The sequence below is a fragment of the Nyctereutes procyonoides genome, unplaced genomic scaffold (genome assembly GCF_905146905.1).
Source record: "Nyctereutes procyonoides isolate TBG_1078 unplaced genomic scaffold, NYPRO_anot_genome, whole genome shotgun sequence".
Classification (NCBI taxonomy): domain Eukaryota; kingdom Metazoa; phylum Chordata; class Mammalia; order Carnivora; family Canidae; genus Nyctereutes; species Nyctereutes procyonoides.
This window is the reverse complement of record NW_026575142.1, coordinates 40,230,339-40,302,427: the sequence shown is the minus strand read 5'-3', so window position 1 is coordinate 40,302,427 and position 72,089 is coordinate 40,230,339.

Genomic DNA, 72,089 nt, shown 5'->3' with positions numbered 1-72,089 from the left:
CATTGGAGCTGCATGTTGGGCTGCCCAGATGCGCATTGGAGCACTCGCTTATGGAACTCATTATTAAATTCTTCGTAGACATGATGGTGGCAGCTGCTGCTTCACTTGTGTTGAGATTTGTCTCCAGTCCCCTCCCAGGAGGAGCGATATTCTTGAGCAACTGTGTTGATTTAGCTGGTGGACATAAAGTGCGGAGAAACTGTTCTATTTACATCTCTTCAAGACTCATGTTTTGGCCACTGTGCAATCAGGCATCCTCGGTAATGTTTGTATAAGGGTTCCTTTACCTTTGTGTTACAAGTCTGGTGCTGTTGTTGTTGTTGTTGTTGTTTCTCCAGATTTGCCCTCTATTGATTTATTCCATTATATTAATTACACAGTGCTCTGGATTCTTATTGGAAGAGGTAAAAGAAAACATGCATAAATTTTTAAAGCACGGTTTTTATAAATTAAGAAGATTGAGGAGCACCTGGGTGGCTCAGTGGTTGAGCGTCTGCCTTTGGCTCAGGGTGAGATCCTGGTCTGGGGATCGAATCCTGCATCAGGCTTCCTGCGGGGAGCCTGCTTCTCCCTTTGCCTGTGTCTCTGCCTCTCTTTGTGTGTCTCTCGTGAATGAATGAATGAATGAATGAATGAAATCATTTTAAAAAATTAAGAAGATTGTATAAAGTTGCTTAAAAATTTTCCAACTTAAGATTTCAATCACAGAATGTTAGTATACCATGATGAACTAGTTAGAGCTGAGGAATACCAGTTCACAGCATTTTTTGGATGCAGATGCCTATTAATCCATGTTCTACTCTAGACAGAGAGAGACACCCAGATACTTCACCTACTCGGCACCCACCCACAAAGTCAATGTGAGAAGAGTGTATAGCAGTATCCTGGGAAGAGTGATTTGTCTGTTGCATATATAGAGCATCTCACGACAAGGACAGTTCTCTCCATATTATTAATAAAGATAGCACTCACTCTATTTTCCAAATACTTCCATGAGACTAGAAACTGAATGTTGTCAGGTCTCCCTTTCCTTTATACTCCCAAATATCTAGAATTATCCCGGGTAGAGCCTTCAATCCTTGTTGGAAACATGTTCACTTAATCCATTATCAAAAGCTTTGTATTTTCCTCAAAAGGACTGTTATTTCCTATTAATAGAAGATTTTGTGTTTGCGTGTTTTACCTTGTTAATTTGCTTCTCATAGCAAGAGCATATATTTCAAATGAGTAAACTGAGTCTTAGGAGGAGCTGGACTTCTCCCACTCCAAGCATCTAGTAAATGGCAAGTCATTGATCAGAATCCAGACCTTGCAATGGCTGGTGCAAGCTCCCTTGTAGGATAACAGACTACTATTGGCATGAAAATATAGGCTGATAGAACTCTAATCATAGTGGGGGTTGGAGATGTTCTCCAGCAAAGGTCGTTTTAATTGCTTAGGCATGGAACTCTTATAATAAAACAACTCCTATGGATTCCTCTCCCTGAGTCTCTTGTCCCAGTGCAAGGGTATGCTAATTCAATTATCAAAAGCACAAAATGGACATTTATTCCACCATTTCTCTCATTGTGTTTTTCTCCATGGCCTCCAAGGTGGTATGATGACTGCTGCCAGGGATTGTCATGGTCATTCCTAAATTCTGTTTGTCTACAATCCACCTTTGTCAATGATTTTAGTAAAAGGTGGAGACAGAGAGCCTTTGTACTGACAATTCTTTGAAAGGAAACAAGCGACTCCGTTGGAATCAGACATTCTCTCTTCTTTGTCTCAGCTCCTGGCCATCTACCCTGTGTCCCTTGGCCTCCTTTGCTTCTGGCTGCTGGCTGCTGGCTGCTGGCTGAATACTGGAGAAAAGGCAGAGTCAGAGTATTTCACGCCACCCTCAGTGTTTCTGACAGTCCTTATGCCCTCCCTGACCATGATGCTGCTGGGCAGCCCTCACCATGGCCAGAGCTCCATCCTCAGTGTTGGGTTTGCTGACACAAGCCCTCGCACTCCCCAGTTAAGGGGTGGCAAAGCTTCCTGCCACGACTGGCCTCTGGGTTACCTCCCCATCCCTGTGGGGCTTCCTTGCTCTTTCACCACCTGGGAAACAAATTTCCTGCTTGAATTTCCTAATTTGAAACGCCTAGGGTAGTTTTGTTTTCTCTTGGGACCCTGACTTCTATAAATCAGTGGCTATCCTTCACTTGAAATTGGAGGGAACTGAGTCCCAGGAAATAAAATGTCTTGTCGACAACAAGTACATGTCTAGTAAGTGGCGCTGTCAGGATTTTAGCACAGGCCTGTCTCTGGGATGCATGCTTTCTTACTGTGGCCTCTTAACAGAGCAGTGCACAGTACAACTGCTGGGCTGGCCTGGGCTGTGCTGGTTCTGCTGGTGTTACTACTGGGCAACCCTTGTCATCCTCTGGCTTCAGGGACAGACAGGACAGTGAGTGTTTTGAGACTCGTTTCTTGGGGACTACCCCTGACAGACCTTCTAAACCTGTGTTGGATGGGTCAGTGGGCCATTGTTGACCTTTAAGTGGTAAACCACACCCAGTTTGATTTCCTGCAATTAATATCAGTGATTAATGTTGCATAAGGCTGAGCGGGACAGGACCTAGACGGGAAGGAATAGTCTCTGGGAGGCACTTGGATGCACAATAACTAATCAAAATCATCATGAGCAGGAGGTGTTGCCAGCCACTGCAAGGATTAATAATAGTAATATTTCCCAGCATACAGAAATCCATAATCATGCTATCAATTTTTTGAGAATTGCAAATTGAGTTGCTATCTTTAAAAAAAAAAAAAAAACAGAAAGAAAGAAAATTCCCATGCCTCGCACCTTGCAACTGCTTGGGAATATTTACTGTTTTGTCGGAATAAGAGCCCTAGTGCTGAACATCTCAGCATTTCACCTCTGAGGCTTCTGGACCGTGTCAGAGTAAAAGCAATCAATATTGGTTAATAAGCCAGATCAGTGTTATTAGTATTTTTTACAACCTTGGCATACTTCATTTTATGTACAGATTGCCTATGAAAACTTGGGCTTATATCTTGTCTAGACAATGCCTTACATGGCCATTCCAATTAATAATGTGCCAGAATTATCTTATGCTTAATGCAGCTGGCTCTATATTGACTCTGGAAATTAAATTTACTCCACAATGGTATTGACAGCTGGGTCTCTGGCATATTTAATGGATTTGAATGAAGATGGGGCTGTATCTCGTGCCTTCAAGCAAAATGTTGATAACTCATCATTTTCATAAAAAGTGAGAAACTGCTTTATCTATAAACGTTCCATCTCTCAGTAGACTAAATCAATGTAAAAGGTAGTTGCAATCGGTTGAACTCACCTCTATGAAAGGAAACAAAAAGGAAACTATCCCAGGAAGTCTGTAAAACAAGGGCTCGCTGGTTCATTAAATGCATACTTCAGGAATCTCAGTGTATTTCAAAGGAGCAGCTTTAGTCCCACGGAGTAAAAACTGTGTCCCATGAATTTGATTTGAACATAATGGAAATTCTCATAAATGTGTATGTCCAAAGTTAGGTCTGGAAACATGGTTCACCAGGTTTTAACTGGTTCATTTCAGGTACGGGGGCCGTCAGTATGTACCCTGCCCTGTGCCATCCTTCCCACTCAAGAGTTACCTCCTGGGGAACAATAGTGTAGACCATCTAAAGGAAGGCTTTCCTTGTAGACGGGTTTGATTTAATGAAACCAATCTACTGACATGCACACGCTGATAGATTTTGCCAGCTTCCCCTGCAACGGGCCCCGTGTGAGACCGGATGAAGGGGAGAGAGGCTCAGCTTTCCTGACTCCCGGACATGTGCTGTGTTATCCAGTTCTTTGTAAGACAGATAGCTCTCCGATGTACCTTCTAAACTGACACAGTCTGGGTAGTTCTGGGCTGAAAGCCTCCCAAGCTTGTGTGTGTCTATGGGGGGCAGAGGTAGATCAGAGGTCCGTGTGAGTTGAGTGACAGGAAAGGCAGCTCACTCACTCACCTCACACTCCCAAACCCACCAAACCCATCCCCCCGCCAATCTTCCCAGGACATGATGAGCTATGGCAAAAGGCTTTCTTCTTGTGAAATTGGAAACAACCCTAGAAGAGTGTTGTTGAGCATTCACAGTTTGGGGTGACAATTTATCAGGTCCTTTCCACTCCTGCGTGGGGTGGCAGCCTGGTCCTGTAAGAACAGGCCCCAAAGAGCTAAGGTTGGAAATGTGGGAAGTGGGAGGTCAGCCATGTGGGAAGAGGTGGCGCTGCAATGAAGTCCAGCTGTGTAGACAGTGGTAGGAAGACTCTAAAGTCAGGCCTCTCTTCTGCATGACCTCACATGGGGACCAGGTGACACTGTGTGTCACAGAGGACAACAGGCTGCACAGGCCAAGGTGGATGGCTGCTTCCAAAGTGAAGAAGAGCCAGGAGCAAAGAGAGAGCCTGAGCTGGAAGTCGAGATGACAAGACTCCTTGCATTCGTCATGGTCACATCCCAGAAGGACTGGTGCTGGAGTAAGGATGTCAATGTGTGCAGCCAGTCTCTGTGCCCTGACACCATGATGATGCAAGATGAAGTGGACGTGGCTTCACATGGGGTAGATTGGCAAGAGTAGGGGGCGTCTGTGACACATGGAATCCTGGCGTTCTGGACACTGAGATGCTTGTATATCATGACCTAATTTGATTCTTGGAACGCGATTGGCAGGTGAGGGATAAGGATGACCCGATACTCCTTCCAAAGTGATGCCCACATGTGCGACTTTCCTGGGGCTGACCGAATAAAACACCAGGAGCCCTGGGCATTAGAGCAGCAGAAGTTTCTTCTCTTACAAACCCAGGAGGAAGAAGGGTGAAATCCAGGTGTCAGCAGGGCCATGGTCCCCTCGCAGACTCTCTAAAGGAAGTTCCTTCATACTTCTTCTGGCTTCTGGTGGTCAGTGGCTCTCTCTGGGAACCCTGCCTTGCAGTGTACCTCCCCACCTCTACCTCTGTCATCACTTAGCCTCCTTCTGTGGGTCCGTGCCCACATTTCCCTCACCTTTCAGGACCCCCATCTTGGGATGATGGCTTCATCTTAACTCGATTACCACAAAGACCCGACTTCCAGTCAAGGTCCTGGGGTTGGGGCTTCCACTCTGGAGGACACAACTCCATCAGCACCAGAGTATGCTGCTGATGGGAGAGGCTCAGGAGAGAACTTCTTGCTTCCCTAAAATAAGCAGTTACTGTTCTACACCCCCCACACCTCAGTACTTCTCTATCTGCTTCTCCTAAATTTTGATACTGTATTTTTATATCTATTCTCTTGAGATTTCCTCTTGCTCCACTGACCATTTCGAAGAGTGTTCATTTCCAAAGGTGGACTTCTAGAGAGGGGGCCATAACAGTAACCCTTCCCCTGTGGGACAAATAACCAGGTGCATCCCTGTTATTGCAGGTCCAGGAGGCTGTCATGAGTGTCTTCATGAGTTAGTTCCCTCATCGTGACAGCACCCTGGCCAACGGGCATTGGTGGGGCTCACACCAACTTGCCAAGGAGGAGATGGGTTGGGTAGAGCTGGGGAGGCTTCCCCTGTGAAAGCCAGATTGGAAACGGAAGGATCCAGCCTTCCAGGCATCCTTCTGGTCATAAATGTTCAGAACAACTTCCTCTGGTGACCTATTTGTCAAATGTTCTCATAGTCTGTGGTCACTTGACACTGGTCAGCTGCCATCTCCACAAAACGGACCCTTTGAAACATAATGAAGGTGCCTCTGCCCGTCCTTTTTTATTTGTTAGGTATTTTTGCATTCTCTTGCCAAAGTAATCATTCACCCAGTAATGAAAATCTCCTTATTGTTCCTGTGGTGGGTAAACCAGGTAACTCAAGTACGTTAAGAAATAAAATGGTAACATAACTCCACTTACAAAACTCAGAGTCAATCTCCAGAACATCAAGATAAGAAAACATCCTGAACAATAATGTTTTATTTTGACACAATGAGAAAGCTTCCAGGGCCAAATCGAGAAATGATCTTAGCATTGCCAATTTTTTCATCCCTACCAACAACAAAAATAGAGAGCACTTTTGTAATACAAAATCGCCTATTGTTCTGCTGGTCTGTCTCCGACAAGATTTAGCTAATCATCCAAAGTAGACAATAATTTCCTCTTACATGCATTTGTAATAATGTTTTTGTCAAGAAACCTTTCAGTAATAAGACCCCCCCCTTACACAGAATGTTGCTACTTTTAACAGAGAATTAAGAATATCGGGGGAGAGGGGGGACTCTGTCTTAGAGGCATTCTTGTTACTTCTCCACTCATTTAATGACTGTATACGTCAAAGTTGGAATGAAGCATTGCATGTGAAGCAGGAATCAGATGTTCAGAGGCCCCCAAGTCACTGAGGGGAGCAGAAGAGTGGCCATTGGGTAAGGTAGAAGTCATAAAGCTGCCTGATGGGCATGTCTGCATTGGGGATGTCGGAAGAGGAGCAAAGTGCTTCTAATGCCAGAATAAGGAAACCATGAGAAGAGTAGCTGCTGAGCCAGACTCGGGCAGTGTGTTCTCAGGACAGAAGACAGAGCAGGGCACAGACGTTGGGGCTGGGAGACCATGGGGGAGCTGAGGCCCAAGCCGCCATGATGGATCCTTTGACCGCATCCTCCGGGGACCATCATGTAGGATGGGGCAGGGGGCAGGGGGCAGGGGGCAGAGCAGGGGCAGCAGAGGACAGGGCTTGGATCTGGAACCACAGAGCTTTCTTCAGAACCCCACTGATGTGCTCTTCAGTGACACCATTCCTGTTTGTTTTTATTTGAGTTTTAGTGCTGTTTTCATCGTCTGCTTATCCTTTATTTGTTCCTGCCTTGCTGTCATTCAAGAGAAAAGCAAGGAAAGAATAGACCTAAAAGGGAGAAGAAAATGAAGCATCTTGATCAAAACTTCTGCGACTTTTGCAGTAGAACTGAACATTATCTCTGTCATACACAAGACTTTTTGGTTGGGATGCGTAGACATGGAAATCACAGGTATAGACAGCTGTGTATTTCACTTGGAAGAAGCACCCAGGCCAGGAGCCCAAGGCCCACACCGAAGGCCACACTCACTGGGTGCTTGTGTGAGGACTGACTGACTTGACTCATCTAATTTAAGAAGAAGGAGTTGGCATTAATTGTCCCGGGCTGCTTCCTTTTCAAGAAATAGGAAGTCCATAGCTTTGGTTGTTTCTCTGTACAATATTCTTTTCCCATGACAGAGTTTCTTCAATGGGTAACACCACTTAAATCTCCTTTTTCAATCACGTTATGTGAGGCTACCCAAGTTTATCTGTGTCAGCTTGATCCCAGTGTCCAAAATTGCAACCTGACATCTTAGCTCCTCTCAAGTCCTGAATTATTAGTCCCCCTAGTGAGAACTTCTAGTTAACTGAATTGAATGCACACTGACTCTTTGCTAACTTTACTTTTATATAAATGAAGATATTTGATCTGTAGTTGACCCATTCAAATCCAGAATTTAAAATCATACACGTGAAATTATCTCTCTTTGTGTGCAGAAAAAATTCCAATGTTGTAACTCATCCAAATTATAGAAATATCAAAACAGACCAGAAGCTGCTGAATAAGATAAGTATTTGTATATCTGTTTTCTCTGTTTTGCTTCTTTACCATCTAGTTATGATTTTTAATAATTTTACCAGCATCATTTCACAATTGCCAGATAGAGGATTTTTTTTTTTGGTCTGCTTTGGTTTCAGTTTTAATTTTTTGTCTCTCCCTAAGGGAACTCAGAAGTCTTCAAATAAAGTATTGCTGAACAAACAATGTAATAGCTTTATTAAAAGTAAATGTGTTTATAAGGAACTATACACTTTAGTAAGAAAATGTTAAATTTCTCTATGACAGAAAAATCATGAGATTCAAATACCCTCCCCTAGATTCAGAATGAATGCCACTCAAAATTGAGCCATTTGAAGGAAGAGTGCCCCATACACTCTTACACAGGTTTTCCTGTGGTCCCAGTCTGGTTCTTCTATTAGTCTAATTTCTGCATTAGTTCGACAGAGGTTTAAATGAAAAAGTAGTTTTGGAGTGGGAGGGAGCAACAAGTGTTCACTCCATTGGGAAACACCTGGATTTGTGTCCTGTAAGTGGCAGCTATCTAATCCAGAAACAGTGTCTCATAAATTATAAGAGAAATCTTTTCCTTATGTGAAATTCTTATGTCCATATTTAAAAACATTTTTCTGCTTTTTGTTTCTTGTTTTATCTGGGGGCTGCCTGGCTAGCTCAGTCGGCCGAGCATGTGACTCTAGATCTCAGAGTCATGAGTTCAAGCCCCATCCGTGTTGGCCATAAAGTTTACTTTAAAAAATAAAAAATAAAACAAAATTTAAAAGTTTTTTTAAACTTAACATGTGTTAAGTTTTTTTAAACTTAAACATTGTGTTTAAGTTTTTTTGTTTTTTTTTTGTTTTTTTACCTGGCACATGGTCCTCATGAAAAAATGGGGCATGCTTCTTTTCATGCTTACTGGCCACCTTAGCTTGGCTGCACAACAGAAAGAATTCTGATAAGATCCCATGGAATAACCTGCAGATTGCAGGCTGGACTGTGACGTCGAGAAGCTGGGTTTGTTTTAATTGTGTGTCTGACTTCTCTGCATTCATTACCTGGTGGCAAGCCTCGACATCCCTGAGGCACACTGCTCCCATCTCCCAGATGACGAAGTTAGTACATAGGATGTTTGCTGTAGGAATGAGAGGGAATCAGGCATAGAAAGTGCTTAGATATTGTGAAGGTTCCAGACACACAAAGGGAGGTGGTGTAATTCATTGGTTGTTTGTGTGCATGACTTTCACAAGGGAAGGCCAAGAAGGACCAACTTTGTCCTGAACGCAGGAGATGAGGGGGCGCGTGTCAGACCTGAATGCAAGCGAAAGAACTCAATGACAACTCTCTTCAAGTAATGCCTCAGGGTGGATCAAAGTTTTGTTCTCTGGGAAACTGTAGGCATTCTCCCCTTCATCTTTGGGGGCTTTCCTGTGCAAATAGCTCACCCTACCCACATGAAGGGAAGCCTGCTCTGAGGTATGCGGACATGCTTGTGCAGTTGTGTCATCTCTACGTGGGCCATATGTTAATGGTATGCACCCAAGAGTTAGTCTCATTATAAGAGCATTACACATCAATAGTTCTGGAAAACATATAAGTGACTAGGGTTTTCAAAGGGCATGCTTCAGTGAATGTGCATTCCTGGGGCCCATCTATAAAAAGATGTTCAGGCACGCATTCAGCACTTGGTCTTAATTTTCTGTTGATTTCTAAGTTCTACCAAACCACAAACAGCTCTGTGGGCTTCTCCACCAAGCTGGTTTCACAGATGGAGATGCAGCAGCAGATCTTACCCCAAATCAGAATTACATGCAACAAAGGGAAAATAAAGGGAATGGAGCCCCATGGCTTTACACGTTACCCTAATAAGCCATTTTGGAACAGTGATCGTCAACAATCCAAAGCACTGGAATACATACCACCAGAGACATTTTGGTGTTTTTATGTGTTGCTTGGATATTTTTTTTTCTCAGCACATTCCTTTCTTTGAGAACATTTTCAGTGTCCAGTAAAAAGAAGATCATTAATTTTTCCAATAGCAGATCATATGTATAAAGTACAACTTATTCCTTTATTAATTTTTTAATGCAACTCTCATCCTGCATGCATTTTGGACTATTGATTATCTGAGACATGCGCTGTAGACTCCATTAGCCTTGGGCCTCTGCGTCCCCAGGAGCTTCCTTATGGGCAAGTAAACAAGATTTCCTTAGTTCAGAATGTGACCCTGAGGTCCCAGATGTCTTTAAAAGCAGGAAAAATATGTGTGACTACCCCAAAGAGACATTTGTGAATGACTGAAGTACTAAAACTTTCTATAGCCACCATATCCTTAGTGTTTCAGTGCTGCTGGTCTCCGCCAGGATGCAGCCATCTTCGGATTGAGCTGCCCGGGACCCTGGTGGCCTTTCATTATGCCTGGGGCAATCTGGCCTTACAGAAGCACTCACATGTCAGGTAAGTCAATATTTTTTTTTCACAGACATTATGCATATAATAAATGAAAAAGTAATTAAATCCATCCTTGGCCAAAAGCAGAGGTGGGGGTACTTACTAGCAGCCCATTTTTATAAAAAGTGAAGAGCTTGTCATATCTTTTACAGTGTTTTGTAAATTCTGATTTCAGTTGCATGTCAGATTTTCTTCAAGGGTGACCCTCCTTCAATTCTCAGAATCACAGAGAACCCTTCTAATTCCCGAAGAATGCTCAGGAGAATCAGGTCATTACCCATCTGACTGAAACACAGCTCCAAGACCGATCATTATTCTGTAATAATAGAAGTCACATTGCCTGTAAGCTTCTTTCTCTCTCTCTCTCTTTCTCTTTTAGGCTGGAGTCATCCGAAAGGAGCCCAGGTAGGAACCAGAGTTGGTTCCTCATGCTAAGCTGTGGTTGGAGAGGCCACTCATATTACAGCAAATACACTGACAGTGAAATAGAAGTGCAATATTCACTTTACCTAATTAGTCAGCCTTCTAATCTAAAACCTTTCCAGTTAAAGAAACACTATTTTGTTTTATTTTACTGGATAAGCACTTCCAGGCCAAGAAGGTGGTAAAAGTCAACACCTTATTTGGAAAAGACAGGGATATTGTTTACATATGGTGTGTTTTCATAAAACAAAGGATTTTCTTTTATTCCTAAGAAAATATGAGACCCTCATAGTTATCAGCCCCAAGACTTTCCCCTGATGTCGGGCAAAAGTTGAAATGACGCTAGAGTTGAAGTTACAGTAAAGGAGGGTGACCAAAGTCTTAACAGCAGTTAATCACATAATCAGAGAAGGAAAAGCAAGCCACTACCAACCCCCTCTCTGATTTATTCACTGAAAGAATAGCCTTTAAGGTAAGGTTTTCACTTACCTTTTATATCTTATCCGTTAATTAATTTAATCGAAACACCTTACCTCATTTTCACTGCCAGGTGTCTCATTTTCTGCACCGTGACGACCAAGCTGCATCACCATTTCTGCAATCTGCTCTAGCTGTTGGCTATTCTGGTAACAACCTGTGATGTTAGGAAATAAGGACAGTTTTATTTAGTCATATGGATTTTAAGGCCTCCTTAATCTTTCTGTCTTTCTCTTTCTTGGTTCTCATCAGTCAAAGAAAGCACCAGGTGTAGCTCTTATCGGATACTCTATAATTTCACTGGCAACTCCAAGACTAAAATGTCTTGAGGTATCCTGGGATGTGTAAATCTCTGTGTTTTATCTTCCCCATTTTACCTTTCCTCTGCTACTTTTTGGTGGGTTAAAATCAATATGATTATGAGCTTCCACCCACTGATCTATATATAAAACCTGTGTGTAGCAGCAATTAGCAAATAATCTATCGTACTTCTATGGTCAAATAGATGTGTGTATGTGTGTGTGTTAAAAGTAGAGAATCCTGTTTCCTTATTACTTCCAAGGAATTGCTGATGGATTCCACAGCTCTCAGACTGCAGAAAACTAATACCCTGACTTGGTTAGTATATTAGAAAATCGTTACCTAGTGATGGTTAAGATCTGATCTGATGTGAATTCATAAGTTCTACACAATTCACATATGTTCAGTACAATACAGCAAGATTTTAAGAAAATGTTTTGGCTCATAAAGTTTGATACTCATGGAAGATATAAAGTAGATCGGAAGAAATGAGATTCAAAAATCCATGTCTCATAATGCCTTTTAGTTGATATACATGAAGGACCTGTCTTCATTTATCACCAATCAAAGAAATACAGAGAAATTTGAAATAAAAAGGAAATGCATACATTCTATAAATTTGTACAGCAATTTTCACACAGAAAATTAAGTTTCCAACACCTACTTATGCTCATTTTCCTAAAAAAGCAATCCTTGCTGTCTGAAGATGGGCATGTCCAGTGCATGCATTCACAGGATTTCTTGACAGAGCATCCTCAGAAAGGAAAGGAGAGGTTAATATAGGCAAACGAGTCCATGGGAAAGCGCTTCAGAGCCCAGGCCACTTTCGGCAAGACTTTCCCTCCCAATTTCCCTTTCTTTCAGAATGTTTTCTGCTCTGAAATAAGTGACTCTTGTTCTATTAAATTACATGAATTTTACAAGAAATAGCTCTGACAGAGATGTTTTAGATCTACCCATTGCCAGGCTCAATACTCAGTCTGTGTCCAGTGCTGTGGACTGGTCGCCAGCTTGCCCAGAGCCCTGCAGATCTCATGGTCATGAATAATTCACACCAAGGGATATCTTTATTCAATATTTACCATGGCATTGATTTTGCTAAATGGATAGCTATCATTTCAGAATAATTATACTGTTTGGGTGCTTTTAATGAGTTGACTCCTAGATACATTATCTTCTACTGGGGGTGCCTGGGTGGCTCAGTCGGTTAAGCATCTGACTCTTAATTTCAGCTCAGGTCTCAGGGTCTTGAGATCGAGCCCAGTGTTGACCTCCACCTTGGGCATGGAACCTGCTTAAGATATTGTCTTTCCCTTTCTTCTCTTTTAAAAAAAATAATAATTATATATATATACATATATATATATATATATATATATATATATATATATATATATTTGTGCACAGTCCCTTTTTTAAAGCTGGGAATAGGGTATCTGATTTTTAAAAAAATGAGCATGAAGCTCCATGCTTTCATAATTTTAAATCCTTCTAGAAAAACATTGGACTGTTGCTCTGGTAAAAAGTATAGAGATGAGTTCCAAATAAAAAGGAATTTTCCAAGATAAAGACTTCTATAGCAAAGGTATCAGAAATATATATCTACACTGTAAGAATTTTATTTTCTTTGTTGACATTTAATTTTTTTTTCTATCTTTAATAATATTTATAATCATTGTGCTTAATTTAACTTTATTGCTCTTTGGCTAATCACCATCCATATGCAATTATGATTAAATCCAAATGAAATATTGGGCTTATTTTACAAAAAGTATTATTACAAGTTTGGTTCTGGCACAGGAATCCCTGCAAATAATTAAAACATTATTTACCTTGTTTTCTGTACCTAATTTGTCTACTAGCACTTTGTTCCCCTGAAAGGACCCATGGATTCACTAGTAACATTATTTGAGGTCCACTGAGCTTCTAGTTGGGAGTTGTTTGTTCCATGCTCCGCCATTGCTTCCCAGTCATTTCTTTTAAAAACACAATGGTTCAAGGTGTTCAAATATATATGGATGACTAATGACCTCTGCAAAGAGGATACTATCACTTTTCATAGATAGCCAGGGGATATTGAGTGTGTTGGGAAGTCCACATGATGATGCTAGGGAAACAAACAAACAAATAAATAAAGCACTAGGTAGATCTTATTATTCAACTGAGAGTTTTAGTGTTGGATCTTATTTTATTTCCAAAATTTTAAACTCTATGTCTAATTGCTAATGCCAAGATGCATTCTGCTGGCATCAGCTGCTCTCATGAGCTCCAGGGGTATGTATGTTTCTGGCTGTTTATCTGGAAGCTAAAGTTCACAATCCCAGAAAGACCCCCATGGACATGCTGGCTGGCCCCATAAACGACACTGCCCTTTACTCAAATTCACTGGGTTTGTGTGTTCATCCGTATCCCTCACCTCTCCCATGCAAGCCCCTCAAGATGTGCTCTGTGTGGTCACTTGTTTCTTTCCCACTGAGCCCTCATAGAAGCCACCACCACCTCCCTCCACTGCTGGCCAAGAGCCTACCAGCCCTGCTCCTCTCCTACCTTTAGAATGCTCTCCTCAAAACTGAAGTCCTCTCTCTTAATCATAGGCTTCAAACTGTCTAGCAAGATCCCCATTGCAGACTCTGGAATGGGGCACTGGTGAGATGGCCTGTGACCTCAGCTGCTCGCCCGGAGCCCCCTGGCCTGCCCTCCACACCCCCAGTTCCTCCCTGACATAGAATGTCTTCATCCTGCAGCCCTTGGCCTTGATGCTTGCTGTTTTCTTCCCTTGGGGAGGGGTTCCCTCAAGTTGTGCAGCGTCTGGCTCCTCATCACCCAGGTTTCTGATTCAATATGTCTTCCTCAGACAAGTGCCTGATCGCACCTCGGGATCATTGTCAGGAGAAACCACTGTAATTGGGTTTGAAGGCTGCTTTCCAGACTCTTATTATACATTTATACACAAATTGATGTACTGATGAAAGCATACAGACTTCCGTTTAACGCCATAATTATCATTTTACAAAACCATTGGCCTCTCCCTTTCCTGGTTTGAGAGGTTATCATAGGGACGTTTTCATCCTGGTACACACGGTTGCATCTCTCTTTTAGAAAGAAATTTTTAGCTGCTAACTAGTATTTTTCAGGTTTCTTTTGTTAGTTTCTGTTGGTTTAATTATAATTCTTAAGGGGCCTGCTGATGGACTGGCAACAAGAGTTGAGAGACATGGATGAACCAGGATAATACCTGGGCTCATCTCTCGTCAACTAGTGTGTCAGGCCTTCCTCCGAGGCTACTCTCCCCCACAACTCTTCCTTCCCATGTGCAGTTTGGTCTTAGAAAGGCAGGCACACATGGAGTTATGCATCCTAGGATACATGGACTTTTATTTTTAAAATATATTGCCAAGCTCACCTCCAAAATAGCTACTCTTCCATGATCTACACTATCTTTATCTACACCATCTACACCCATCTACACTAGCAACAGCAAAGTATGGGACACTTTGCCTGACTCTATGCACTGAAATTTTAAAAATTGAGGTGATTTCACAGAGTGGATGTGAAAAAGTATACATCTTTTCTACAAGATCGTGAGCCCAAATGGAAAGCTTTTACCCTAAATGTGATTCACAAGGTGAAATGGTTGAGCTAATAGTGTCAGGAACTGCCCAAAAAGAAATGGCCGTGTAGTTACTGCTCCTACAAGCAGAACGACTTGACACAAACAGGTCACCCATGAGTTAGGGGACTGCTCAGACTTGAGCCCATGCCATGGACTTTCCATCTTCTCTGATTCTGCTTTTCCATAAATAAGTCAGTTCTCATAGTATAGTTTCTGTGATATTTGCTTATACACCACAGAAACTAACACTCCACGGGGTGATCCATGGGACACCTAGTTTATATTTACTGAAAGACTTTCCAAGCCTTGTGATTTTGACCAGATCCTAAAATAAAGATTATTGATTATTGAGTACATCAAGACCTTTCTTTCCTTCTTTATTTTTCTTTATTTGATTTCTGTAAGGTCTATCTATTGCTTTAAGGCTTTTGGAAATATACACATAAAAATTCATCATTTAAAGTAAACGTGGCAAATACAATAATCTCTGAATATAAAGCTCAGAAGGGCTCACAAGGGAATCTCAGTCATGAAGGCCAAGAACATATAAATCTCTCTGAGGAGGGATAAAATTTCAAAGAAGCTATTTTTTTCAAAATGAATATCAGGAGAAGAGTTTTCCTAAATATAACCCAGTGTAGAATAGTCAGAGTTGAGACATAATTCATTTAAAACTGCCTCTGTGTGGTCAAAAAGATACTCCAAGAACTGAAGCAGAGAGAACATTCCCAGGATACTCGGTTTGGGTTAGACTGTGGAGGCTGTTTTATTCTTGGAAATTGTGGAAGAATCTGAGACCACATGTACTTCTTATGAATTAAGAATGGAATCAGAGACTTTGGGTTGCAATGCACCACTTTCACAGATCTGTGGGCTATTGCATGTGGAGCCCAGGGTCAGCTGAATGTACTGAGCATCACCTCTGCCATCATGGTTTACCGGATGTGCTTCCCCAGTAACAGTGGGAACTATGTCAGGAGGTAGATGGCATGTGCAGGAGGTGGGAAGTATTTGTCAGGTAGTGAGAGGTACATCTTGACTTTCAGTTCTTCTAAAGGAACACATCCAGGACACAAACCCAGACCTCCTGCCTAGTGTTGACCCATCAAAGCATTCAAAGGCCTTTTTAGAGCCAATCCTCTGTCACTCATTTCATTTCTATAATTTGGAGGACGAATCCAGATTGGGAAGGATGTGGAGAAAGGGAGGAACCTTTTTACACTTTTGGTAAGAATGAAAGCTGGTGCAGCTATTCTGGAAAACAGTATGAAGGGTCCTCAAAAAGTTGAAAATAGAGCTACCCTATGACCCAGTAATTGTACTACCAAGTATTTACCCAAACGATACAAACATAGTGATCCAAAGGGGCACCTGCACCCCAATGTTTACAGTAGCAGCATCCACAATAGTCAAACTCTGGAAAGAACCGAGATATCTGTGGACAGATGAGTGGATAAAGAAGAGGTGGTATATATGTATAATGGAATATTACTCAGCCATCAAAAATGAAATCTTACTATTTGCTGTGACATAGATGGAACTAGAGGGTATTGTGCTAAGGGAAATAAGTCAATCAGAGAAAGACAATTATATGATTTCATTCATGTGAAATTTAAGAAGCAAAACAAGATCACAGGGGAAGGGAGGGAAAAATAAAATAAGATTACTCAGCCATTAGACAAATACCCACCATTTGCTTCGACGTGGATGGAACTGGAGGTATTATACTGAGTGAAATAAGTCAATCGGAGAAGGACAAACATTATATGTTCTCATTCATTTGGGGAATATAAAAAATAGTGAAAGGGAATAAAGGGGAAAGGAGAAAAAATAAGTGGGAAATATCAGAAAGGGAGACAGAACATGAGAGACTCCTAACTCTGGGAAATGAACTAGGGGTGGTGGAAGGGGAGGTGGGTGGAGGGTGGGGGTGACTGGGTGATGGGCACTGAGGTGGGCACTTGACGGGGTGAGCACTGGGTGTTATTCTATATGTTGGAAAATTGAACACCAATAAAAAAATAAACTTATAAAAATAATAAAAAAAATTAAAAAGATGAAATCAGAGGAGGAGACAAACCATAAGAGATTCTTAATCATAGGAAAGAGACTGAGGATTGCTGGAGGGGAGGTGGGTGAGGGGATGGGGTAACTGGGTGATGAGCATTCAAGAGAGCACATGATGTAGTGAGCACTGGGTGTTATATGCAAATGATGAGTCCCTGAACATTACCTCTGAAACTAATAATACACTATAGGTTAATTAACTGAATTTAGATAAAATATATTTTTTAAAACCTCACACACATGTCTAAAGGATGCAGATAAATACTAGAGCATTTATAGTTGGAGTTTCAGACAGCAAAGCCCAGAGGAAGTGAAGGCCCTAGTCCAGGGTTTCTCAACTTTGGTGCTATTAAGACTTAGGCCAAGTAATTCTTTGTTGCGCACTCAGGCCTATTTATTTTATGATATTAAGCAGCATTTCTGCATCTCTGGCCTCTACCCAAAAGATTCTAGTAATACTCCCTCAGTTGTGACAAACAAAATGTCTCCAAACATTGCCAAATGTCTCCAAGGTGTGGGGTCAAAATTGCCTGTACTGAGACCCACTGACAATTAATGCTTAACTAAATTCTGTTTCTGAAGTCACATCTCAAAAAGTACAGGTTGAAGACTTTTTCAGGAGCTTCAAGATGCTTGAAATTAAATATTATACTTTGGTTCTATAAAAATCCAAATCATGGTGTCCACTTCATTAATTTCTTAGAGTTACGACTACTATGTGTGTCATATCCAGGTTCTCAATAAAATAGCTACTCAGATTAGAGCACACAGAAGTGCAACATTATCCCCCAAATTATTCCTAAATAAACTGTGTTTTATATCAGAAAAAAAGAAACCAATCTAGAAGAAATAAGATTTTTTTCAATAAAAACCCCTGCACAGATTTTTTTTTCCCACTTAGTTTCTGGATTTTGTGAACCTCTGAATCAGAGTGCTACATTATGCCTTCTCACTCTGGAGATGACAGATGGATATAATGGCTTCTACTCTCTTTTTTTTCCTGTTGCTTATTATTTTGGTTTATGTCGTTTTAACAAATTTGATGGGGGTATTACATGAGTGCTATTTTAGATATCACAACCACAAACAAAATTTAGAATGATGTTCTCTTTCACAAGGAGAACAAGCAAATCAACAGACCTGCAGAAGCCAACATTGAGGGAAATACAGGGAACCCTTCATTACGAAGACACGAATAGGGCAAACGAAATGTTCATGTCAAAAGTCAGAGACTAAGAAAGGGAACTTCTAGGTAAGAGTAAAATGTGGTCAGTCTCAGCCAAGGAAGAATTCAAGATTCAGGAGGAAAATAATGAGTTATTGTTCACAGTCCACACAATATGCTTCATTCTATTCCTTAAAACAAAAGCTTTTCAAATTCATTCACGAAAACATTCGCAGGAAGAAAAGTCTGACTGTTGTTTTTGGGAGAGGAAAGAATATCCCCCCAGGTTCCTTAAATCATCAGTGCTGGGCTTCATGAACTGAGAGAGAACAACAGTGGGCTCTTGTCATCAGTGTCCAAGCACCTGACAAGCCAGTGTCAAGAGCAAGGTGCAGCCAACAGAGCCTAGAAGAGCATCAGTCCTCTCCCCTCCTCCCCCACTCCTCTATCTCCCTCCTTTTCTTCCTTCTCTTCCTTCTCTTCCTCTTCTTCTCCTTTTCTCCTTCCTTCCCCTCTTCTTTCACTTTCTCCTTCTTCTCCTCCTCTTCCATTTTGCTTCCCTTCCTTCTCCTGTTCTCTTTCTTCCCAATTCTTTTTTCTCCAAAGTGACAAATGTGCATTATCATTATTTATTTTTATTTAAAAACTGGGCTTCATTTACATTTTCCAAGTGTTTCAAACCCCTTCTTGCAGCATGGTAGTGCGAGCTGGTAGGAGTCATCTAGACTCCATTGCCACCTCGCTTTGAGCCCCAGTGGACACAGGGTATAGCTGGTGTGAGGGAGGGCACAGGACAGCAAGCATGGTCATGGCTGCAAAGACTGGAGAGTTGCCTTCTGTATATCTCAGCCACGCATTTATTTTCCTATCCATAAACAAATAAAATTGTTGTTTCATAGTTACCTTCTTTGGCCAGTGCAAAATTTAATTTCTGTGTTTGTGAGGATGAAGGCAAAGATCCATGCTATTATTATCAGAATGACAGATTTCAGTATTTACTTGTTTGAAAATGTCCTGTAAGTAATCATAGAAAGGGTATTGTTGTCTTCATTTTTGAAAGTTGTTAAAAGCTAAACATTGAAGTAATGTTTTTAATCCAATGCCATGCTAATAAATTATATTTTAAAATAATAACACACACTAATAAATATCATAAAATGATTTTTAAAAAATCAAACCAATATATTATCTATTTAAAATTTAATTTTTTAAGATTTATTTATTTATTCATGAGAGACACCCAGAGAGAGGCAGAGACACAGGCAGAGGGAGAAGCAGGCTCCCCGCAGGGAGCCTGATGTGCGACTCTATCCTGGGACTCCGGAATCATACCCTGAGCTGAAGGCAGATGCTCAACCACTAAGCCACCAAGGTGTCCCTAAAATTTAATGTTAAAAATCTAATTCAGCTTTAGATGATTTTCTGAAGGTCATAGTGTCATGTAGTTACAAAAAAATGCAAATTCTGGAACTCATTTGCTTACATTCAAACCCTGTCTCTGAGGCATATTTTCTGTGCAAGATAATCAGTCTCTCCAGGTCTCAGTTTCCTAACCTCCAAATGAGTAATAATGATAGTATACTTCATCTGTTTAGTGTGAGAATTAATTTGAGGGCAGCCCGGGTGGCTCAGTGGTTTAGCACCACCTTCAGCCCAGGGTGTGATCCTGGAGCCCCGGGATCGAGTCCCACATCAGGCTCCTGCATGGAGCCTGCTTCTCTCTCTGCCTGTGTCTCTGCCTCTCTCTCTCTCTCTCTGTCTCTCATGAATAAATAAATAAATAAATCTTAAAAAAAAAAAAAGAATTAATTTGAAATAATGTATCTCGGGGATCCCTGGATGGCTCAGTGGTTGGGCATCTGCCTTTGGCCCAGGGTGTGGTCCTGGAGACCCGGAATTGAGTCCCACATCAGGCTCCCTGCATGGAGCTTGCTTCTCCCTCTGCTTGTGTCTCTGCCTCTCTCTCTCTCTGTGTCTCTCATGAATAAATAAATAAAATCTTAAAAAAAAGAAATAATATATCTGAAGCATTTGGGCCATTGTCTGATACACAGATGTTTAAGGCATGTCAGCTCCAATTTTTACTAATGGGCTTGCTCTTGGATTCAAGGTACAAGGACAAGAGAGAGACAGAGGACATAGCATTTAGGCACGTGGGTATCACTACTAGCAGTAACCATTACATATTTAAGTGTCTCTGTATGCAGGTAGCCCTAAGCAAGCTACATGTTTTATTTCTAAATCTTTAAACCCCAGAGCAAATCCAAGATCAGATGGTGCCAGCATCTAGGTCTTCCCCACTCAGACCTGAACGCCATGCTCTCTCTTTACATGCTTCTGAAATATCTCGATCTAGAAGATACGAAGATACTTTGAAGGTTTTCTAAGAAACAGCTAGCTTAAACTTTGAGTTGCCTTGAGATTAGAAACTGAAATCAGTGGCTCTACTGAGAAGCACACTCTGGACTCATTCTTCATAATCATGTTACACAAGGTGTCCATCCTTCATATGACACACAAAATGGCAGCTGAGAAGGGGGGCAGCAACGCATCACCTCAGCATCATGACTAAGGGGATCTTCTACCTTGAGTTAAAGAGTGGAGACAAACCATAATCTCACCAAACAGTAGCAAAGAAAAATGATTTTAAAGACAGCATAACAAAATTGGACTTGTTTGCCTCACCTCCTTTGATCCTGGCTTCTTCGCAACACAACTTGAATGATAGTTTCCTAGGTCCAATTTTATTTACTTTGATCAAGTGAAACTGTGGTTTAAGTTGATGGTTCCACAGAAAGGTGATTTCTGGAATTCAGTGTCCTGCACATGATCCAGGAAACTCTGTGCATCCCTCCCTGGGCCCTGAGAGGTGGGCTTCCTGGGAGTTTGGCCCAGCAACCCTCTGAGTCCGCAGGCAAGTGAACTCACCCGCGAGGTGGATAAATATTCCAGCCCTGCCTCAGCAGGTCCTGGCCTGTTGTGATCATAGGACCTCTGCTCCTTCACAATATGACATGCCAAAATGCAGATCAATTCTCCACTTAGTAAGTGAATTAATCATCTTGAACTTTTGACTGCAGCGAGGTGGTAAAAGCTGCTTTGCTGAGGAGTACAGCGCTGTGCTGCTGAGGGAATTAGGGAAACATTACGTGTGGACGGGCTCTCTGGCTCCTATGAGTCAGATTCTGAGAACCTTTTGATCTTTCTGTCGTTAACACCAGGACTCCCACTGCAACATGAGAGACAGGATTATAAAAATGAACAAAAGGTTATATGTGCCCAGAATATTTCATTTCAGAGAGGAAAGGACAGAACTCTTCTTACATTCTGCTCTCTCCCTCTTTCACATATGTTTTTGTGTTGTTTTGTTTTCACTGTAAAATAAAAACACACCATCACTCATTTTATTTTTTCTCACTGTAGATTTTAGGACAGTTTAGATTCTATTGCTTATTAACGTTCACAGGTTCCATACGATGCAAGATTTTCAAAGTTTTATCACCATATCCTTTTTATTGCCCTCCTATTAAAGGCAAACATCAGTAAAAGCTTGAGTCTGGCAAAAATCATAATACTTCACAAAGCACATTTCCAATTAGCATTGAAGATGACCTCTGTAGTACCGCTCTGGAAAAGCACCAAACGGGCTGAGATATCGTGGGCATACAGGATCACGTTTTCAAATGTCATCTTGGGAAAGAGTTGGATTAGTTTCCAACCATTCTAGAACCCCAGGCAACTGGGCCCATGAGGAGTCATGAGTCAGGGAACCTGTGTCCCAGCTGAGGGGTCTGCAGCCATCACAAGCAACCCCTGTTCAGCACTGCAAGACGCAGTGTAGAGGACTGGGCGGGGGGTGCATGCTCTGAGTCTGCGCTCCTTAGTAAGACTGTATGAAACGATTGTTCGGGAAGTTTATGCAATAGGAAGTGTGGGGGTTTAAAAGTGTAACATTTATTTGGATTAGATACCACACATTTTTAATTTGCCCTAAGAGAAATGACATTGGAAGGAGAAGATTTGGAATGGTTCCTTTAATAGATCTAAAGGATAACATTCTTTTTTTTTTTTTTTTAGGCTGAAGAGTACAGAAAGAACATTCTTCTACCTTATTTATTTTTAATTGAAGATGCTATATAAGCATTTGCCAAATTATTCAAGTGAGAGCCATAATTAGGCAATGCACGTGGGGAGAGTAAAGCAGTAAGTGCCAACAATGAAGCATCTATTTATGGATATTACCACACATAATGAAAGCAAAACAGTTGTAGCTGTGCATTAAATTTAGAGTATCATTCCTAATAATACTCTCCATGTGTGAAACAGTTGGCAGGAAGTATCAACATAAGGACAAGTTCATGATGGTTGGACGGTTAAGAAACTAGTGCAAATAATTAAGGATTAAATAAACAAAAGAACCGAATGTGAACAAAAAAACATAGCATAGGCTACAAGACTTTGTAGTACAAAGTGAAGAAGTTCTGTCCTGAATTATCTTTTTTTTATTGCTTTAAAAAATGTTAACCACATAATTGTCAGATAGCTCCTTTGCAGACAGAGCCAGATCTTTTTCTTTATTAAGCCCAATGAAAGTGGATGAATTTAAAAGCAACGTTTTGTTAATCAAATAGATACAGAGTCCTAGGCTGAATTTGTTAAAAACAATTACATGCAAATGTAAACATAGTGTTATGCCACAGTCTTCTCAAATATAAGTGGAATGTTTATTCCTTTTCTGAATCCTGACCGGAATATGAGCTCACAGAAGTACTCACTTGAATATACCTGTTGGACATTTGGTCCTGAGTTAATGTTACTTCCATCTGTTAGTCAATTCATTCATGGAAGAAAACAAGCTCAGGACAAGAATTTTACTGCACTCAAGAAAGAAATGGCATCGTAGGAGCTCTATCTATGTTCAGATTGGTATTTTCTTGTTGGTATAGGAACACTTTTCACAAGGAAAGAGCAGTAATATCCTTTAGAAAATAGAGATATGCTCTGAAGTCCGTGTAGGAAATAGTACCACCAGCCCCACCAACTCCGTCATAAGCACACTGCAAAAATCACAATGACAAACCCTGTCAAGGGTTTGTCAATCACAATCCAAACCCTGGATAAGACCCTGGGTTTCCATGTCACGTGTAACACATACCCAGGAAAACAGAGAAGAGTGAAAAAAGAACATCATGGGACTTGAACAATCAACTAAACATCTAAAGAATCAGAATAGATTTTTGCCAGTGTGTAGGACAGCAAGGACCTGGCAAGACTTGTGGTTATTTCTCATGTTTTCCCAGCTCTCCTCAAGGAGAGCTTTTTAGGCACACATGTTTTGGGTTTTGTTTTGTTTTGTTTAGTTTTACCCCAAATTCAAACTCTCTTCTAAAATAAAATAAAAAGTAATCCAGGAAAGTTTTTTTTTTGTTTTAATTTTAGTTTTAGTTTTTGGGTTTTTTGCAAGCTATTAAAACACAACAAAAGTTTGAAAATATATTTTCTATCATGCCTTTACAAAGAAAAGCAAATAAAAATTCTCCAGGTTCCATTGCCCAGATTTCACTCATTTTTTCCAAGATCATGAGTGATAGTTGAGAAGGGTTTACTAACTCTTTGTGGGAAATGCAGACCATGTTTCAGTTGATGTGGCAGCAAAAATCTCTCCTTAGTGGAGTCTTCGTGATTTGTCCCCTTCATCCTTCTGTCCATTCACAGAAGCTGAATGATTGCTTTGCAGCCAAATCACATTGTAATTCCCCTGCTTGAAACCCCCTCTCCCCCAAATGGCTTCCCTTTTCCCTCCATATGTGATCTTCTCAGAACAGAACCCCTTCATGATCTGGTCCTGGCCTAGAGCCATGATAGCACATTATTCCCCAGTTGCCCAGGGACTAAGTCTTCTTCCCAGGGACACAGGAGGCACTCTCCAGCCTGTGGACTGGGCGCCTGCTCCTTCTCCCCCACCCATGTCTGTACCCACATCTCAGCTTACAATGTACTTTCCCCAAAAGGCCTTCCATGGACTCTGATCTGTGGAAACCACCCAGTCATTCTCTCATGCCACCCTCTACCAATCATCTACATGGTAATATTTGCTACTCTCCTTTAAGACTGGTATGTTTTTATTGCCTTGATTTCATCCTCCTCCCCTAGAATGAAAGGATCAGGAGAGCTCAGACTTTCACCTGGCAGTGGGGAATGCTCAGTGGGGGCTTTCAAAGCCTTGATGAGAGGATGGGTGAATATATGAATAATTAAGTGAATGAAGGAGGCTGTGATGGGGGTGTGGCTAAGGAGAGAACCCAAGAGGGAAGAGATTAGCTGCAAGTCTGGACTCAGTAGGGATGGGAAACAGAGTTAGATTTTCTGGTCCAGACTCAAACACACATTCAGCAGAGACAGTCCCTTACTGGGGGGTCCTGACCTGAGTAACAACCGAGGGCCATCCAGTGACTCTGTTGGCCCAAGACCGAATGTACATCTGGGCCAAAGGTGTGTCCCCACCAGGGACAGCTTCTGTGTTAACTCTGTCTTATGCCACGACTCAACATAGTCTAACACATGCTATGGCATGCACTGATCCAGAGGATGAGTTTCTTCCCAGATCTCTCCTTTTTAAAAGAGTAACTCATATATCCAGTAAATACTCACCTCAAAGAGCTTTGCAAAAAGATTTCTGTAGTGCTTAACTTTTATAATCAAGTGAATAACAACCCCTTATACTCCAGCTGTGTCAACACCTCCTCCCTTGCAACATTCACCTTTCAATTGTCTGTTTGCTGTTTGCTTTGCTTTGTTTTCCTTGTCATTTTCTTTGACAAAATTCAGCGTGGGCGAGTGGAAGTGATTAGCCCACTGCTCCCAAGAAAGCAAAAAAGGAACTAAGATTCCAACACCCTTTAACATGAAGCTGTTCATCCTTTAAAGGATCTTTGGCAGCTAAAGATTATGCCAAGACTGATGGTTAAGTCGAGCAGATTTACAATAGCCTTATTACTTTACAAGTTAAAAAAAGAAATGAGTATACTCAATGGCATGGCTGTTGAAATCCTTCTTGCAAAATATGCTTCCATAATATGCTCCCACACTATCTTTTTAGTGCAAGTTGACAATTGCTAGCATGTGAAGCTAATGTGATAAATTAGAACACCCTGGATGGTGTTCTATTATTTAAATATATTTTATATAAGAGTACTAGTAGGAAAATTGCTCAGAGGTTGGCAGTATTCCACAGAATATTTTGTTAATGCTGATATAAGTACAGCATGTTAACAAAGAGACTGAACAATATTGGTTTTTATGTTATTCTTATGATTTTCAGAGATGACACAATCCAGGCCACAGAACTCCAGTGGGTATTGTTTGGAGACCTTCCTGAAGACACAGGACAAAATGAGAGTGCTTTGTCTTACCATATCCGGTAAGTGGAATCACCCATTGTCTTTAGCCTGGGGTTCTCGTTCCTGATTTTAATTTCAGATATGTATTTTTATTATCATTTAAAGAAAATAATTGGATGGTCATTGATGTGGAATATATGAAAATTTGGGCATATCCAATTTTTATAAACGATTTATAATGTGAAATTATATTTCAGTAGATAAATCTAGACTCATATGGCAACAAAATATAGTGAATTTTGGGGGGAGGAGTGTTCACTGTTTACTCATTGTGTAGTATTATCCATGTTTTACAAATTTGCCCTCTTGTTGCAGACTTTATGGGCTGAATATACTCAGACAGAGAACCTGTGTATAGATTCTTGAATGTGGTGCTACTGTCCAGCTCCAATGTCCCTCTAAAAATAGTAGAACAAAATGACTTTTATTGTGAAATGGGCAGAGTATCCCATCATTTCCCTTTAAAGATTCCTGAAGTGACCTCAACAGGCCAGGACACTTGCAGTATCTTCATGGAAACAGGCAGAGTCCTGCCAAAGAAAGCTACATTAAAAAACAAACAAACAAACAAACAAGACCATGTTATGCCTTAAATTGACTTTAAAGGAACAACCTAATCAGATAGGATCAGATAAGCTTCTTCTGAAGCTTGAGAACCAGGGCCACAAGGATATGAGAGGTACATGTCAGGCATCACTCCACCTGGAAATAGATGGCCCTTAGTTCCCAGAAAAAAATTTGAGAAATGGTGTGCTTTTTAGAAAATAGGCTGAGTGACCATAGATTAGAAGATGAAAAGTTGAAACAATAAACATATGAAATGGCTTGATTTTTAATGACAACTTAAAAAAGGGAAATAGAATAAGAAGAAATAATGGTTTCCAAATGTAAAAAAATGATATTGTTGGACTTGGACAGGTCTCATAGTGACTTATCCACACCTTTAAGGGGTGGGCATGTTTGTCAGTCTTCTAGATCTTCTCTGAGAGTAAAATGGTCAACTGGGAGTTATGGAGTCTTGAAGACTTAGAGTAAATGCAAGGGTTGTATGTTGGACAAGAATAGGGACCTTCAGCTCAAGGGTACAGCCAGAGAAATGAAGGTCCCATCTCACCAGGCTCTACTGTAGTCTCCTTTTCTGTCTTTGTCTCTCTGTCTCTGTCTTTCTCATCTTCCTGAGTTCCGCAATGACAAAACCAAAAACTGGTGGATGGTAAACTCTCCCACAGGTCAGCTCCTGGGGCACAGATCATAGAGGAAAGTTGGAGAGGGGAGATCAAGGTCACTGGGGAAAGTGGGAGATCACTAACACAACCTCCAGTAACATCCGCCAGTAATGCATTAGGCCCTTCCACCTGGAAGAGAATCCAGGATGGAATGTATGCTGCCAAGACACAGGGCCACTATTAGTGAAATACAATTCTGTTAAATTATACGAGAAGGAGAAAGGTATTAGAAAATCAACTAGCAGTATCTGTACAACACAGTTTTATCCAGAAAGCTGTAGAACCCAGAGAAGATAGGAGCAGAGATAAATATGGACAGAAAGAATTCAGCCCCATATCACCGAAGGTATTGAAAACTAATGGGATAAGAATTACAAAGCAATAAATTGAACATGTAATGTGCTAATATATTTTAATTGGTCAAATAAACACATTGTCAGCTTTGCCTAACCTCTGGATATAAATAAAGTATGAAAAAGGAAAATTAGTAACTCTGTAAACAGATAAATTATCAACCGATGGGAGAAACAATAAGCCATACATCAAAACTAGGCATGTATAGATGGCATGGGCACCATATTGATTTAAGGTTGCATAATGGAAGAGAAGCCCTCTTATCCTGGGATCTGTAGAAAAGAGACATGAGAGCCACTGCTTGACTAATTGCAGTCAGCAGGATGTGTGATTGGGATCTGAGGGAAGTGAGGCATGGAGTGAAGAATGTAGATACCAAGAGATGCTGAGTACAGGTCAACATCTTAGGCAAAAAACAGCCTGATAGCTGACCAGTCCCTTGGAGGGAGGAATGGAGAGGATTTGATCTAGTTGGCTGCCTCTTTCTCAGAAACCCCCTGTTCAGTGTATGCTCCATTGGGAGGTAACTCTTCCACACTCCTGGGCTGCCTCATTCAGCATCTTTAGCAGTGGCTCAGAAGGTGAGCTAGAGGCTTAGGATGCTGTTAGGGCAATCAGCTCCACGTTGGTGGGCATAGTCAGACAAGTATGGAGGACCAAGTGGACTTTTGAGGCCAAAAAATTTGGAGAGGGCATAGAAAATGTGCCCAATGTCTAAAGTTTTAGAACACCATCATTCAAATGAAAATTCCAAATAAAAAAAAAAAATCACACCTGCTAAAGTCTAAACTTTGACCTAATTTTACCAGTAGCAGTTAAATTTTTTGTCCTCACTTGTTTATAATGTTCTTTTTATTCTATTATTTGTTCATAAGTGTACAAGTAGCACATGATAATACATTTGTCTTGGTGAGTAAAACCTTTGAAAAGTTCAATTATGCAAAGTTTGGATTTTAAAAAGTCATTACATATTATATAGCCTTATTCATAATTATTTTTGAGGGGTAATATAGACATATATTATGTCCCTAATTGACCACTTCCCGTCATGTCCTCTGTACTATTAATTCTGGTGTTATTGCAAATGAGAGCTAGATTCCCATATTCCAGATCAATTTCCTCCACAATCTTCATAACCATTGCGATTTGTATCTTTATTCTATTATGAATGCTGATGAAGACTAGGAATATATGATGTATAAGGTCTTTTACAAGAATGTTTTGATCTAAGACAAAGGACAAATTTTATTTAAGACTTTACTAAATTTTCATGGTTCAAAAACCTCTGAAATATTACTCAGCCTGGATAAACCATTCCACACTGGGAAACGTGTTTGGTTGGTGGTTGCCTTAGAGATCAATGATTCAGAAATAGCACCATTCAAAATCATCCCTCACACGGCCACCTGAAAGAATGATGATAATGCAGGAAATCAAGTAAAATGAAGGATTTTTAAGCCTCTATGGCAAAAAAAAAAAGGTTCTTACAGCCACAATGACCTTGGTGTAGGGCATTTTCTGGGGGATTGATGATCACGTTGGAAGATCATTCCCCCAGATGACCATTAATCCCCAGGCAATGCCCCTGTCGGCATCGCTCTTGCTTAATTCAATTATTTGTGGTTGTGGGCTTTCCTTTGTGAATATTTTATCGTGCAGTCAGGCTCCCTGACTTCCCTGTCTCCCTGCTCAATTCCATTTCTCTGATATAGACCAGCCCAGGTTTGCATTCATCTCACATACTCTGAACCATATCTAATTCACAGAGAGAAAAATAAAATGTGCATTCATAGATGCAGATTTGGTTATGTGGACTTTTCAAGAGGGGTGGAATTTATAAACAAATTCAAATAGATGGACTATTAATGGGCACATACACTAATTTTATAAATCACTGCAGGTCATTTTATGAGAGTGTGTTTTTATCCCCAAATGACACAATATTTGTGATTTTCACTATAAGGCAGAATTTGAAAATCACAATTTAGATAAGGTTAGGTTTTACGAGTTGAATAAACATTTATAGCTTTTCAACATAAGACTGGAATTTAAACATTAGAAGCAAAAAGAAAAGAAAAAGAGAAAACATACAGAGTGTGAATGGTTATGTGTGTGTGTGTACAGGTTTTTGGGCCAGTACCTGTGGTGGTTAAAGACCATGTCCATTTAGACATAGAAACAAGCCCAGTAGCTGACATTCAGGCTTTGTGGTCAGAGAGACCAGATTCAAATTTCAGCTCTATCCCAAGACCAGCAGGCTTTGAATTAATTATCTTTCTCTCCTGTTGGGTACCTAGGAAGGACTACCTATATTTTCAATGTTCTTGGGAGGGTTGAACATGAAGCCATCACATGGCTCATTCTCGTGATTGGTTCTCAGGCATTTTATAAAGGGGCATATAACTCTCAATGTGGATAACTGGATGTGCAGATAATGGCTTATTATAACCGCACTATTCCACTTGTGACGTTTGTTTTGGTTCAAGATGTTGTTCTAATAGTAAAAGAGTTTATTGAATTATAAACTTCTAGCCTCATTAAAATAATAACCAAATTGAGGCACTTTAAGATTAATTAGACATTTAAATGTAACATTTTGAAATTTATTAATTTTATTATATTTTATACACCTTGCCTATACTTTACTTGTGTATAAATTTTATATAATCTAATTTTTATAAGCATGGCCATATTCCTACACTTAGAGAATACAGACTCTCAGTAAGTATATAATTAGTAGATGAACAACTGAGTTTTTCCTACCATGTCTCTGTGTCCTAGCAATATTAAACTCCCATTTTTGGATTTTTTTTCCCCTTTCAGTGGTAACTTCTTCAATAATGATATGCATACATTAGCACAGATTCCAAAGAAATCGACCTATTTCTTTATAGATCTCTCATTTCTAATTTTCTATATCAGGCACACAGGTAGGCTTTCCTGCAGAACCCCTGGTAGGAGGGTAATTTGCCCAGGCCCTCCTGAGAGCCCATCCTGTTTATTCCACAGTCCACATCCATAACAATAGCCTCTTTCTCCTCCTCAGGAGAGAAGTGTGGCTGCCTCCATGAGCATTAGACAAAAACTAATAAAATCCAACACAATGATAAATGCAAGAAATAGCTTTCCATTGAGATTTAAAATTTAGATACTGCCATCAACACACATCTTATAATAATCATGTAATATAAAACCTCGTGGAAGTGGCTATTTCTTAGTATATATATATATATACACACACACTAGATAGATATATATAGATATATATAGATATCTCAGATATGTGAAATGGATTAATGCAGATGTCATTAAGTTATAAAATACAGACATCATTAAATGAGATAGATAATTCAGGCATCACGACATGCCCACAGAAAGATCTGAGCCTTCTCTCATTGGTAAACTTCGAATGTCCAAGATATTTCTTTTCAGTGTCTGTGAGTCCAGGAAACAAAATGCTGCTTCTCACTTTTTATTAAATCTTGGTTTAAATCATTAAGGTCTTGTCTTGCTCTAAGACTTTTTTCCAATTTGGGGATTTTTTTTTTTTTAAAGAATTGATCATCCAGGTTGTCAATAGAGACAATTAATACTCAAGCAGGTGGAACATTAACCTGGGGAGGACAGGCTCTGTCCTCCATCCTGACGCACTGACGGACCATTTCCTCTTTCTTGGACCTTAAATTAGCACCTGTAAAAACTGCATCTATAAGCCCATCCATAGCCCGGTAAACAAGATTTGAATATATAGCCTTTGGGGTCTCTGAATGCTGGTGAGATGTGAATACTTGTTGAGGCTGAGGAGATCCGTGAGCATCCTGAGCACTCATCTTTTGCGTGGCCCTGAAGGTGGCTGTCTTGTCTGGGCCTCACGTGGCACAATGACAGGGATTACTACCATCATTTCTGGATCAAAGGTAGGGTACTTGATTAAGGAGTAGGACACCCCAGAGCCTGCACTTCTAAAAACTACTGAGTTTTGCAGCAAGAATATAGCTGAAGTCTCCAACGTACAAACTGAGACCACAATTTAGGTCACACAGAACGGAGGTTCTGTTAAACTCTGAGATTTTAGAGAAACCTAGGTACCCATCATGTTGCAAAGCATAACTAACATTTGGATTACATGAAAGAAAAGCAGAATGAGGGCCACCTGGGTGGCTCAGTGGATGAGCATCTGCCTTTGGCTCGGGTCGTGATCCTGGGGTCCTGGGATGGAGTCCCGCATCGGGATCCCCGCGGGGAGTCTGCTTCTCCCTCTTCCTAAGTCTCTGCCTCTCTTTGTGTCTCTCTCATGGATAAATAAATAACTAAAAATCTAAAGAAAAGAAAAGCAGAATGATGTTCGTGAGAAGTATGTGAGTTAAATAAATCATGCTTAGGGGGCAATTTTCATCTGAACATCACAAACAAGGGATGGAGATTTCTCTGCTCTTTGGGGGCTTGGAATAATGTAGAAAACATTGAAAGCGATTTTGAATATATTTGTTTATAGTTTCACACATTCAAAATTTCAAACTCCTAAATTCTCTCTTTTGTGGATAGCGTGCATGCACAAAAGACTGTGTCAAGGTTTCCACTATAAATATTATTTCTCAGGGATTTATAACTTTTGCCATAAAATGTGACCCCAGGCATTAACTATCTTTTCTCAACACAAAGACTGACATTTTTATGTGTGACTTTTCATACGCATGATGAAGTAAAAGCTAGCAGTAGAGCTGTGTCTAGGCCACATGTAATTACTGGAAACATGCTAGTATTGTAGTTTGAGATGTCTACCTGAACCGCTTTTACAGCAAGTTAAGAGCATTCGTAAAATGGCAGTTAATTAGTCTGTAATAGGGCCTAATCATATTTTACTTGAAAACACTTATACGAGTCCTACATTGGGTATTACTTTTTTGAGAGATATGAACCCTGGCTACTGGCTCTATCTATCTCCCCCTCTACCCTCCTCTCTTTCCTTCACAGGAGACTTAGTTCAATACGCACAAAAGTGCTTTGTAGCATTCCTGGTTTATGAGAAAGGAAAATGTAGGCATCCAGTACTTCCTATGAGAAATGAACATTGACTTTCTCTGAAGAAAATATAAATGGATTGACTTAATTGGACTTTGGGCATTGGAGCAATTAATAATAGATTGTGTCATAGTGAGGGCTTTGTTTGTATTTAAAGCAATAAATTACAAGTATTAAATGTATATTTATTTCAAGTTAAACTCATTTCTAATTGACATGTTACTTAGCCTAAGGCTTTTAAGATCTTTTAGTATAATTAAATTAATAGAAAGCTATAGATCACAGTATGATAAACAAACAGCCTAGACTTTAATATGACAGATATACAGAACAGGCTGTGTAAGTAGATCATTATTATCGGTTTAGGTTCAGCAAAAAATACCACCAGAATGAAAAGAAAAGAAGGGGAGAAGCTGTGGCTGACATGGGTGACATTCTTGTCCATAAACTGACTGGCCAGCATCAGAAACCCTAGGCTGGGGAGCAACTTCATTATGAAAATTTCTTGGTTGGATCGATGCCTTATACCAGAAGCTCTTAAAACCCCACATCAAGCATTTAAAGGATATTATGATCACCCCAGGCTTTGGGCAGCCAAACAGCATAATAATGTTTCACTTATGAACTGCAGCCTCCTCTAACTCTTATTATGTTCAAAATCTTAATTTTTAAATATAGTCTTTAGTGTGAAATGCATATTAGAAATACTATTGCCCAAGAGTAACACTGGCTTCAAGTTTTACAATTTCATTCATTCAAAAGACTAAACACACTTTGTGACAGCTGATTGCCTTCTTGTTGTTGGGGGGAGGGTTGTTTGTTTTTTGTTTTTTGACTATATTTTGAAAAAGACAACTACACCCTTCTCTGATGTGAGGAAAATTTGAGATTTAGTTCATGTCTACAGCCTGAATTGGTTTGTTTCAAATCAGAATGGTTTATTGTTGCTCATGACGTGGACTCTGGTGTGTGTTCTTGGCAGGAAGGTAACCCATTCATTAATGTGTCCTAAGGCCACATATCTGGTCTCCTGCCATCCTGAGATTTGTCATATTCTGTGTCTCTCTTGCACACCAGACTAGTTGCTCCACAAGGATGGGAGACTTCTTATTAATCTTTGCATTCCCAGGGGTCACATTGCCTTGTATCTAGTAGGTGTGCGATAAACACCCATCTAATGAAGGAACACATTATTTTGCTGGCTTTTCTTATTATTCAAATGACTATTCTTCATGGAATGCATAAAGCCTGGAAAGGAGCAAGGACCTTTTCAAGATAGAGCACTATCCGCATGGCCATTGATCCTTAGCAAGACTTTACCCTGGGGGTTTCTAAATTCATTAGTTCCTTCTCAAGTGCAATCAGATTTATAGACCCTAATAACCACACCAGTAGGCAGACGTGTCAAGATTGACCTTGAATATTTAGTGAATGTTTATTCACATTTTTGAGCTTACGGGTATCACCAAATGCCGTCCCCCAGTGTCGTAGACAGTGTTTTGCGGGGTGGATAACATTGAGTTTTGCTGCCCCTGGTTTTTGTTAGGATACATGTTTCAGTAGAGGTTCCAGGATAATTTTAACCATAACTAGATTTTTATTTACTTGGTGTCCAGGAGAGGATTTTAGACAAAGCCTTGCTCAGCTCCACCATCTCCTTGTGTGATGTGTGCCGTGTGGGATTTTCAATACCATGGCAACTTCTTGGGGTTGTTTTCTTGAAGAAACTCTTTTTTTTTTTTTTTTTGGAGTAGCTTTAGATTTACAGAAAGGTTGTAAAGATAATATGGAATTTCCACACACCCTGCACACAGTTTCCCTATTGCTAACATTCTACTTCATCAGGGTGCATTTGTCACAACTGGGGAGCCAACAGTGATACTTTATTCTGAATTAAACTCCCGAATGTGTTCAGATGTCACTAATTTTGGCACTGATCTCCTTTTGTTATTCAGCATCCCCTTCAGGGCCATGCTGTGGATGAAGATGCTGAAGGCTGTGCTGGACCCTTCAGAGTATTCATAGAAATGATCTCTAGGACTTCCTGGAAAAATCTCCGGTGCCTCCCTCCTGCCCTACTTCTTGCTTTCAGCCTCCCAGAGTTATCAGCCTCCCAGAGTGGGGCAGGAGGGGCCCACCTGGGTGTTCTCAGAGAACTTGCTCCAATAATCTGTGCATTTCCACTGAAACCCAATAAGGCTGTTCTGACAGGCAAATTATTAGGGATGCTGCTTCAAAAAGTTTGTCTAACTTTGTACCAGCACAAAAGGAAAACCCACCCTGAAGGAGCTTAAATGATTCTAATCAAGCTATTTCTAAAGTATCATAAGGCTACTCCCTTGATTCTAATATAATGACTTTGCTTGCCTTCTTTTATGCTCTGTCTCAACAGGAAAGAAAGAGGGTGCAGCATGTCTTAACTGGAAATGCTTCTCACCAGGAGAAGTCAGTCAAACACATCAGTACTGGTTTAAGACAGTCTGGGGTTTCATATGATGGAACAAAAGGAGATGTCCAAAACAAAACAAAACAAAACAAAACAAAACAAAACAAAAGGAGATGTCCTCAAGGAACACACACCATGAAAAGTTGTGCTAGGGGCATATTTCCATAGACCCAAGTTATCATAATTTTGTAACACTAATAGTTCAAAAAAACCTTAGGTATGTGTTTGCAAAGGTCTATGCCATCCCTTGGGACGTATTCTGCAACATGACAGTATGAAGTCTAGGCCCTTGCTATGAGGCCGCTCATCACAGCAGTGACTCTGATTCAGTCAGTGCAGAGTCTCACTTAGTGGGGGGGCCAGAGGGCTAAAAGTTATAGACACATATTGTTCTAATGAAATGAACCATTAAAATTTAACTAAAAATATAGGACACAATCTTAGTTTCTAAAGCCTTACTCAACAATCAGGAAAATATTCAATTTACCTCTAAGACTTTTGAAAGAAATATAGAAAAACTGATGTGAAAGACTGTCAGATCCATCAGTTATGTCAATGTATATGTTTGAATCTATTATTTCCTTGGTCTATTTAATTTTGTGCCTAAGGGCTTTGAAACTATCTATGCTAGAGAATAAGGCCTTTATCTGGGAGTTAAATAGGTCATTTAAAGTTATTGTTATTCTACACAACGATTCTAGATCCAATAATCTCTGGTAAAATCCTTAAAATACATTTCTAAGACCACTCACAATTATGAATTAAAAAGCACAAAAAAGTTTAATCTCCACAAGTGCACTACTTACTAGATGCTATAACTTTTTTAGTTATACTTCAATTAAAAATTTCAATCACTGAGTATTATAACCTGCTTGTATTTTTTTTCAACTTGATCAATTTAAATGTGCCTAATTGTTGGCAGGAATGTAATTGGGGCAGCCACGATGGAAAACTGTATGGAGGTTCCCAAAGAAATTGAAAATAGAAGTGCTACATGAACTAGCAATCCATTTCTGGGTATATACGCAAAGGAAATGAAAACAGGATATCAAGGAGATAGCCTCACTGCCATGTTCACTGCAGCATTATTTACAATAGCCAGTGTATGGAAGCGACCTAAGAGCTTCTCAGTGAATGAGAAGGTAAAGAGGATGTGATGCACACACACACTGGAATATTATTCAGCCATGATAAAGAAGGAAATTTTGTCACTTGTTACCACATAGATGGAGCTTGAGGCATTATGCTGAGGTAAGTCATGCAGATAAAGAAAAATACTATATGGTCTCACTTATATGTGGAATCTTAAGGAAAGTCAAACTCTTAGAAACAGAGAATAGGAATGCAGTTTCTAAAGGCTGGGGGAGGTGGGAGAAATAGGAAGATTTGGTAAAACATTATGAATGTTCAAGTATAAAACAACGAAGTTCTGAAGTGCTAATGGAAGACATGGTGCCTAGAGTTGATAACATGATATCATATAATTGAAATTTGCTAAGAGAGTAGTAGAACTTAAATGTTCTCTTCAAGAAAAAAAAACGGGTAAATATGTGAGGTGATCAATGTGTTAATTAACTAGATGATGGGGATCCTTTCAAAATGTATACATTTATCAAATTACCATGACTTATATTTCAAATATCTTATCATTTTATATGTCAGTTATACCTCACTAAAGCTAAATAAATAAATAAATGTGCCTAAAGTAATGTAATTATAGATTTTCTTCCCAATATTTACTACCTGATATAACTTAAGTACTTGGTGATGGGTGTTTTGTAAGAGTTTGTTTTGACTATCCCTCACAGCATAGAAGTTAGAATCAAGGACACATTGCAATTATTTTTATTTAAGGAAAACACAGTGGCATCCTGCAGTTTTGACCTGCTCCATAGTGATGGTCAATCTAAGGAGAGGTTCGAGGATGATTAAACTGTATTATAAGGTTGTAGTCCAATGTGAAGCATGCATAGACCTCAGTCAGTAAAGTCCATTCAGGCACTGAGATAGACTTGCTTTGGGTTCAAAACAAAACAGGGGCTGGGATTTTTGAATTGCAAGAAGTGGTTTGTGTGGGCTGCTTCTTAAATTTCCCTATTGGTCAAGGATGCCATCTGGAAAGCTGCCTAAATGGATGATCGCTAGCCACAGGTATTAGACCTTTTCAGTGAGAACCATACATGACTTAACGCAGTTGATAAAAGAAAAGCACAGGGAAAAAATGTGAATGAATTCTGTGTTCAATGGATTAATTGTCTCATTTATGTAATTTGTGGTTAGCCTCAGCTGGGATTCTTAACATTGTTGGGTTTATGCTTAATTCTGCAGTATCCTGAAGATCACCATGAAACAGCACAAGAGAATGAAATCATTAACTTCCTGGATCTTTTATCCAACATACAATACAGTTCCTTTGCCTTCTCACTCAACTTAATAAAACCAAAAGGCTAGGATCCTTTCAGGAAGGTGCATCTGCAGACACAACATTGCGATGTTGTTTTTCTTTGTGTTAATCTCTAAACTAAACATAAATTGTTCCAGTCTGTTGTTTTTTTAAAACTCTTTTAAGCGTACCAAATACACAACTAAAACTGGTTTAAATCAGACAAGGCAGTTAGAAAGACTTTTATGCTTTTTCTGAAACAAAAACATTGGATTTTTACTCATTATTTCAATTAGTATAAGCAACTAAGGTGACATGTCATTTTTTAAAATTCTTATTGTGGAATAATTTTAAATCTAGAAAAAAAACTTACAAAGAAAGTACAGAGTCCCCAAGTTCCACTCACCCAGAGTCTCCCAATGTTAGCTTTTACGTAATGATTTCAGATCTGTGAAAACAAAACAAATAACATTCATACCAAACTACTAGCAATGAAATGTATTTGGATTTTACCGGTTTGGTTCATGGTGGCCACATGGCACTACTGGTTGTGTCCCGCTCGGCCACCTAGTTTAGGTGGTGTTGCCAGGTTTCCCCACTGCAAGCTACTCTGTTTCCCTTTCCAGATTCCTGTCTGGGACAAAGTCTGGTCCACCACACTCAAGGGGAGGGAGAATAAGTCCTCCTTCTAGAGGGGGTGGATTTACACATTTTGAAATTCTTCTCTAAGATTTGTGACATGCTATTTAAAAAAGAATTAACACTTTTTAGGTAGAAAAGATTTTGATGATTTGCCACTGGCCACTGCAGCACATACTTCTGATACAAGGCTGTTATAACCCCTCTCAGATGTCCTCCTCACCACATTGATAATTAAGCAGGAAAGCCAGCTAGTGACAAATCTTTCAGAGATAAAGATATGACTTCTTCATTTTTTTCCACAGTGTATACTGTCAATATAAACCAAGATAACCGAATAGAAACATCATTCTGACGGAAACACGGGCAACACGAAAACCTCCTTCTGGTAGGATGAGAGCCTGGCACAGGATTAGGCTCTACTTTAGCTAACTGAAGCAGCCTATTGTTTATCTGACTCCAGTATGATAATCTTACAATCAGATCCATTAGTCTCAAGAACTTTTCTCTGGGACAAATGTGGCATCTCTGAAGCTAAATGTTGAACATTTAATGTTGACAAAGATATTAAACCATTTAGATTTTTTAATTCAGAGTGGTCAGAATAAACATTATCATATGGTATAATTTGATACAATTTTGCCTAAAACCTCTACCAGTCTTTTGAGAACACTACATTATGTGAGTTGTCTCTATGAAAAAAGTCATTGATTTTAAATGAAGCTAAGATGAAAAATATGGTGTCATATTACTTATCTATTGCTGCATAACAAACTATCACAAAATCTCACAGCTTAGAACAACCCACATCCATGTCTTAGAGTTTTGAAAGTCAAGGGTCTGGGCGTACTTTTATCTGAGCCACCTGTCTCAGGGCCCATCAAGGTATAGGCCAGGAGTCAGGCCTCATCTGGACTCAAGTGAGGAAGGATCTGCTTTCAAGATGATTTACACAGTGGTTGGTTGGCCATATTCGTTGTCTTATGAACTGTCTGAGGACAAAAGTGTAAGTTCCTAGCTTGCTGTTGGCCAGAGGCCCGTCCCAGTTCTTCACTACGTAGGTCCTCTCAACATGCCAGCATGAGAGTCTGCTAAAAGATGGATGTCACAATATTTGTAGCCCAGCCACCAAAAAAGGAAAAAAGAAATTCTTGTTGATATTGCCATATTCTATTTGGCAGCAATTTGGTAGAGCAGTCTTCACTCTCTGAGGTGGCATTACAAAGGGCTGTGAACATCAGGAGGGTAGACCACTGAGGACCACTCTAGAGGGGGCCTAAAACATGCGGTTTTTTAAGAAATGAGTGATAAGCCTAATTAGTTATAGAATTATACATTACAGTTATGAGTAGCTCTTGTTTTAAATAAACTTGATGCTGGGATGCCTGAGTGGCTCAGCGGCTAGGCATCTGCCTTCAGCTCAGGGCATGATCCCAGGATCTGGGATTGAGTCCCATATTGGACTCCTTGAGGGAAGCCTGCTTCTCCCTCCCTATGTCTCTGCTCCTCTCTCTCTCTCTCCCTGTGTGTGTGTCTCTCATGAATAAATAAATAAAATATTTTAAAAAATAAATAAATAAACTTGATGTTTAGAATAAAACTTACACACTGAATAAAGAAGAGTGGTGGGGGATCCCTGGGTGGCGCAGGGGTTTGGCGCCTGCCTTTGGCCCAGGGCGCGATCCTGGAGACCTGGGATCGAATCCCACGTCGGGCTCCTGGTGCATGGAGCCTGCTTCTCCCTCTGCCTGTGTCTCTGCCGCTCTCTCTCTCTCTGTGTGTGACTATCATAAATAAATAAAAATTTAAAAAAAAATAAAAAAAATAAAGAAGAGTGGTAAATTTATTGAGGAGCATGGGTTGCTATATATTGATTATTATGGAAAAAGTCTATTATAAGTGGATACAACAGTAACCTTGCTTCATTAGACCTTGTAAGTCACCCTTTGAAGACAAAAGGGAGCAACCTTAAGAAGTTTCCATTGTACAATCCAAGAAATCCAGTCAGGAGAGAAATGCCTATGAATCAATAAATCTAAGGATGAGATAGAAAAGGGTCTAATGGGATGGGGAAGAAAAAGAGGGAAAGGCACCTACCTGAGTACTTGTCAAGTGTGCCAGCCTTCTTTTGGAGAAAACAAACTGGCCCACAGTCATTCCCTGGTATCCCAACCCTGTGCAGCGGCCCCGAGAATCCCCTCTAAGTAAAAGCAGGATTCATCCTGTTGGGCCCTGGAGTGGTAGGAGGCACTTGGAGTGCTTCTTCTCCTGAAGCCCTGCTTACGGAGATGTTAGAGCCTGCATTGAACAGACACAGAGGATGGTGCATCCACGGCCTTTGAGCCTGCCCGCCATGGAAGGTCTATCACAGTTACAAGAGAAAGAAGATCCACCCTTGGGGAGGGTGCCTGAGAAGACTAAGGATAGCTATTATTTGAATGTTCAAGCTTACTCTTGGTTTAAGGCAAATTGGCACAGCTGATTCCTCTGACCAGACCACGTCGACCTCCTGAGAAACAATATCCTTTCTTGAACTTTGGTTTGCAGACAGTTCCTGGCCCTCCTTGTGAGACTGTACCAGATAGAGCTCTCAGGATCGCATCACTCTGTTACTTCCAGGGTGCGGTCGAGACTGTGGAACATGACATCACCCTGGGCTCCCATCCTAACGACCTCTAAGAAATCTAGACTTATCTTAGAATCAGAATTAGTCATGGGCCTCCCTAACACTTTGTATTTACTGTTGTTTGTGTTCTATTGCACAAGCACTGTGGAAAGATTGGCCAGGCTTTTCTCATTCTACTGACTACTGAAAACATCAGAATTAATCTGTTCCCATCCCTTTCAAGTTTATGGACATTTATGGCACACATTTTTATATTTGCTTTCTTCTTAACTCCTAAGTGTAACATTTTCTAGTTTAATTTCCTTCTATTTTATATAAATTGCTTTGCTTTAGAATAGGGTGCCCTTATAAACCATGTTAATATCTTTTGGCATTCTGTTGAGAAAGCAAAATGATTTAATTTTCATTTTTAAGTAAGTGGATCTCCAGTTGGGGTTTATAAGATGATACAGATACAAAAAATATTACCAATTCATATTTGTTTTCATGTAAGAAGTTATATCCATATTCTTTATAAAACTAAAGATGCACCCAAACTTAGAATCAGGGAATGCAAAGTAAAACTACAATGAGGTGCCACTACACCCCCACTGGAATGGCTAAAATGTAAACACTCAGCCATACCGAGTGTTGGCAAGGATGTGGTGAGACCTGGACTCTCACTCACACCTGGTAAAAATGTAAACGAATATCACTAATTCAGAAAACAGTATGGCAGTTACTTAATAAGTGACCAATACCTTTCCTATATCCGACATCCCACTCTTAGCTATGGACCCAAGGGAAAAGGCAATAGAGCCCATAGAAAAATCTACTTGTACGTGAATGTTCCTAGCCGTTTTATTTGTGAGAGCCCAAAAAATGGAAGGAAGTTGAATGTCCATCAGAAGGTACACGAATAAGTTGTAGTATAACTGTATAATGGACAATGGCTTAGTAAGAAGACAGAGATGAATAAATTATTGAAGCATCAAGAAAATGGATAAATTTCAAAATAACTATGCTGAGTGCACAGAACCACCAAAAACAACAAATAGATTACGATTCCATTTATAAAACTCTGGAGAATGCAAACCGATCCATGTCAACAGAAAGTAGATGAGAAGTTGCTACAGGAGAATGTAGGGATGGAGAGAGGAAGGGGGAGGAAGTGAACACGACAACGGCTGGGAGGTGCTGGATACGTTCACAGGATGGATTCAGGTGATGCTGTCCAGGGTGTCTGCAGAGGTCGAAACTTGTCCTATTACGTACTTTAAACATGTGTGGTTTTTGCATGTCCGTTACACCTAGATAAAGGTGTTTTAAAAACTGGGCAGCCCATGCTTTCCAACCACAACAGAAAACTGTTAGAATTTCAAAACCAAGCATTTAAATTTTAAATGGTGGAAAAATAAAATGCTGCCAAGACGTTATCATCAACACAAGACACTATCCCCCCGGTCACTGAAAAGTGAATTATTTCAGACTTTTAAACCATAAACAGTAAGCTCCCAATGTACTTGAACACCTTCAAAACACCAGTAAATCACTATCTGCAGACTGACCCCAGTGTCCCGAAGCTAGCACAAGGTTTGGCCGCGCTAGAGAAGCAGCCAGCCAGGTTCGAGGGAAGGTATGGAAACGAGATGCAATACCCAGAGGTCAAAGACAGCCATATACTCTTCGTAAACACCCTCAAAACCAACCATTGTATTCTTCAGAAACGAAAAACCCGTTGACTTCAAAAACCGACCGATCCTTATGAACACACAGGTAGGTTAAATGAGAATCTGCCATAATCACAAAGTCCTTGGATTAAACACCCAAAAATGTAAACTTCTACTTCCACTTCAAAATCTAAATCAGGGCAGCCCGGGTGGCTCAGCGGTTTAGCGACGCAACTAGGGGTGGTGGAAGGGGAGGAGGGCAGGGCGCGGGGGTGAATAGATGACGGGCACTGAGGGGGGCACTTGACGGGATGAGCACTGGGCGTTATTCTGTACGTTGGCAAATTGAACACCAATAAAAAAGAAATTTATTATAAAAAAATAAAACCTTATATATTTTGTTAGTATAAAAAAATCTAAATCAATCTCTTAGTAGAAACACAGTGCACTGCAATGCAATGCAAATAAGAATTTTAAAATATGGTTAGGAACATCTTTCTTAAACCAGCAGTTACTACATACCTAGGGATAAATGTTCAGGCATTCCTACTACTAAAATTATTTAACATAATCTTGAACATTTCAGTTCAGACTCTGAGGAAAAAAAAAGTTACAAATGCTAACCATAAAAATAAATTATTATTTATGAATAATTTAAATGTGTGCTTGAAAAATTCAAGAGGATCAACACTGGTAGGATTAAGATCCCTGCTTGCAAGATAACTTTATTATTATGCAAAAAAAACCCATTCACAATAGCAACAAAAATATATACACTTAGAAATCACTGAAGTGAAGGACCTACAGAAACAAGATTGGAGTATTCCAGTACATTACAGAAAAGAAGATGAATCCACATAAGGAGAAGATGGATATCCCAATTAAAAAGAACAAAAATAACTAATATTTGTAAATGTCAATTATTCCCAAATTAATCTTCAAGGTAATACAAATCCAATACAATGTTGAATAGGAGTCTACGTGGAACCTGGCAAAATAGTCATCCAGCTATTTTTGCAGGAGTTTCTTGATCATCCTGCTAAGAGATGAAAAAAGATACTTAATAAATTATAACATTTATTTCTGATGACAAAGACGACTAATGCAGAAAGAATCTTTTATTACATGAATAGGTGAGCACATTAAAATTCAGCATTATCTACAATCAACAAGTCAAAACCGGTGACATTCAAGTTCAAGTGAAGAGCAAGGAAATCAATGCCTACGTTTAGCCAACAGTTTTCTGGGGGTCGTAGCCCCGAGGACGGTGCAGAAAAGGAAAGAAATGTGTTGGGAAAGAAGCCTCACAGCTATCGTCCTTCTCGTTGGGATGGCTGCTTGGAATTCTACTCTTCAAAAGCTTTTGGAAATGAGAAAGCTTGGTTGTGTGTCTGACAATGATACCCACAGACAGGGGTCTGGGGATCTGCAGATCTGGGTCTGCGTGCAAGGTGAAGCCTGGCTCATCCAAAAATAATAAGCAGAGAGATGGGGGGAGAAAACATCAGCTAGAAAGTACAGACAGGAAGCAGGAAGGAACCACACCAAGGGAGTCTAGGCACAGAATTTCAAGAAGAGGATTGTAGGAAAGGCTGCAGAGAGGTCCACAGAAGGACCCCAGTTTGCAGAGGCCACGAGAAGGCTCCTCAGGGAGCCGGGGCTGCAGGGGCTGCAGGGGACCCTGACATCCAGGCCTTGCTGCACTGCTGAGGTGCCCAGCTCCACCCCTCCTGGTGGCGAGCACCTGCACACACAGGGCAGGCACCTGGGAGGCCTGCAGTGGGGGGACCCTCTTGGCCTCCCTGGGGCTCACGCAGGACTGGCACCCCGCCCCCGCTGCCCCCCCCCACTCTCTCACACACGCAGTCTAAGGGAACCTTCCTCCTCCACCCCTCCCGGCGTCTGCCTCTCCGAGGACCCAGCTTGCACACAAGTAAAACGTTCTGTTCATATTCTAGTCTGACAAAAGGGGTGCAGTCTTCCAGACAGACATGAGGGGGGCCCGAACGTCATCTGTGGGCGGTGCTCTGAGCTGCGCACTGCGCCAGTGGGTACTTGTGAAGGATGCGCCTGCGCTGCCACCCGCACCACTGCTCGGGGGGACCTGGCCACGCCGGTGACCACGGGGAGCCCAGGAGGGAATGCGTCCTGTCCTGGGGGGGCTCTAGGTGGTTCTCCGAGCCTGAGTCACTGAGCTCCCTTTCCTGAGTGCAGAGACGGAAGCAATCTCAGGCGGTGAGCACAGGCCCAGGGCTGTAAGGGGCTCGCTGTCCGCTCGGTGCCCTGCGGGCGCAGGGGGAAGAGAAAGCAGGTGCTCCGGGCTGGGGTGCTCTGGCCAGCGCCGCAGAGGCTGGGAAGAGCAAGACCCGGTGATGGTGACGGGGGACAGACAGGAGACACAGGCAGTGAGGGGCTTGCAGGAGGGTGGCTTCAGGGGCTCTTGCAGGCTGGATCGGCTCCTTCCCCAACCGTGGGTGCGTGGGCCCTTCTGCATGTGCGAGGGGCAGCATGGGGACCGGGGGCAGCAGGGGGGTGGACCGGGGGCAGCGGGGAGGGGCCCGTGTTAGCACGGGGACCCAGGGCAGCAGGGGGGACCCAGGGCAGCAGAGAGGACCCGGGGCTGTGGAGGGGACCCAGGGCAGCGAGGGGTAGCACAGGGACCAGGGGCAGCAGGGGAGGACCCGGGGCAGCCAGGGCATCCAGAGCAGTGCAGGGCTGGCCGCAGGTCTGGGCTCAGGTCCATGCACCTGCCACCTGCCTGCTGCTCTGGGCTCAGGTCCATGCACCTGCCACCTGCCCGCCGCTCTGCTCCAGTGTGAAGCGCAGGTGCCCTCAGTGGTGTCAGTTCAGGCCCCCTAGAGCGGGGGCAGTGGCTGCTAAAGATTCTGAGAAAATTTAATTCTATAGACCCGTATCCAGCCTTGTCCTAAAGCTGCACAGCCGGATTCTTTGTCTATATGGTGGAAGCCAGGGCCAGAGTAGAATTCTTCATGTATGCACAAAACACAAGTGTTTGAGACATTTCTAAAAGACGCATAAAGGGAAAATACACTTTGGTAGCACCATAATTGGATTCATGAGGATTTTGTTAAAAAGTTAAATATATATAAACAAACTAGAGCCTTCAAAAAATATTTAAAAAGCCAACAAAATAACCTCTCCAAATGCCTTCCAAATGTATCTAAATTATTTTTAAAATAATAGACTCTATTATACATTTGATCATATTTTGCTTTCTTTTTTAAAAATTCCATTAATATAAGTAGAGGTTTTCCTGAGTCTTTGAACCAGGGGTAAATGCATTTTTGCTTCCTGAATGCAAATATAATCATTAATTTCAACTAAAATTTATAGAACATAGGGCAGTCCAATTCCCTGCTGAAGAAGGAGGCTGCCAGAAGGAAAAATTAGAAGTCTCTGACCTAAAGCACCATTAAAACATTTATTTATTTACCTGAAGATTTCACTGGCATTATAATTGTTTATCATCTCCTGATAGGGAATGAAGCTATCCTGTGTAACAGGCAGGGTTTTGTCCCATTTGTCACAAGATAAATGTCTCTGAGAGTCACCTTCATGAGTTCTAGAACATCCGTGGATCGTGAGAAGCTGATGCTAGACACGCAAGCTGGCTTCTGTCACCTTCCGATAAATGGATCGAGAGGCAACACTGGGTCTTGGAGGTGTTCCCTCCTTTAGGTAGAAACCAGCTCAGAGGTCGCTCAGTGCTTCATGAAGCTTGAGTCCCCGTGTTCTCTTTCCTTTAGCTCTGCCGACATCAGGACTCCGTCCAGTGGGTCACATTGCATGAGTGTCACTAGGTCTTCACTACCTGCTTCTTCCATTTCAAAGGCAAAGTGTGGTTTGGTGGAAGGGTCAGGTGGCCACCGAAGCTCAGTCAGAGAGCCAGTTGAGAGGAGCAGCCTTGGCCTTGAGGGGGGGTCTTAGAAGGACATAATAGTGCAAGCCTCAGGAATGCTAGTGGCTATTTTTAGAAGGAGTAACATGACTCTCTGGATTCATAGAAAGAGTGGCTTTTCATCAAAAGGACACATGGAGGACAGTGTCTTGATTTCCAAGAGCCACTCGCTGCCAGAGATTTAGGCTACATTGCTTGAGACAGAAAGATAATCTTAAGTCCTCTTTGGCAAGGATGCTACCTGCCGGCCAGCAGTCTGGGAGGAATATGAGCCCTCTGCTGTCATGTGTCGCCAAGACAATAGGTGGGTACATACAAGGAGGAGAGCCATGAAAAAAAGTGTCAGAGTGCTGTCCTTGCCTCTTGACCTTCCTTCCCAGGAGCTGCTATAACAAGGAAAGCCCACAGGAGCCAGAGCTGGGTCAGCTTGCAACTGTGTGGTGAGGGAAAGGATCATCTCATCTAATGCAACACTGCGTGCTGCTGGCCCAGCCACGAGGCTACATAATCCCTCATCTTTCCTTCTGACTCTATTTTTTAATTCCCCTTTGATTGCTAACAGGCAAAGGCTTACGGAGGCGTCTGATGGTGTTTTGTTTTGTTTTGTGTGAGAGGTATCCTGCGCTTTCCCCCCGGGAAGGCAGAAATGAGCAGATTGCACCCTGCCACAACCTCGCCTGGCTCTGGACTAGCTTCTGGATTGAGGGCTGCCTGGTACATTCAGTTCACCTCTTCCCTCTTTGGCCCAACCGCCTCTGCAGGCTTGTCTCCAACTCTTACTCAACAGGAATCATCTTTCTGTCTAAAGCTAGGATGGGTGTCTTGACTCTGCCCCTTAGAATGTGCCATCTCCATTCTCTCTGCCCCACTTTGTGAGCTTCCCTCACATTTATAGAGTCTTTGACGGGCCCTTTATTTTGGGTCCCAGCCCTCAGGACCTCAGGAAGCTCCAACTCCTGCCTGAATCAGCTGCTGAATTGTCTGTTCTTTCTGGAGTTGATTATACACAGATTTAGTAAGTGTGTTTAACACACTCCTTTGAGTCATGGTTGAACTTGTAAATATAGTTGTTTCAGAAAGAGAGCCTTGTAGCAATTCTCTAGGTATTTATCTATATCAATGTTGATCTATTAATATTCTTCGAGAACAGTTTTGTGACTAGCAACAAATTCTTCTAATTCATTTCTAATTCTGACTCTTATCCCTAATACATTTCCAAATTATGTCATGAGACTATGTCACGTTTTGTAGAAGTCAGCACAGTTGTGTCCATGACATTCGCTGATCTGTGCTGTAGCAACCTCATGGAAACACGGGCTGGGCGGGACTCATTCGTGGAGAATCCACAGCAGTCTTCGGTGAATTCTAGTTTTCTAATTACCCCCAAATGACCTACCTAACAATTTGTTCTAGAAACTCGCTGTGAATCAATGATTAGAATACCAGTCAATAAGTCCCGTGATTCACTTATTTGAAATGGACAAATCTGCCCATCTTAATGTCTTTTGGCACTTCTATGTTTGAAGAGAAAATTCACCATAGGAGTTAAGCTGGTCCTTTGCATTAATTTTAAGCAGCTAGAAGATCTCTTGTGATCTTCTCACTGAAAACTGGAATACAGAATTTATTCTTTCTCTAAATTCTTTCTATTTTTCTTTCTAGAGAAAGATAATATAGGAGATCAGATCTTATTTTTTTTCTTACATTAATAGCAAGTCGTATTACTGAAGATATGGGTCCATTGGCTTATGCTTCCTCTTCTTCCATATTTAGATGAAAACTCAGCTAATTCTGCCCACTTGGATTTGAACCTTAGCCCTCTGACACTTGGTCGAGGTGTGAGCCATGCTTTTATACTGCTCCAGAGATAAATGACAGTGTGATACATTCCTGGATCTCGGCCCATAAAATCAGAATTTCATTTTGCCCCGAATCTTTTAAAATCTAACTATTTATTTTATCGGTTGGGTGGCTTGCGATTCCCTATTTCACCCAATAGGTCTGTTCTTTAAAAACAAACAAACAACAACAACAAAAAAAAAAAAAGGTAAATTTTTTTTAGGAAAATGCAGCTGAAGAGAAAAACCTACATCTGTAAAGCTGCATTAAAAAAAAAAAAAAAAAAGAACCCAGAGCACTGGGGGACTCCAAGGTCCAGGCTGTGGGTTCGGGCCTTGCTGCAGGCAGCAGGCCTCTGCTGCTTCTGTCTTTGTGTCCACGTGGGCGGCTCTTGGAGGGACGGGGATGCTCTCTCCAGGGGTCACCCTCTGCGCCCTCCTTCCGCCTCTCTCCGCTCCAGTGCCCCGGGCCCTCTGTCCCTGTCGCTCATATCTGTCCTAATTTATCTCGCGCGGGGCCTGCCTCCCGGCTGCCGCTTGCGTTCTGCTCATCGCGGCTTCCGCAGCCCAGGGAAGAGCGTCAGGCACCTGGCGGGACCAGAGCTGCTCGCAGCCTGGCGCTCTCTGGGGCGGGCCTCCCTGCGCCCCGCCCCGCCCCGGCCCCGGCCCCGGCCCCGCCCCGGCCCGCGGGCGCCCTGCGCTCACGCACTGCGCAGGCGCAGCCTCCCGCAGCCCCTGCACCTGCCGGCGTCCGCCCCCCGCGCGGGGACACCGGGGACCGCCGCACGCCAAGTGGCCGCCAGCCCACGGCCTTCCGAACCCCGAATCCTCAAGGGGCCGTACTCCACGAACGGAATGCTTGTAGGGCACCGATGTTTAGGTAGCTGGACTCACAAATACGTGTTCCAGTTTTTAAAGTACCAGGTCGGAGTCAGCGGTGCTCAGCAAGCTATTATCCCGAGCCCCGCTTGCGCAGGGGGAACAGTTACAAACCTCGGAGCTGACAGCCTCTAAGGCTGAGTCATTCGTGAACACGCAGGGCTGTTCTCTCCACAACCGCCATCGCATTATATGGGAGCTCGGAGGCTGGTTTAATTAAAGTTATCTGAATAGCGTACAGTATGCCAGATGTTCATAATAAATATAATGTAGCTTATGTAATGTTATGCCATCATGGAATATATTGGAATGGTTGTGATTATCCGTTATTACCCATAATAAATCTAAATTTATTTCACTGTTTTTAGGCATTAAGCTTTTCTCAACCACTATAAATTAGCTTAGTATTTGAACTTTGCCTTTTGCTGAAGTTTTTCCAATAGAGATAATTAAAGAGCTCTTTTGGCAAAATTAGTTCACATTATTTCCATTAGAATTAAACACACACACGGGAGACTACAGTCTATGATATTGATGTTTATGATTGACAATTTAAAGTGCAAATGTCCAAGAAATATTTTTTTTGCTCTTTACATTTCTATTCCGTAGGGTTCAAAGGTAAAAATTCTTAATTTATTTCTGCATACTCTTTATCTTCACAGTCAAATGTTATTTTAACATTTTTTGAAACTAGTACACTGCCTAGTATTTTCTGAAGTAGGAGTCCTTGGCTTAATCACAACGAAGCATCCAGAGAGCACTCACCTCTCCTCCCACAACTGTGACCAGCACGTGCCATGGACGCTTGGGTGGGGAACGGTCGTACAGAAGGATGGAGTTTCCTCATGAGGGGCACTGGGGAGAAGAAGTCTTATTGGCAGAGTCTGCTTAGAGAGCAGCTGGTTTTCCTTAAAGATGTGTTTTTACAGGAAACACATGATTTTATGTTTGTTTTGGTGTTTGGGGGGTGATGGCCATTACAAGGTGAAGACTGAAATCCTTCATGGCCATATGAATTCATACTCCTTTGTCCCTGCAGCAAATTCACTGATTGTCTCACTGAGAGAGCCTCATTTCCCTCACTCTGGGGTAGACCAGGCCTGAATCTCCTTCTTGAGGATCAGCGTAATACTAAGGGCCTTAATTGTTAAGTTTGAGATGCCAAGCAGACATTTGAGTGTAAACATGAAGGTGTTTTGATATAAGAGTTTGGAGTTCAGACATATGAATCTGGGAGTTGTCTGCATACAGGTGGATTTTGAGCTATGAGGCAGGATGAGGTCCTCATGGCAGTGAGTATTTGGGAAGATCAAGTCGTGGCCAGTGAGGGAAGAGATGGGAGAGAGAGAGAGACAGAGAGACAGAGAGACAGAGAGAGGGGCACTAAAAGACTCTTAATCACATTTAGAAGTGAAAGGTGGGGAGTAACACGTCGCTGGAAGTGCAGTCTCCACCAGGTGTGCCAACTTTACAGGTGTGCACGAGCACAGGTGTCATGGAGCCAGATTTCTACTACAGCCCCTAACTGTTGAACTCTAGGGAAAGGAGTTTGCACACATGGTGTGTTTTCATCTTCTAAAAGAATGTACTTTACACTCTACTATACTTCACAGTGACTTTATTTTTCAAACGTCTAGATTATTAACTGGAATATTTTATTCACTAACAGAAATTATCAATCTTAAATGCATGACTCATATTCACTTTGAATTCAATGACATATTTAGTAGTTTCTTGGTCATTTTCTGGGTGGACACGCCCCCTGAAGCTAAGTCCTCATGTGACCACATGTACAGAACCCAGCTTGTAGCTGATGGGTTCTCATGGAGGCACGTTTGACGGGAACCTGGCCAGTCTTTCTGACGCACAGTGAAGAAAATGAACAACACCATAAAAGACATACAAACGAAATGGAATTGTGAGTTTATTTTGATACAAGTTATTTGACCAGGCGAGGAGACATTTCTGATGGGAAGCAGGCAAGTCTGCTGGAATCGGATTCTGACACAGGTTTCAGGATGTTGGCCCTAGATGAGCTAGAAGGGCTGCAGAACAACCCCCTCCAAGACAGAGCCATCTACTCTGCTCAGCCAAAATCCAAGCCCAAGTAGCCAAATCATTTTGTAAGTCAAGTTAATGCAGAATGGGCACTTTCACTCAAGAACTTAACTCTGGTAGGTAGTTCTGTCCCACTGTGAAATTGAAAGATATAAAAATATGTATATAATCATAAAATGATTATTTGGGATTTAACATAATATAGGCAATTATTTCACATGTGTGCCTGGGTCCTTAAAAAGATCACAGGCATTTTTAGTGACTTTATTTCTAAAAACTGTTGATTTTAATTAATTAATTAATTAATTAATTAAATACTATGACCATATAGCAGTAGTAACTAATGAGTAATAGTTCAATATGATGATATATATATGGCACACACAGAGTACATGGCAGAGATTAATTGAGCAAAAATAATTGGTTGTGTCTCTGAGCTACTTTCTCTTCAGAAAGAGCAAGGTAAAATCATACAAAATCATATTATTCTTAAATTGTTAAATTGTAAAAGTATTTTAATCTTCCTTCAGAGTCAGAGTTACAAAGATATTTAAATTTTTAAACAATTTGCCCACTGTAATCTCCATAAAAGTTCCAAAGATTAAATATGATTGTTACCAAGTCTTTCATGTGTCCAAACAATGGCTACATTTGGCCAAATTGGCGGAATTGGATGCCTGAGCCCCGTGACGGAGGCCGTGAGTGCTCTAAAATCACAGGTACTGCCCAGGCTATAATACCTCTGCTTGCCTCCTTGTTACTGTCATGTGTCACTGCGGATTTAGTGGCTAAAAACAGCACACACCTGACCCTACAATAGTGGAGGTCAGAATTCCAAAAGGTGTCTCCCCGGCATTAAGTCCAGGTGCCTGCAGGGCTGCACCCCATCTGCAGGATGCAGGGGAGGATCAGTTCCCTTGCCTTTTCTGACTACCTAGGTGCCTGCACTCCTTGCCTTGCCGCACCAACCCAGCCCAGCCTCCTGGCCTTCCCTGACTCTGACCCTCCTACTGGCTTCTTACAAGAACCCATGTGATTACATGGTAATCAGTATACATTGTCTAATATATATTATGTATTAGATACATATTTAATCAATGTGGTAACAAGTTACTGTGTTGCGTTTACAAAAACCATTCAGGATAACAGGCTCAGCTCAGTGTCTTTTACTTAATCCCATCTGCAAAGTGTTCCCTTTGTCATGAAAGGTAACACATTCACATCTTGTCCTGTTAAAATCTCCTTAAATTATTTTCATCCTCATAAATTCGATGTAACTCTTGGGATCTTTATTCCACTGAAGCTCACCATCTATTAACGAAGTTATCCACACATTTAGATACATGGGACATGGCTACCTTCCAGATATAGTGCAATCTGAGATATTTGTCTTCTGATTCCATCTAAGACTTAACCACCACGGAGCCAGTGGAGAATGTGTCGTGGCAGCTTTACTGTGCACTGAGGAGCCTAAGTCCCTGTCACCATCACATATTCACTCAGCATATCCTGATGGAGGGCTCACTGCTCCGAAGCGGGTTCCGCTCCAGGCACTCAGACCCATCCCTGGAATAATGTCCTAGTGTAAGGAGGCTGATGATAAGCAATCAACATAATTGGTAAGTACATTTTAGGGTGATATTTCAGGGGTTGGTGAGAGCTGGGGAAAAAAGCAAAATTAGGACATATGAAGGACAATTGGGAATGAGAGAAAGGAGGGTAATTCGCACCTTGCACAAGAGTGGCCAAGTGCTCCTCATTGAGAAGCTCATACCTGGTCAACTGTGAGGCCCTGAAGACACCAGGAGGAAGCCTGATCAGACATGGGAGTGAGCCGGTGCAAAGGCCGGGAGGCAGGTGCCCAGCCAATCAAGAAACCCAGTGCAGCTGGTGCATAAGGAGGGTGGAGGGGTTGACCTCAGAAACAAAATTTGGGACGTATCCTTTGTTGCTCACCCAGATCTCCTGCTTGGGGCCCCACAGGCCACATCAGCACTCCTCCTCTGCCCTCTGGCTTCTTTCTGGGCTCCTGTCTTTCAGCTCATGCCCTGAAGGGCCTCCCCTTCTCAAGGTCATGGTGTCTGGAGTCTCCCTCTCCAGCTCCTCTCCACCTGCCTTCCTCCCCGGGGTGCACCCAGAATCTGCACCCGGAACAGCACATCGCCCCGCCTCCTGCACTGTCCCCACCTGCTCACACCTTTTGTAAAGAGGCTTTGATTAAACCCTCCTCAAATATTCTAATCTGAGTGTGGCCTGCGAGTCTCGCTGGCACCTTGATGAGGTGGCCGACGAGCCCCAAGTGGGACTTTGACTTTCCCCCAAGGGACTCGGGGGCCGTGCCCTACCTGAGCTCCCCTGAGGGGGCTCCCGGGGCAGGTGGAAGGTGGCCGTGGAGGAGGGCCGGCCCTCAGGGGCAGCGGCCGGATGCGCTGGAGGGGTGCGGGCCTGGGCCAGGGAGGGGGCGCCGGCCACGGGGTGTTCCGGGTGCGCTCCGACAGGATCTCTGAGGCGTGCAGGTGGGAGGCCTGAGAAATGGCAAGGTGAGCCCGACTTTGGACTTGGGCAGCTGGGGCGGGGGGGAGGGGGGACTTGGGGGCGGGGCGTGTTTTGGGTGGGGCAGACACAGGGTTCAGGTTTAGGCGCGGCCCTGTGCACAGTCCCTGCCGCCCCTCCCGGCCTCCCCTCTGCACCACCCCACCTCACCGCTGCACCTCTGGGCCTCACCACTGCACCACCCGGCCTCACGGCTGCACCTCTGTCCTCACCGCTGTACCACCCCACGCACTGGCTCTGCACAGACACGCTGCCTCGTGGCACCACGGAACCCTCCAGTATAACCCAGCCTGGGCTTCTGCTTCAATGGCACCTTGTCACCTTCACTTCTCCTTTTCAGCCTCTTTAATATCACAGTCTCTTTTCAGATCTCCCAAGCCTCACCCCTGCTGAAATTTTCCTTTAACTCAGCACTAAGATTCGGGATATATTTTACTGATTTCTTACGCTCGTTCTATGTCCCGCTGTTCTAGAAGGTGAGCTCCGTGAAGACAGGGGTTTCTGGGTTTCGTTTTGTTTTGTGGCATGTTTTCTCCACAGCTTGATCTCTAAAGGCGGGAGGAATGGCCAGACACAGATCTTGTAATTTTATTTTATTTTTTTATTTTTTATTTATTTATGATAGTCACACACACACACACACAGAGAGAGAGAGAGAGAGAGAGAGAGAGAGAGAGGCAGAGACACAGGCAGAGGGAGAAGCAGGCTCCATGCACCGGGAGCCCGACGTGGGATTCGATCCCGGGTCTCCAGGATCGCGCCCTGGGCCAAAGGCACCAAACCACTGCGCCACCCAGGGATCCCCAGACACAGATCTTGAGTGAGTATTTGTTGAAGGAAAGAGCGAAGGCTGTGGCTCTCTCATTTGCAGTCTTTGGAAAATGTAGGCACCTGTGAGCCCCTGGTGGATGAGTCCCACCACTCAGTCACGGAGGGGGCCGGGAGGCTGGGCACTGCAGATGCAAAATAAACAAGATGTGGTTTTTCTCTCACAGATTTTGTGTTCAGTCTAAATATGTTCAAGAAAAGGCGTCCAGTGTGACTGCCTTTAATTTTTCTACATCCCTTTGATTCTTCTAGGCTCCATCTGCCTGCTAATATTGAAGCCATGTGCCTTCAGGAGAGAGCTAAAACTTTCCCCAGATGTTCTTGTCAATTTTGGCGGCAATCGTATTTTTACCCAATTTGAACATATTTTTCTTGATTAATACAAGAAGCCCCAAGTAGAGGTTCTTCAAATTTACTTAACAGCTGCAGAGTCTTGTCAGATAAGATCATGAGCAGGATCTGCTTCTTTCAAATGGGAAGATGACATACCCTTCTTTCCCACTCACCTCTTGTATCATGTCTGTTGAGGTTCAAAGCTTTGGGTTTTAAATTCTTAGCTGCTCTCATTACTGGTATGACTAGAATGTGGTCAGAAATGTACCAAATGTGCTTGCCAATCTCAGAAGTTAGGAGAACAAAATCTTTTCTTGGTAATTTTGTATTGAGATTCACGTCAGTTAAAGAGAGCATTTGCATTGACTGGGGGACCTGATGGAGGTGAGAGAGCCTTGTGCCTGCCACGGAATACAGTTGAGCTTGACTTTGAACCATTCCCAAGCATCACTGTGTGATGCTAACTAACACAGGAAAACATTGATAGTACCTTTCCCCAAAAAAGTTCTCAAGGAATAAATAAATGTTTGCAGATTCCAAAACATAATTTTTAAATAACTATATTTAAACTAGTATCTTTCTGCTTTACAGTCTAAAGATGGAAGTCCATATTGAAACAAGGATCACACATTTATTTACAAGCAAAGTTAGGTTCTTCTGTCTCCTCTTAGGCACCACTTACAGTCACACCGGGGCTGAGTTACTTGCTGACAGTCCCATTTCACAGCCCAGAGAAATCGGGCAAACTTCTCAGAACATATTTACAGAATAACATGGTTGTTTGATCTGGACCCCCTGCACTCTTCCCTTCTTTGAGAGGTGAGTGCCCTAGCATGCTCACGGACTCTAATAATTTTTTCCTCAATCGCACATATGAAGTAGCTACATTTTTCCTGTAAGATTAATGAGGCGAGTTCACGTAAAGGTTATGTATTCAGCAAAAACCTGGAAGGAAAATCGGGAACATGTTTAACATTATTTGTCATTAAAAATTATACCCTGTCTGATTTTCTGATTGCTGAGTTCTCACTGTTGAGCTGCTTGCCAACGAACAGAACTCAAACACTGTGAGAAAATTAAAAAAGAAAAAAGGAAGAAAAAAGTCTGTTCCATTTGGATGGGCAGAAAGGGGGTTGTGGAAATATAACACCTTTAGTAACTATTTCACGCAAAAAAAGTTGTGAAAACAGCTATGATATGGAACTATCACTGCCGGGGAGAGAGCAGATACATGGAAATAGGTTACTGTGCCAATGGCTGGCGGCTTAAACAAGAACTACACAGCAAAATATCTGTTCGCATGCAAAATTATTGTAATACGAGTGAGACATATTTATGTTTTCAGTTTTGCAGTTAAATCAATAAAAAGTAACAATACAAAACAGTTAAAACCAGGGCAGAGAGGAAAACTAAGACATTGGCATGAATGGCTGAGGTCCCCATTGTCAGAATGTCACCCAGTGAGGATAATGACAGGAGTTCAAGAGATGTGGGGAAAAGACCACCTTGGCTGTGAGCATCCGTCCAGCTCCTGCCGCAGGACACGTGCAAAGACAAGAACACACCATGGCGGTGAACAGCCCTCCAGCTTCTGCTGTGGGACAAGAGACGGGATCGGTCACCATTCAGGAAAGTGCAGTAATCCCTGTTCTCTGTTATTCTTAAGTGCTGTCTAGGGCAGACCCAATGTAACCCCATTTTGGGGTAAACATAACAGATAAACTTTGCATAATGCAGGCTAACCATCAGTTTCAAAATGCACAATTTGCTGGTATCCAGAGAAAATTATTGATCTTAAAAGATAATGAATAATCTGCTATGTTTTGTAATACTTATTTGAAAATAATGCCTGGTCATTTACTCAAACCAAGGCAGAATAAGAGCGACACCCAAGGGACAGTATCTTTCACTTTCATTTCCCAGGGCAATATTTTATCACAGGCGAGGTTACTTCCCAAAACTTCACAGGCAGATGAGTGGGGACAAACTGCGTTGGAGACAACTGTCCTTCTAGCTCCCCTCCCACAGGCCAGAGCTCTGAGTCTGCTTTAGCGTCTCCCCTGCTTGTCTGTGACAGAGGCTGCTGGGTCCCTGAGGGCTGCTGTAGAGGCATGAAGCTCAGTTACAGGTGCTGCTTGCTCCCTTTACTCCTCGGAGCCAGCAGCTGGCTTTCCTTCCAAAGGGGCAGGGTGTTCCCTTTGGTTGTGGGTAGTAGGGTGCCCCAGGAAGAAATGTGATAAAGTTCAATATGCTGGTCCCTGTGAATGGGATCTTATTTGGAAATATGCTCATCACAGATGCAATCCAGTGAAGATGAGGACCGGAAGGATTAGGGTGAGCTCTACATCTGAAGACCTGTGTCCTTCTAACAAGGACACACGTGAAGACAACAGGCACACAGGAGGAACTCTGTGTGGAGGGGACGCAGCCCTGAGCCACAGAATGCCAAGGACTGTGAGCAAGTCCAGGAGCTAGGAGGGGCAAGGGGTAGTATCTCCCTCAGAGCTCCCAGAAGGAACCCACCCTCAACACCTGGATTTCGGACCTCTGGTCTCTAACACAGTGTGGCTAGGGCGCTGTTGTCTGCAGCCGCCTCATCTATGGCACTGGTTACAGCACTCATAGGATGTCCTGCACCACCACCCTCACTGCCCTGACAGTCACACCGGATCGCAGGAGGGGCTCTGTGGTGGCCTGGGTCCCAAGTGCATTCCCCCAGGCACATACTTACGAAAGGAAAACAAAGCTTTCTTTTTAGGTTGGAAAATAAATATGTCTATTTTTTTTTATTTAACTATTTTATTTGTTAAAACATCACTTTGCAAAAGGTAAAATTAAGACTCTAATGGGAATGTGAGATGATCACATATCAAAAGTAGTATTTAACCAAGTGATAAGGTTTCCAGTAACATGTTAAAACCATTCCACTGGGACTCCTGGGTGGCTCAATGGTTGAGCATCCACCTTAGGCTCAGGTCATGATCCCGGGGTCCTGGGATGGAGTCCCACATCAGGCTCCCCGCAGGGAGCCTGCTTCTCCCTCTGCCTGTGTCTCTGCCTCTCTCTCTATGTGTCTCATGAATAAATAAATAAAATCTTAAAATAAATAGATAAATAAAAAACATTCCATTGAACATTTAAGAAGCTGATTGTCTATAGCCAATGTTATCATTAGATTGTTGCAAACATAGCTACTGTGCAACAGGACCAGAAGCCATTATCTATGGAGTTTATTGGTTCCATTAGATAGAAATCATTTGCTTGTCTACTTGACAAAAATCTTTTTCTTGGTAAGTAAGTCTAGAAATATGTATGTCGGCTAACTCCCATAAAATGTTGATTTCTGTAATCTCACAAGCAAAGAAGAAAATGGGGGAGAACAGGATTGTTCTTGGATTAAAATCATAGATATTTTCTAATTTCTACATTTTCTCTAATTATGACAGCTGGGGAAAACTTTCTGGAAATTACTTGTGGTGGATTGGTTTCTATGGCTCTATTACAATGAGGCACAATTAATCTGAAACCTGTAACTGCAACGCGAAAATTCAAGCTCACGTCAAATATTGTTGGAGAATAAAGCAGATTTTGTTCCTTACACTCCTAGTTAAAACACTATCTAATACGGAGCTCGCCTCTGAGTATTTCACAGTGCTTTTTTTACAAATTAACTTAAACTGAAAAGATATTAATGACCCTCTCTTTGCCTGCACTTGCAGTCAGAAATGTCTTTTCTAATTCCGATGTCCCTGTGATTAATGTGCAAAGTGCAGGAATTCACAAGCATCTCCTTTCCTCAAATCCCATCGCTGGCAAAGAGGGAAAACAGAGCCTCCCTGCGGTATCTGCATCCCGCTTCTGCTTGGCCAGAGATCCTGAGAGGATAAAGTGATCACACATGCGAAATTCCTGCCGCTCCTCAGAAGTAATCTAATTTGCCTACTTAGAAGGTTTATTGAGAGGATAAAGGAAGCTCAAATTCCTGTGAAGTGTTGTGAGTGTCTCCAAAGAAAGAGGCATGTGTGCTCGGCTACTCTCATCCTATGTATTAATATGCAGGAGAGTTCAATCAAGTGAATTTATCTTTATTTTGAAGCGATGAGAAAAGTTCCTCCCCCTCAAAGATAGGGTGTTGGTCTTGTGTGATTTCCCCAAATAAATTAATCCTCTGGTTACTGATATCATTAAATTACCATTTGAAATAGAGGTGGTGAGGCTGGCTTGCGCTGTGGATTTGATAGCACTGTTACCAGAATTTGTTCACCACATCCAGCTAAAAATAGAAAGAGTCAAAAACCGATGCTTATTATTTTGTTTGTAACATTAATGTTAAAAAATTTGCCAGTGTGCCCTGCAGTTCCTTTTCTGAGTGACACGGGCATCTGCCCTGGGCTTTCCACTGGCCATTTGTCCACTGCCAAGCACCTGTCTGTCCAGGAGAGAGACAGCCCCCACATCAGCTTCTGGGGCACATCCCAACCTGGCTCCAGCCTGACCCTGAGTCCTAGGCTGCATCTAGATCAATCCCAGCCTGATGGCCACAGCTCTGCCAGTCTGTTCTCTTTCTCTTTTCATTCAACCAACTAGAGAAAGTCTTTGCACATATCCCTCCTTGTATGCATTGTCCAAAGTCCTGCCTGGCCTCTGAGCAGGGAAGGAAATGCTTAGTCTGTCTCCAGGCCGGCTGATGTGCCTCCAGTCATAACATCTCCACCCATGACTGCTCGGTGGGATCCAGCTTGAGCCCAGCCCCAGCACATGTGATCATTCCAGTGTCCCTGGGCTGCCCGTCAGGTCCCACTCAAGGCAGCATCCCAGGGGCCACCCCCCACCCATCCTCCTGAGCCACACCCCTTGGCCTCAATAGCATTTCAGGCAGTAGCCAAATTCTTGTTTTACAGAGTTTTGGAAATTCATTATAAAGATAAGAACTTAGGGGGTGGGATCCCTGAGTGGCGCAGCGGTTTGGCGTCTGCCTTTGGCCCAGGGCGCGATCCTGGAGATACGGGATCGAATCCCATATCGGGCTCCCGGTGCATGGAGCCTGCTTCTCCCTCTGCCTGTGTCTCTGCCTCTCTCTCTCTCTCTGTGACTATCATAAATAAATAAATTTAAAAAAAATTTAAAAAAAAAAGAACTTAGGGGGTTATAAATAATGGGTGTAGGTGCAAAGGCAGGCTCTTCTTCTCTTCCTGTTGCAGAACCCAGGCATGGGCTTTGTCACTCTTCTCCAGCATTCTGATCATCGGAATCAAAACGTAATGAAATGGCAGAGGACTTTCCAAACTCTTGAGAGTTACCAGTGTAAATTGTATTCATGGGGAATCACATTCTATTGCAGGCATAATGGATAACAAATGATAACAAAATGTGCAAAACGTCCAAAATCATTATCGAGGGAGCAAATAATTGAATATATACACCACTTACCCATAAATCTGGAAAATGAAATTCCACTTTCCCAGTGCATTTCTTTCTTAGTGTTACTATGCTTAACATACTACTGAACAAAGTATAAGTTGAAACTGATTTTTTTTATTAGTAGATCGTGGAGTACACCCACATATACACAGAAACCTCAACATTTGTGAAGGAAATTTAAAATGCAAAATATTTAATTTTATTAATATTAATATTACTTATTAATATTAATATTAAGCCATAAAATATTAAATTTAAAATATAGAACTTGGAAAGTACTCCTTACAGAGGGCGGAGACCCCTGGTCTGTGGCACATACTGCTAAGTAGCACTGTCAGGCTAGCCCGAGGGAAAGGTGTGAAAAATAAAAACCCAAACTGCCTTTTGACACCTGCCATCTTTCTAATTAAAATTTCTAATCAAAATTGTCTTCTTGCCCAAGCCCAGTCCCACTACTTGATTTCTTCCTTCAGTTATTTTGAGCCAACTATCTCTAATGAACTAGCATAATTCATCTCTTCCTCTTTCAATCCCTTTTTGTCAGATTTTAGGCCATGCTCCTCGGATAAGCTCCGTGAGTCATTGGCTATAAAGTTTGGTTGCACTCTCCCCTCTGGATATGATCTTGCTTCCTTCTCAGCTCCATCGTGTCTTCTGAGAGAGTCTTGGTGGTACACCCCCATGATGTTTAAAGCAGGCATTTTGAGGTCAGACAGACCATGGCTAAAATTCACATCTGCATCTTACCCCTTTCCAGCGGTAAGATGTGCCACTTGCCTAAACTCCATGTGCTTTTATAGTCTCACTTGGTAAATTGCATAAAACAATGTCTAATTTAGACAGATTTTATAGTAATTAAATGAGGAAGGATATATAAAATATTGAAGATGTTTTCTGATGTATACTAAGCCTTATAGCAATGATCTTATTATCATTGCTACCTTATTATTGTGGTATATTTTTTTTCATTCAAATTATAACTAATTGTTTCTCTATCCAGACCAATTTTATTGGACTACAAAAAGTCTTTGAAAACAAGACCGGTGGCTTGCTTACCTTTGTGTCTGCCTAAGATCACACTCATTGCCTTTTGTATGGATGTTTGTATGTGTAACATGGCATAAAATGAGGATAAGAGAACTTCTTTAATGAAGAAATTAGTAAATCGAGACCTGAGCACCCACTTCCAAGAAATGTTTGTCCCTGATTTATTTTTTTTTTTTTTTTTTTTATTTATGATAGTCACAGAGAGAGAGAGAGAGGCAGAGACACAGGCAGAGGGAGAAGCAGGCTCCATGCACCGGGAGCCCGATGTGGGATTCGATCCCGGGTCTCCAGGATCGCGCCCTGGGCCAAAGGCAGGCGCCAAACCGCTGCGCCACCCAGGGATCCCTTGTCCCTGATTTAAAACCATGAAGTGTGAATATGCCAAGCAGGTCCCAGGAGTTCAGTTCACTGGTGGGAATGCTATAGACTATAGGAGACTCCTATAGACTATAGGAGCTTTGTTACTCTAGCCAACATCTAACAAAAAATAAATTAATTTAAACTTTGGCATTCTAAATAAGTTGAAATATTTCCTCCCCATCTTTTTTTTTTTTTTTCTGGAAGTTACATTGTTTGCTCCAGAATTGTCATTCAGAATTCCTATTTGGTCCCCACCACCACCTCCCTCACATTCATCCCACCCATGAGTATGGGGTTAAGCTAAGGAGGGTGTGGAACGCGAGATGGACAGCTGAAACCCAGCACCATCAAGCTAATGGGGCTGATCATTGGTCCGTGGTAGTATTTCAATGAGCTGTTTCTCTGTAACCACCCTTCCCTCTCCTAAACTCATTGGCTTGAACAGTACTAATTGTGGTTCCTGAGTTTGGGAGTCACTGACCCAGACTGGACTCAGCTCACTGGATCTTCTGTGGGCCAGTAGGATGTGTTGTGTCCCCACAGGTTTGGCTGAAATCTGCTCTGAGTGTGTCCATCCTGGGCACAGGATGAGAGGGTAGTAAATATCCAGAGGTGCTTTTCTTATGATAGTGGCATTGTCTTGCATGACCTTTGGTAACAATCCATTGACCCAAGCAAGTCCCCTGGCTGGGCACCAAATCATGAAGAAGGGAAGCATCCTCCATCCAGCATATCAATCCTTTGTGTTAAATCAACACAATGCACATGGCAAAGCCCACTATGAATGGAAGGTGAGAGTTAGAAGGGGTAGAAAGTGTGACTCTTTCTGAACAACAATCTAATCTACCACATGTACAAAGACTAGCAAACTGTGCAAATGCTCAGTCCTATAGGCTTTGCATCAGGAAATGCAGCAAAGCTTCCTGTCAGCCAAAGGGCTACTTTCATTTGCAAGAGAAAGAATGTCTTTGACAAAGGTAGACTCTAATCTTACTCCTTTGGTTTATTTATTTTTTTTTCAACTCTTGAAGGCGTTCTCAATTCTATTGTTCATAATATAAAGAAGCTATAATTCCATAATATCTCTATCCATTTCCATTTATGTTTCTAACTCTTTTTTTTTTAATTTGGAAAGAAGATAATGTTCAATGGACTTGAGTTTTAAGTAAGGAGATTAAGTTCTTTCGTAGTTAAATATTGAAGCAAATTCATTTGAATCTTGATTGAGACATTGTGAAGGAGAGTAGGGAGTTGTATACCACAAGGTTGGATTAATGTAAATTGATTTGTCCAAGGTTATTTGTTTAGATAATGGAGGTAATAGAAGGAGGGCCCCAGGTCTCAGGGAATGGATGCTCTGAGACGTCCCATCCTGTCATCATGTTCAAAGCAAGTTCACATCAGGGCAACTCCATTTAGGCAGGGAAAATTCAATTAGGATTGTTCTGTGGACTGAAGACTCCCAGTGGGATCTGGGTGGAACATGGAGATCTCATTGTCTTAACAAACTCGTATACTAACAAATGACATGTTTGGCCCTGTCTTGGTCTCCATCCTCAGTGTGTGTGCAGGTGCGTGCATGTGTGTCTGTATTTTCTGGACTATTACCACAATACTGTTCATGAATCAAAGTGAGTTATATTTTCATCATGTTTTATTCATATTTTTGCATGTCTCTTCCTATTTAGAAAATATAAAGAATTGTGTTTCCACTGTAGGTCTCTCCTTTGGCATATGTTAGTGTAGAATCCTTGCTTCAGGGATCGAGATAGAGGTAGAATCATGTGGCCCCAAACTTCGTGATGTATGGAAGGGTCTACTATCATTCTGTGATTCTGACATGGATAATAAGCCTGCTCCTAATTTGCTAATTGTGAAACTACTGCACATGTGGACACACAACACACGTGATATCAATCCCAAAACAAAAAATTTAAAATATATACAGGTATTTTCTAATATGGATGGTTCCTCAGGAATGGAAATCGACTTCTTATACTTTATAATAGTTTCTGAAAACAGGTAAAAGGAAACAGTAAACCTGCAAGAATGAAGTATGTTGTTCCTCCTGTAATCTTTGGTTTTAGAGACCACAGACGGTTTTTTTTTTCTTTTCAGAGTAACAAATAGAATCATTGATTAAAACTTCACAAATAAATAAAATCCCTAACAAATAGTATTCTGGAGACTTTTCATTTTGTTACTTTGACTCCCTATAAGTCACAATGAAATAATACTAAGTGACAATCTGAGACTTACTCTAAAGGAAATAAATAACACAGAAAATCAAAATGCTTTCAACATGATTACTGAAGTATGCCCTAATTTTGCAATGGAGGACCGTGGTGGGCATAGGTGGCTGGTTTGGCTGGGATGTACACAGCCTCACTGTGGAGGGTGTATACTGCTGACTCAAGTGGGTTTTTACCGCCCAAGCACCCTTGGTGATTCAAGGGTTCCAGCCCTCCCTGATGCCTACTACCTGTCACTCTGGTGGCTCAGACCCCAAGCTCAGATGGTGAGACCCAAACCCACCAGCCATCTTGAATATGTATAAACTATCTCCAGGGTCCAGAAATAGAAAAATCCAAGTGATATCAAGATTAAAATTACAGAAATTTACAAGAGTAATCATTTGTCAACAACATTGTTCCAGAGGGTTTCTTGGTGAATTTGTTCTTGGGTCAGAAGTATCTTCCTTTCTAGGCCCTTCTTTGACTGGAAGGAAGGGTCGTGATCATTGCAAATTCAAGGGCAGCAAGGAGAAGTAGCCACATTTTTGTCACAAAAAGTATGTGTGTGTGTGTGTGTGTGTGTGTCCTTCAGCCACTCATCACGTGCTACAGTTTATCATCAAATACAAGTGTTGATGGATTCCTCCTAAAGCATTGGTCATATCAAATCCTCCTGGCCATGCTGCACAGAGCATGCATTCCCTGACTCTTGAAGCAACTGTGCATAGGTGTGTGTGTGCATCTGTGGTTGCATACGTGTGTGTTGGCAGGGGGCAGTCTCAGCTCTGCTCCTGAACCATGCACTCTGCACACCATGTGCAGTCCCTGACACTTGCAGCTGCCCGTCCTCACAGGGCACTGTCGGTAACCTTGGTGTCCTGCCCCTGCCCCTCCTGACATGGAGAAGAAGAAATTTGGAAGGACACGTTTTTTCTAGGTTTCTATTAAATCCTCATAGCACCACCTTCAAGGGATTGTGGGTGATGAGAACTTGCTAAAGTCCTGAGTGTAACTGGCAGGAATTACTACGGTCTGTTTAGAGGAGTTCTGGAATATAAAACTGTCTACAGACATGGCTGTTTTTATGCCTCGAGCGTGACAAGTCATCTGGTTCCCAGTCTTGACTTTTCTTGACTTTAACCTCCTTCTTCAAACTCGCACAGCATGAGTTTTCATCTTCCTTGAGGGAAGGGGCTTAGTCTTTGACTTTAATCTTTTGTTTAGCTCCACTATTGAAGATCCCTAGGAACTAATTGTTTCATTGGAGAAGCATGTATTCAATAATATAGTGTGTCAGCGGCTAACAGGACGTGATCATGGACGAGAGGAGGAGAACAGAATGGGGGATGATTTGCAGGCTACCTGCTTGAGCCGTCGAGTGGGTGGTGGTTAACATTTACTGAGATAAGGAAGAATGTGGCACTGTTTTTCCTAACACCTGCTCTAATCAATGGGGAATAAAACCAGAGTGAGCTGTAAGGAGAGGATTCCAATGGGGGTTTGAACTTCTAAGTATGACACACTAATCAAATCAAGAAACAGAATGATCGGCAAATGTTTTGTCCCTTTCTTGATCATTTAAGTTCAACAATAAAGATCGTTGCATAGGGAGCTTGTGCACACGCTTACATGGTCCAAAGACCAAAGTCAATCATTACAAAGAGTATATTGCAGCTTCATATTAAGGAAGAAAAATCTTCCTCTTGTTGACCATTCTTAGCTATAGAAAGGGTAAATCTTTAAAATGACAGTTTGTGTGTGTGTGTGTGTGTGTGTGTACGTGCATGTGTGTGTGTGTGCCCTAAGCCTGATAACATTCTTGTTCAAGTATTTTGTTCCCATAAGTATCTCAGTAAGTAGAAAGGCAAGATAAAGTGTATTTTCCTTGTTTTCACGCAATTTCCAGGGGTCCGTCGGTGATGGGAGAGGGCTGTTATAATTACAGTCCTACCTAGCAAAGGAGTCTTACAGGTGGAGCTCTTGAGAGTGTCCTGCTAAGAATTCTCCAAAGCTCAAGTATTGGCCAAGTAACTTAGATTCTTTTTTTGAAGATTTTATTTATTTATTCATGAGAGTGTGTACAGAGAGAGAGAGGCAGAGACGCAGGCAAAGGGAGAAGCAGGCTCCTCGCAGGGAGCCCGATGTGGGACTCTATCTGGGGTCTCCAGGGTCACGCCGTGAGCCGAAGGCTGCACTAAACTGCTGAGCCACCCGGGCTGCCCAGTAACTTAGATTCTTATGCTCCACAGACAAGTAACTGTAAAGAGTATCTTAGCTAACAGAGCCAGAGCCTTAGAAGTATACCTAACCTCCCTTGTTTCAAAGCCAGTAACTCATGGTGCATAAAACAATCATGATTCCCCTAAGAAAAGCAAAATTCACTCCAGGTATGAAGGAGGGAGCAGATCCAGCTTCACAGAAATCCCTGGACACTAGGTGCCTGAATGTCATGCAGGTTACATGGCTGTTGGGGCCCAACCCCTAAACATACCAGTAGGATCGATTTATTTTAAATGCCACACTATGTTGCAGTTCTCTATAAACATCTTTTACTGTATTTACGGTATAAGTATTTATCTCTTTAAATAGTCTCAAACCAAAGCATGTCATGCTTGAATTGTTAGGTAAGTAATAGCACAAACCATTATTTGGAATAGGATTTTCATTTTTCTCTACTGTATTCTTGAAGAACCAAACATTGTGGTAAGGTATGCCTGGTTTCTAATAATCTGATCTTATTGTTAATGACTTAATTATGAACTTTGGCTGTCATAACTGTTAATATATAAATTAAGTCCATTACTTACTTAAATTCTTTGATGTGAGTATATTGCCTTAGAAAGGATTTGCTTTTTTTTAATTACTTGCCAGTAGATTTAGATTTTCCTTTTTTTCCTATTAAAACATGATAATAATAACAACCATGTAAATTAATTGTAGTAGTAAACTAGTACATGTCTTTTTTTTTTTACAATTATGACTATACTCCAGAGACAATGTCACCTGGGTTTTCAAACAAATTGGCAACATTGTCATACATTATCCACATGCTTCTAATGCAGAAAGGTTTGTAACGTGTCATAAAATGTTCATTTGGTTTGATTGTTCATCCCATCTGATGTGGCGAACTTTGAAATGCAACCTGGATTGCTTCTGTAGCCTTTCATTTCCAAAGATAATTCTGCATTGTAAAACCAAATGACCCCAGAACAGATTTCATGTAGCTTTAAAGGCAAAATACATAAGCAATTAGAAGATTCTGAATGTAAGGTTAGGGCACTTTCTACTTTTCAGCCATCTTGACCTACCTGTTCTCTGATATGCTTCATCACACTACAAAAAGTTCTTTACTCATTGGGTATAGGAGCAATTGTCAATAAAATGGTATGAGCAGTGCAAAGCTCCAGCTGTACAGGTACAGTTGCTCAATATTCAGTTATTAAGGGCTTTATTACCCCTCTTCTGGAGGCCAAAAGGAAGCAAAATCGAGGATATACATAATTGGGCCACGGGCTACAGCAGTGACTGAGGTGCCTGTGGAAAGTATCAGTGCAGTCCTTGGGCAAGACAACCACCTCCCCTTCCTGTTGCCCACCCTAAGTCCTGCTCATCTCATTCCCTCAATTCCTCACAGATACCAAGAGAGAGGTCCACAGTATGAAGTTCAGATAAGTGGAACATTAAGATAAAAGTAGGTAATGCTTCCTCTGAGAGAGCAATGCCTTATGCTGTTCGAGGTAAAGATTTTTTAAAATTTTATTTATTGCTTTATTGAGATATAATTCAAATAAAATTATGTGTGTATATGTATAGTGAAGGTGTACAACAAGATGTTTTGGTATACAGTGAGAAATGATCACCACAATCCTGCTAATTAACATATCTGTTATCTTGCAGAGTTACATTTTAGGTGTGTGTATGTGGTAGGAACCACTCTCAGCAATTTCAAATATACAATGTATTATTGTTAATTAGAGTCACCACACTCTACATTAGATCCCCAGAATGTTTTTATCTTACAGCTGAAACTTTATACCCTGTGACTAACATCTCCCCATTTTCCCCCATCTCCATCCCTGGTAACCACCTTTCTATTCTCTGATTCCATGAGTTCAACTATTTAGATTCTATATATAAGTGACATCACACAGTAGTTGTCTTCCTGTGTCTGAATTATTTCACTTAGCATAATATCCTCTAGGTTTATTTATGTTTTTGCAAACAGCAGACTTCCCTTCTTTTTTAAAGGCTGAATAATATTCCATTATAAATATATTTACCACATTTTCTTTATTTATTCATCCATCCATGGACATTGAGGTTTCCACATGTTGGCTGTTGTAAATAATGCTGCAATGAGCATGGAAGTGCAGGTATCTCTTTAAGATACTTATTTCATTTTCTTTGGACATAGACTCAGAAGTGGCATTGCTGTATCATGTGATGGATCTAGTTTTAAACTTTTGAGGAATCTGCATACCATTTTCCCTAGTTGGCTGCAACAATTTGCATTCCCACCAGTTGCACACAAGGTCTTTTCTCCAAATCCTTGCCAACACCTGTTGTCTTTGGTCCTTTTGGTAATAACCATTATAACAGATATGAGGTGATATTGCATTGTTGTTTTGATTTGTATTTCTCTGATGATTAGTGCTGTTAGACATCTCATACCTGTTGGCCATTTGTAAGTCTTTCTTTGAGAAATATCTATTTGGGTCCTTAGCCCATTTTTTAATCAGATTAATTTTTTTGATGCTTTTGCTCTTGAATTGTTGAGTTCCTTATATATTTTGGAGATATAAAGATAGATAGATAGATAGATAGATAGATAGATAGATAGATAGATGATAGATAGATAGATAGATAGCAAATATCCCCTTCATTCTATAAGTTGCCTTTCCACTCCGTTGATTACTTGTATGGCTATACAGGAGCTTTTCAATTTTCTGCAATCCCACTTGACTATTTTTGCTTTATTGACTGTGATCTTGGTGTCACATCCAAAATATCATTTCTCAAACCCATGTCAATAACATTTTTCCTAATTTTGTTCACAATAGCAACAAAAAGAATAAAACAACTAGGAGTAAACTCAACCAAAGAGGTCAAAGACTTGTACGCTGAAAATTACAAAACATTAAGAGAATTTTTAAAAGACACAGATAAATCGAAACACATGCTGTGCTCATGGGACAGAAGAATTAATATTGTTAAAATGTCCATACCACCACAAATGATCTATAGATAGAGTGAAATCCCTCTCAAAATTCCAAGAACATTTTTCAGAGAAATAGCAAAAACAATCCTAAAATTCATATGAAACCACAAAAAGCCCCAAACAGCTAAGCAACCTTGAGTGAACAAGGCTGAAGGCATCACGCTTCCTGATTTCACAAGGTATTTTCCATGATACTAACATAAAAGCAGATACAGACAGAAAAATGGAACAGAAGAGATTCCAGAAACCATACATTTTGAGTCAGCTGATTCTTTTTTTTTTTTAATTAATTTTTATTGGTGTTCAATTTACCAACATACAGAATAACACCCAGTGCTCATCCCGTCAAGTGTACCCCTCAGTGCCCGTCACCCATTCACCCCCACCCCCCACCCTCCTCCCCCTCCACCACCCCTAGTTCATTTCCCAGAGTTAGAAGTCTTTATGTTCTGTCTCCCTTTCTGATATTTCTCACACATTTCTTCTCCCTTCCCTTATATTCCCTTTCGCTATTATTCATATTCCCCAAATGAATGAGAACATACACTGTTTGTCCTTCTCCGGTTACTGTGGCCAAGTTCAAAAAGGGTGTTGCCTGAGTTCTTCTCTGGAATTTTGATGGAATCTTGTCTCACATTTAGATCTTTCATCCATTTTGAGTTTATCTTTGTGTATGGTGCAAGAGAGTGGTCCAGTTTCATTCTTCTGCATGTGGATGCCCAATTTTCCCAGCACCATTTATTGGAGAGACTGTCTTTCTTCTAGTGGATCATCTTTCCTCCTTTATTGTATATTAGTTGAGCATAAAGTTCAGGGTCCACTTCTGGGTTCTCTGTTCTGTTCCATTGATCTATGTGTCTGTTTTTGTGCCAGTACCACACTGTCTTGATGAACACAGCTTTGTAGTACAACCTGAAATCTGGCATTGTGATGCCCCCAGATATGGTTTTCTTTTTTTAAAATTCCCCTGGCTGTTTGGGGTCTTTTCTGATTCCACACAAATCTTAAAATAATTTGTTCTAAGTCTCTGAAGAAAGTCCATGGTATTTTGATAGGGATTGCATTAAACGTGTAAATTGCCCTGGGTAACATTGACATTTTCACAATATTAATTCTGCCAATCCATGAGCATGGAATATTTTTCCATCTCTTTGTGTCTTCCTCAATTTCTTTCAGAAGTGTTCTGTAGTTTTTAGGGTATATTTTGAGAACCATTTGAATGGTAAATGGTTCTCCAACCTTTTATTTTCAGGTTGTAGGTGTCCTTCTGTCTAAAATGAGTCTCTTGTAGACAGCAAATAGATGGGTCCTGTTTTTTTATCCAGTCTGAAACTCTGCGCCTTTTGATGGGGTCATTAAGCCCATTCACGTTCAGAGTTACTTGAACTTCTTCTTAAAGGGGAGTTTTAAGAGTCCCCCTTAAAATTTCTTGCAGAGCTGGTTTGGAGGTCACATATTCTTTCAGTTCCTGCCTGTCTTGGAAGCTCTTTATCTCTCCTTCCATTTTGAATGAGAGCCTTGCTGGATAAAGTATTCTTGGTTGCATGTTCTTCTCATTTAGGACCCTGAATATATCCTGCCAGCCCTTTCTGGCCTGCCAGGTCTCTGTGGAGAGGTCTGCTGTTACCCTAATATTCCTCCCCATGAAAGTCAGGGACTTCTTGTCTCTTGCTGCTTTAAGGATCTTCTCTTTATCTTTGGAATTTGCAAGCTTCACTATTAGATGTCAAGGTGTTGAACGGTTTTTATTGATTTTAGGGGGGGATCTCTCTCTTTCCTGGATCTGAATGCCTGTTTCCCTTCCCAGATTGGGAAAGTTTTCAGCTAGGATTTGTTCAAATACATATTCTGGCCCTCTGTCCCTTTCGGCGCCCTCGGGAACTCCAATTAAACGTAGGTTTTTCTTCCTCAGACTGTCATTTATTTGCCTTAATCTGTCTTCATGGTCCCTTAATTGTCTGTCTCTTTTTTCCTCAGTTTCCCTCTTTGCCATCAACTTGTCTTCTATGTCACTCACTCGTTCTTCCACCTCGTTAACCCTCGTCGTTAGGACTTCTAGTTTGGATTGCATCTCATTCAATTGATTTTTAATTTCTGCCTGATTGGATCTAAATTCTGCAGTCATGAAGTCTCGTGAGGCCTTAATGCTTTTTTCTAGAGCCACCAGTAGCTGTATAATGGTGCCTCTGAATTGGCTTTCTGACATTGAAGTGTAATCCAGATTTTGTAACTCTGTGGGAGAGAGGGCTGTTTCTGATTCTTTCTTTTGAGGTGAGGTTTTCCTTCTAGTCATTTTGCTCAGTGCAGAGTGGCCAAAAACAAGTTGTATTGGAACACGGGGGAGTATCACTGGTCCGTCCAGCTGGTCTTCTGGGGGAGGGGCCTGTTGCGCTGATTCTCAGGTGTTAGCACTTGGGGGAGCTGCTCTGCCCCTGCCTGCTGCAGGGCTCAGCGGGGGTTGTTTACCCCGTGGGGCCCCAGGAGGAACAGCCGCAGTTGCTATGGCAGCTCTGGAAGCCTGGATTCAGCCTCCGCAGGAACTACGGGGCTCGGGGGCTCTCGGCTCTCCCCGTCCGCAGGGCCTGGAGGCTCCGGGGCGGGGCCGCTGATCTGCTCAGCTCGGGGCAGGAGCGTCCTTGCTGTCCTGGGCCCTCCCGGCCTCTGCCTGTCCCAGGGGGAGGCCGGATCCTGGGCTGTGTCCCGGCGCCCTGTGGGATTCGCGCTCCCGCCCTGCAGCCCCCTCCCTGGAGCCGCTCCCGAGCGTCAGCTGATTCTTGACAAGGGTGCCAAGAACATACAGTGGGGAAAGGATAGTCTATTCAGTAACTGGTGTTGGCAAAACCGGATATCCACATGCATAGGAATGCGACTGGACCCTTATCTGACACCATATACAAAAATCAACTTAAAATGAAGTAAAGACCTAAGTGACAGGCCTGAAACAGAAAACCATTAGAGATACTGATCTTAACACCTTCTGTAGGCTGACACATTCAAGGCATACCAACTCTGTGGGTTTCATGCTGTTTCTATTCCCACTGTACCAAAGAGAAAACTAAAGTGCAGAGAGCTAGGTGATTTGCCCAAAGCACGCAGTGCCTGTTGAAGTCACGATTTGAACTTGAGTGATCTGGGGACAGAATCTGTGTACTTGCACTCCCAAGTATGGACGATAGAAGAATAATGATATCGAAGGTAATCAACATTCTGGCAATGAAGAAAGCACTTTGAAACTTAAAATAGAATTGTCTTATTATTTCAAATGAGGTAACAATACAAAATTGGCTTTTATACAGAGTAAGATTATGCTCTTACCTTAAGATATTCGATGCAAACAAATATTTGAAGCTGTGTATTGATAGTGTGCAGACTTCACACACATATCCTGAATAAGATTGATTAGAGTAATGTAAGATGTTTGAATGTGACCTTTGGTCCATGTAAGCATGTAAGTGTTTGGATAGCAGCCAAAATATCTTCCAAATTTTAGAACTTGTTCAACAGGCAAGTATGAGGTGTAGTAGTAATAAGACTTACTAGGTCATTTCATCAATACT